This window comes from Haliotis rubra, unplaced genomic scaffold (assembly GCF_003918875.1).
Source record: "Haliotis rubra isolate DU_JTF1 unplaced genomic scaffold, ASM391887v1 Scf46, whole genome shotgun sequence".
Classification (NCBI taxonomy): Eukaryota; Metazoa; Mollusca; class Gastropoda; order Lepetellida; family Haliotidae; genus Haliotis; species Haliotis rubra.
Window position 1 is genome coordinate 1,776,163 of NW_025767146.1, and position 72,089 is coordinate 1,848,251.

At 42.2% G+C, this 72,089-nt stretch overlaps 2 protein-coding genes across 2 annotated transcripts in view; one reads left to right on the forward strand and one right to left on the reverse strand.

Annotated features, from left to right (window-relative positions):
* Positions 1-8,736: 8,736 nt before the first annotated feature.
* Positions 8,737-44,833, reverse strand: LOC124290244 (transducin beta-like protein 3). The gene is made up of 24 exons (XM_046726956.1): positions 44,708-44,833; positions 44,263-44,314; positions 43,734-43,829; positions 43,358-43,405; positions 41,908-41,985; positions 39,555-39,703; positions 38,290-38,460; positions 38,091-38,166; positions 37,190-37,289; positions 34,604-34,806; positions 31,095-31,295; positions 30,252-30,358; positions 27,456-27,657; positions 19,988-20,077; positions 17,910-17,978; positions 17,712-17,782; positions 16,419-16,575; positions 15,741-15,799; positions 13,516-13,619; positions 13,231-13,302; positions 10,837-10,995; positions 10,464-10,572; positions 9,907-10,114; positions 8,737-9,337 (listed from the first exon to the last, which is right to left on the reverse strand). Exons 1-24 carry the CDS (start codon positions 44,725-44,727, stop codon positions 9,266-9,268), a joined length of 2,673 nt encoding a protein of 890 aa, XP_046582912.1. The 5' UTR covers positions 44,728-44,833; the 3' UTR covers positions 8,737-9,265.
* An 18,368-nt stretch (positions 44,834-63,201) lies between these two features.
* LOC124290212 (lysosomal alpha-glucosidase-like) overlaps positions 63,202-72,089 on the forward strand; it is a 14,476-nt gene continuing 5,588 nt past the window's right edge. Inside the window, exons 1-8 of the mRNA XM_046726924.1 lie at positions 63,202-63,961; positions 64,281-64,465; positions 66,206-66,368; positions 67,365-67,461; positions 67,716-67,954; positions 68,544-68,672; positions 69,035-69,148; positions 69,726-69,839. Coding sequence (XP_046582880.1) covers positions 63,368-63,961; positions 64,281-64,465; positions 66,206-66,368; positions 67,365-67,461; positions 67,716-67,954; positions 68,544-68,672; positions 69,035-69,148; positions 69,726-69,839 — 1,635 coding nt within the window. The 5' untranslated portion in view covers positions 63,202-63,367. The remainder of the gene's footprint in view (positions 63,962-64,280; positions 64,466-66,205; positions 66,369-67,364; positions 67,462-67,715; positions 67,955-68,543; positions 68,673-69,034; positions 69,149-69,725; positions 69,840-72,089) is intronic.

Below are 72,089 nucleotides of genomic sequence, written 5' to 3' on the forward strand. Positions count from 1 at the left end.
CACCAGTAACCCCAGAGACTCACAACCAGTAACTCCAGAGATTCACCATCAGTAACCCGAGAGATTCACCACCAGTAACCCCAGAGACTCACCACCAGTAACCTCAGGGACTCACCATCAGTAACCCAGAGACTCGCAACCAGTAACCAAAGAGACTCGCAACCAGTAACCAAAGAGACTCGCCACCAGAAACACCACCAGTAACCCCAGAGACTCACCATCAGTAACCCAAAAGACTCACCAGAATTAACCCCAGAGACTCACGACCAGAAACCCCAGAGACTCAACACCAGTAACCCCAGAGACTCACCACCAGTAACCTCAGGGACTTACCACCAGAAACCCCAGAGACTCACGACCAGTAACCCCAGAGATACACCACGAGTAACCCCAGAGACTCACCACCAGTAACCTCAGGGACTCACCATCAGTAACCCCAGAGACTCACCACCAGAAACCCAAGAGACTCACCACCAGTAACCTCAGGGACTCACCACCAGTAACCCAGAGACTCGCAACCAGTAACCCCAGAGACTCGCAACCAGTAACCAAAGAGACTCGCCACCAGAAACACCACCAGTAACCCCAGAGACTCACCATCAGTAACCCAAAAGACTCACCAGAATTAACCCCAGAGACTCACCACCAGAAACCCCAGAGACTCAACACCAGTAACCCCAGAGACTCACCACCAGAAACCCCAGAGACTCACCACCAGTTACCTCAGGGACTCACCACCAGTAACCCCAGAGACTCACCACCAGAAACCCCAGAGACTCACCACCAGTTACCTCAGGGACTCACGACCAGTAACCCCAGAGATACACCACGAGTAACCCCAGAGACTCACCACCAGTAACCTCAGGGACTCACCATCAGTAACCCCAGAGACTCACCACCAGAAACCCCAGAGACTCACCACCAGTTACCTCAGGGACTCACCACCAGTAACCCATGAGACTCACCACCAATAACCCCTTACTAACCACCAGTAACCCCAGAGACTCACCATCAGTAACCCAAAAGACTCACCAGAATTAGCCCCAGAGACTCACCACAAGTAACCCCAGGGACTCACCACCAGTAACCTCAGAGACTCACCACCAGTAACATCAGAGACTCACCACCAGTAACCCTTTACTCACCACCAGTAACCCCAGAGACTCACCACCAGAATCCCCAGAGACTCAACACCAGAATCCCCAGAGACTCTCCACCAGAAACCCCAGAGACTCACCACCAGTAACCCCAGAGACTCACGACCAGTAACTCCAGAGATTCACAACCAATAACCCCAGAGATTCACCACCAGAATCCCCAGAGACTCAACACCAGTAACCCCAGAGACTCACCACCAGTAACCCGAGAGAAGACTGCGGGCTGCTGGTCCCATATAATAATTCATCTGAACGCGTACTGCACGTTTTACCGAGTACAGATCGGTTGGACAATGTTATCATGTGGGTTCATTGACATGGTCTGGCTCTGGTTTTTCACCTAACTTAGTAATATAATCATCAATGCGATAGTTGAGTCGGTTGTGATGTGGGTCGTTATCCATTGATACACACCTCAACACAAACTAACAGACACGGACATACCCGCTTAGAGACACCTGTGGCCGTATGCACATGTTGGGCGTAGCTAACGTCAGGCGTAACACACTACGTCGGGCTTAGCAGCGCCCTCCTCTTACACGTCATGCACAACGTCGGTTTAGCCTAGACGTTGCTACGCCCGGCTTAACGGATTTACGTCAAGGCGCGGTGTGCTATTTTTAGATTTTCGAACGTTTTGAAACCACCGGTAAAAGGCGCGAAACAACTTCGCGGTACATCCCTTGCAGCCGTAATCATGGAAAGCCAAAGAAAACCGAGAAAACCCAACTTTACCGATGGATCCTGATGGAGAAATAACATGGACTTTCAAAATGGGCTTCACCATAAATGTCGCCATATTTGACACATTACGAAATCACGATTCACAGCGTTATTTGGTGTATGTTTTCAAATGTTCAAATCGGATAATTACCACTCAGATGTATTGAATTTCAAAAATAGCATATTACTGATCACTGATATCAGGTTTTCATGAAATCACTAATGATAATTCTGAAAATACACTTGAAAACACGAACGCCGAAGTGCGCTTTCCGTCATATTGGATAGTGTTTACAAAATCAAGTTTCGCGGAGGACGGTAATGAGACGCCAATTACATCACGTGTATATCACATTTACCTGCGACAAATGCATCACTGAATTCCCCATACATTTTAGAATCAAATTACTAATGGTTTTTGTCACCAATATGCAACTGTCTGGATAAAATGAACGAAAGATATTGAGTGTCAAAAGTCCAAACGAACGCTGTGCTCGAAAGGCTGCGCTTGTAAAGAAAGAAAAATTCCGATTTTATACTACGTAGCATTTTCTGAAATTTTCCGACATGCAGCCGTCTATTCATTGCTTGCAATGGCTCAATAGCTTTAGAATATGCATGGAAAGAGTATCGTAGCAAGAAATGGGAAATTAAAAAAAGAACAAATGCAATCATTTGATATTTCATAAGAAATTGTCGAAGTGTCCGTGCAGCGTGACGCCATGACTGACGCAGAACGACAAAGGTTTTTATCAGCATTTCTGGCTTCTTCTCTTACTTACTATGAAAACGATAAAACATATATCAATACACATATAGTCAGAATCATTCTGATTACTTACATCTCATATTTATAAACGAACGATCCCTGAATCAAGGGAAGGGTCCTCGCAAAATCCTGTGTACCCTTGTCAGCGTGGCCGCCATTTTATAAGTAATCGGTCGGGTGTAGTGATGTCATACGTCAACATTGTTGTACATGTTAGACAATTTCTTTGAGGTGAAGGTCGGTTGAACAAGTGTAAACACAATCGCCCTATCCTTCCGATTACACTTTCAGTATTATGATGTATACTTTGCGTATCGATCAGATACTTTTTCATCAAACTATTTTCAGTATATACATTTAGCCTTGTTCAATACCATATTATACCTGGATATAGGGTAGGCGTTTTTTATTCTTTGAAACTTTTTGATTGTTTGAATAATATTTACATAAGAAATTGGCACACGTAGCCATAACTGCAAAATATTTGGGTGTTGTGAAATATTATTTTTCATTTACGTTAAATTGATGCCAAACAGGTGCGCGTGTTGCTCACAATAAGATACGCAGTCAAACAGTCTAATTATTGATATATTCAGGACACTATTTAATTGGTAAAATCATTCATTTTATGTTTGGTTTAAAGAGTGTTAAATTCAGACATAGAAGCCGAGACCTTTCATACAATTAATGGAATTTAGGTAAGATATATACTAATCAGCAAACCAATGTCGTCTTTTTCCGACGTCTCAAAATGCATATAACAAGCCATGACGTCAACTAAAATGTTGTATTATTATCAGTAATTTCAGTACATTTGAAGATATGGCTAGTACTCCGTTAATAATGATGCAAAATTAGTCAATATACATCTACACAAACAGGAGAACATGGGAATCTAAGAACTAACTTACATATCGGATAGGGCCATCCAAATCGCTATTCTGCTTTCTCAAGTAGTACATTGCCATCTTTCCTTATAAATTGTGAAACTACCAAAACGTATCCGCTCACATTGGGGAACTTTGTAATGGAATAGGTTGGTTCACCGTGAACACAACATAACGAAAATATAGCGTAAGTATCCACAACAACTTTTCTCCAAGTGATCTGAGTAACATTGACCTAGTGTTAAGCATAACTCAGTTATGCCCCCTTATCTTTTATACGTGTATGACCACTCTGTCGTCAGTTGACGTCATAGAAGAAAATCCATTTTTGACACTTCATTTTTAATGTTGAGCGTCTAACGTTATGCCTTATGTACGTCGTTCAGATATCAGGCTGTATTTTCTTCGCTCACACTTTCTGTAAAGATGCCAAATTAAAAAAATCGTAGCAGAGTGCTTTTATCGGTGCACGACAAAAAACGGAGAAATTGACAGTTTCTTAACGCGTAACAAAATTATAGCAGTGTCTATTTCTCAAACCGCCGAGGTAGTCGCACTTATATTTATACCAACAGATAGGAAATTAAATATTCTACATTTCTGTGTAATTTTATAGCCGTACGCAGATCCAGGACCACGCGAGCGCAATTCTCGCACAACGTTCACTTTTAAAAACTTTTGAAAATGTGCGCCTGATAAAAAACTCGGCATCCAGTGCCGCCATTACAAGGCTACGCCTGGCTTACGCCTGCTGGGTAGGTGGCGTAAATAGATCTATAGAGCGCTACGACTGGCGTAACTTTAACTACGTCTACTATGTGCATACCGGTTAACGTTACGTCCGGACGCACATTTTACTTACGCCCGGACTAGAATTTACGCCCGACATATGCATACGGCCACTGATGTTGATGCAGGCAGACCTATGAAAGACAAGATGATAGATCTCATGTGTTGGGTGGATGGTAGAATCCTGTGGCCGTATGCACATGTCGGGCGTAGCTAACGTCAGGCGTAACACACTACGTCGGGCTTAGCAGCGCCCTCCTCTTACACGTCATGCACAACGTCGGTTAAGCCTAGGCGTTACTACGCCCGGCTTAACGGATTTACGTCAAGGCGCAGTGTGCTATTTGTAGATTTTCGAACGTTTTGAAACCACCGGTAAAAGGCGCGAAACAACTTCGCGGTACATCCCTTTCAGTCGTAATCATGGAAAGCCAAAGAAAACCGAGAAAACCCAACTTTACCGATGGATCCTGATGGAGAAATAACATGGACTTTCAAAATGGGCTTCACCATAAATGTCGCCATATTTGACACATTACGAAATCACGATTCACAACGTTATTTGGTGTGTTTTCAAATGTTCAAATCGGATAATTACTACATATGTATTGAATAGAAAATAGCATATTAATGATCACTGATATCAGGTTTTCATGAAATCACTAATGATAATTTTGAAAATACACTTACACGAACGCCGAAGTGCGCTTTCCGTCATATTGGATAGTGTTTACAAAATCACGTTTCGCGGAGGCCGGTAATGAGACGCCAATTACATCACGTGTACACATTTACCTGCGACAAATGCATCACTGAATTCCCCATACATTTTAGAATCAAATTACAAATGGTCTTTGTCACCAATATCAACTGTCTTGATAAAATGAAACGAAAGATATTGAGTGTCAAACGAACGCTGTGCTCGAAAGGCTGTGCTTGTAAAGAAAGACAAAAATCCGATTTTACACTACAGCGGGTGGCCACAATATTACGTACATTGACGGCGGCCGAGTGCGACGCCTCCTGTCAGCGCGGTTTATTCAAATGGTGATAGAGCATGAAATAAAGGGTGACTTACCTCAATACTTGGTCATATGTCACGTGACGATAGGGCGTGTTCGGTTCTACTATTTCGCTAAGATTGGTTACGTTTAGAGAGTTAGTTTTCAAACGCGATCGTTTCAAAGTAAGATTAATTTCTAAACTTACTAAAAAATATGGACAATGTACGTAATATATTGTGGCCACCCGCTGTGTGTACGTAGCATTTTCTGAAATTTTCCGACATGCAGCCGTCTATTCATTGCTTGCAATGGCTCAATAGCTTTAGAATATGCATGGAAAGAGTATCGTAGCAAGAAATGGGAAATTAAAAACAGAAGCAATGCAATCATTTGATATTTCATAAGAAATTGTCGAAGTGTCCGTGCAGCGTGACGCCATGACTGACGCAGTGTAACCAGTACCATGGTCTACACTCGACCCAGATACATAGTTTAGAGACGAGGTTAAGTATAGTGAAAGACATATTTCACATGTTGTCAGGCTGATGGACTACTGTTTAATATAAGTACATGCCCATAGTATGACAGTTCAACTAGTGTCAAGATGTGTGATTGTTGTTTCAGTCGGAACAAGGAGTTGACACAAGAAAGATTTATCAATGTTTTGTTTAAACTATTTTTTGCAAAGGCCAACATAACAATCTGGCAGGTCACATGTCGGTAACACCACTTCCTTCTGGGTGTAGATAACAGAAACTGGCTCGAAATCAACGCAAACATTTTGCACTTGTCTAAAACCACAAATAGGCAAGTTTATATTAACCCCACAAGAAACAAAAGAGGTGGCTGTCAATCTTTGGTTCAGCTGCATCTGTTGTCAACACTCCTGTACAGCTGAATTTGTCAAGTCTCAACTACAGCTGTATCTAGTATCCTGCATCTACTACAGCTACATCTCTTGCCAAGTCTCCAGGGCCCCGTTCCTCAAAGCGATCGTAGCGCTACGACAGTCGTAAGTCTATGTTAAAGTATGGGAGTTACGACTGTCGTAGTACAGCTGTATTTGTCTAGCCTCCACTACAGTTCTATCTGTCTAGCTTCTACCACAGCTGTATCTAGTATCACACATCTGCTACAGCCTAAGTTTTATCAAGTGCCAACACCATGATATAGTTTCAAGTGAATTAGCCTTCGTTTGCACATAGTGAATGAGAATGAAGTTGATTCCTCTTTTGGGCAGCAAGTCATTCAAGGGTGAAACTCTGCTTCATAGGCTGCTGATATAGGGTATAGAAATGTCATAAAGTGGGTAGTTAATTGTTGCCTGCAGACTTCAGTTTCAACTCCTTACAGACTACAGTAACATGGCGTGTATGCCAAGGATCATCTCTCAGTAGATGTGGGGGTGAAGTGTGAAGGATGTCAGATATGCAAAGTATGCAAAATGGTGGCCTGACCGGTGTAAAATACAGCTCACAATAGGAAGTGGTCGATACTGGTGTGAGACATCACTTGTACACTGAGAGGTGTTGCATAATGGTGTGATATCTCAATCTTACAGAGAGATGTGTTGCATAATGGCGTGATATGTCAATCTTACAGAGAGAGGTGTTGCATAATAGTGTGATATATCAGTCTTACAGAGAGATGTGTTGCATAATGGTGTGATATGTCAATCTTACAGAGACATGTGTTGGATAATGGTGTCACGTCAATCTTACAGTGAGAAGTGTTGGATAATGGTGTCATGTCAATCTTACAGAGAGAGGTGTTGGATAATGGTGTGATATGTCAATCTTACAGAGACATGTGTTGGATAATGGTGTGATATGTCAATCTTACAGAGAAATGTGTGGGATAATGGTGTGATATGTCAATCTTACAGAGAGATGTGTTGGAATGTCCAGAATGTGGGAAATACATGAATGCAGGATGGCTGGTAAGTTTCATCCTGGTGTGTGGACCAACAGGACAGAAGTGAAGGTGGTCGAGCAAACAGAATGCTTGTATTTTGGAAATAGTTCATACCCTTAAATCTGATTATCCTGTAACTATCTATATTGTGGTGACTAAATCAAAGGCTGGTACCACTGCAGACATGCATGTGTGTGTGGTTGGGTATAAGAGAAGTTGAGCTGTGGGGGAGAAACATTCTCAGTTGCTATTCTCATATTCCAGCTTTACCATGGCAACATGGATATAACCAATGACACCACTGGCTGTACAAACTGCAACAATGGGGACAAGAGACATCATCATACCCAGCCATATTAAACATCATGGCCTGTAGCATCCAAGGTGGTTCAAGTACAGTGATTCACATAAACACCCTACCCTTGGACTATGCATATCATGCAGCCATTGTTGACATCTAATCACCATTTTGAAGTTAATGGAATACAGTGGTCCCATTCTTCTCCAAAGTGTGTATAGTTGTGATACACAAGAAACACAAAAGAAACACAACAAGAAGACAAAGTCATCAATATCCCCCTCAACGGCAAAATACTCTTTATGAATATGTCTACTAGTTATGATTATGTCAAATGTTTTGGAGTGTATACAGCAAAGTGGAAGGAGAGTATTGAAAGGTTTTTAAGATCTGCTCCAGAGAGGAGCACTACCATCAAATTCAGTTGAAGCCTAACTTTTTGCAATTTTTGCAACAAGATGACATGCCACAGCCTAAGTTATGTTTCCATGGAAACCACAAAAAATAAAATTCATATCTGGGTCTTAACCCCAAAAGGCACATCTAGGGATCATGCTTGATATGTGACCAAGTTTGATGAAGCTAGCATGTATAATTTAGGAGATCTGCTCCGGACAAGATAACTTCCTCATAGCCACAGTCTAGGTCATGTTTCCATGGAAACCACACATGCTTGACATATGTACCAAGTTTCATGAGGCTAGCATGTATAGTTTGGGAGATCTACTCCGGAAAAGATGACATCCTCATAGCCACAGCCTAAGTCCTTTTCCATGGAAACAGTCATATATTAATTTCATATCTGGGTCTAACCCCCCAAAAAGCACATCTAGGGATCATGCTTGATATGTGTACCAAGTTTGATGAAGCTAGCACTAATAGTTTAGATCTGCTCCTGACAAGATGATATCTTCATAGCCACAGCCTAAGTCACATTTCCATGGAAACCGCAAAAAATTAAATTCATATCTGGGTCTAACCCCCAAAAGGCACATCTAGGGATCATGCTTGAGATATGTACCAAGTTTGATGAAGCTAGCATGTATAGTTTCGGAGATCTGCTACGGACAAGATGACATGTTTATAGAACAGGCTAAGTCATGTTGCCATAGAAACGGCAAAAACATAAAATTTGCATCTTGGTCTAACCCCCAAAAGGACGGACAGAAGGAACTCATTTCTATAACAAAGCATCTGGATTCAATGTCATGTTTATTACAGTAGATGCAGCATTTATTACACAGTATTCATACCTGCATATTTACAGGCTACCCATAGGGGGGATCCAGAGGAGGGGTGCAGGGGTGCGCACCCCCCTTTTGTGCTGAAAGTTTGTTAAATGATGTGTGCACCCATCCTTTTCTCAATAGTGTGCACCCCCCTTTCTCAAAAAGCTGTATCTGCCCCTGCTACCTCACTCACTTTCAAGATACACTCAACATTCACCCTTCACTTGCACCCCTTCTACACACACCATCATATGTCAGCCCAGCTGTTTCTGCTTGCGTTGCTGTCCATTTGAACTTTTCTTCATCTTCTTCTTGCTGCCTGGTGACTCAGAGACAGAAACTCCTGAGTCTGTCTGTACACTCAAAGAACCCTTCTTGGAACTATTCTTCTTCTTCTTCTTCCTGCCCCTTGGGGAATCACTGACAGTAACCCCCAAGTCAGTCTGAACACTCAAAGATCCCTCCTTGGAACTTTTCTTCTTCATCTTCTTCCTACTACTTGGGGGAATCCTCCTGGCACACCTGTCCTGCTGAGAGTGATCTCTTCTTGCCTCCACTCGACCCAGCCTAGAACACACCCATGTTAGAACTAAACATCAACCATGAAGCGATACATCACAGTAGCACTAGCAGAGAGACAGGGCATAGGACAGAATGTTGTAGTGTGCATGCACCGACTTCACACACGTATACACTTGTCACAGGGGACATGGATGGGTAGTCATTGGAAATGCAGTGATAAGCTGTGCAAAGATTCTGAGGGCAAAACAGACTCTAAATTGTTTTAAAGAATCCCAGTTCACCCGAATCATATTGTTAATTTTCTGCACCATAAACCCAGGTTGCCAATCTGGTGAATGTTTAAGATCTTCAATATCAACTCCACTACCTTTTGAAGTGGACCTGCCTTGGTATAAAGTATTCAAAATGAAACAGACTCCATACCAGCTGACTACATAAGGATACTCTAACTGCCAACTGTATCATGAATGCCTGAACATGGAACATTATACCACAGTTTTCTGATCAACTGATCTTTGCATTTCCTCCCTCTCATCCTTTCTATTCTTGCCACAAGGAACTTTTGAGATAGGTGAGTTTCCTTCAACATTCTTTGATTACTGGGTAACACTGACCTTTGTTCCCTGGACAGGCTCAGCCTTGCCATCACCGGCAGACAACATTTCTGTCACATCAGCTCTGCTTTCCGTCATTTCAGTTTCTGAGTCTGATTCCGAGACTGACCTTGAACCTGAGTTTGACCTTGATCTATTCCTTGTATTCCTGAGTGTTGTAACTTTCTTTTGAGAAAGTACATCTTCTCCCAAAGCTTCAGGCTGTGAACTGTTTACCCAAAACAGGACTTTCAACAACATTACAAAGGAATACTAATAGTGTCACAGCAATGATGGCTAAAACAAATGTTGCTTCCAGTATTTATATCAAATTAGTTTCAGCTTTAATAATGAGAGACGAAAATAATCTCATAGATAAAATCTGAACAAAATATGAAATCATTACACAGAAACATACATGCTCATTCACAGCTCCCTCAATCTGTCAAGTTCATCGGAGGAAACCAACAATTTAAGATGAAAAATACATGTCAAACAGATTTAGATGTCATCACAAGGGGACACGAGAATGTGAACTTTCTGGGTCAGGTACCAATGGATTCAGTGTCTCTACATACCCGAGTGCACTAGTGGAGGTGGTGGCTCCGACGGTGCGGCTACACTGCCAGGTGTACTCGATGAAGCGGGACTGCTGGTACAGCCGAGTGAGTCGCTGGAAATGTCGCTCTGGAGGGGGAGGAGAACAGGATGTCATGTGAGATCAGGTAACAGAGAACATGTTTCTGTGCTCAGACTGGCGGATATTTATAGCAGGGACATAGAAGACTGTGTTGCACATGATTGTTGTTTGAAGTGTCAGATATTGTCCTACCTGAATAGGGCAGAAACAAGTGCACAGAGTAACATATGTCAGCAGGTGAGAGGGCCTACTTACCTTGGAGTGAATGTTGGGGAGGTTGCCGATGTCAGCAGGTGAGAGGGTCTACTTACCTGTATATGGCAGCAGTCCCTCCACGGTTGAGCGGATGTTGGGGAGGTCGCCGATGTCAGCAGGTGAGAGGGTCTGCAGGACTACTCGGAGAAGAAGCTGTGCGATGTGACAGTGTTTACTGTTGGTGTTCCATGCAACGCTGAACCGGAGGATGGCATCTGTGAACAAGTCAAACACCATACACAGACATACACAAAACTACATATCAAATACCATATGAGGTCAGTCAACAATCAGGTCAGTCAACACACAAGAGGACAGTCCACTCACAAGGTCAGTCAACACAAGAGGACAGTCAACGCAAGAGGACAGTCAACATAAGAGGACAGTCAACACAAGAGGACAGTCAACGCAAGAGGTCAGTCAACCCAAGAGGTCAGTCAACACAAGAGTACTTGTGTTATGCTCGAACTATAGGGTGAGACATTTATAGGAAACATCTTGTCTGCTAAGCACAAGCTGACAACTGTCACAAAGTATTATCACAAAAACAAGTCAAGAATATATAATCGCATATAATAACAGAGAAGACCTACCCAGAAGTAATTATACAATAATAGATACCGAAATCATGTTTTTCAGTCAGTTTCTATTGGGATATGACATTACTGATAGTTGCAGTGTCTGGCAATACACACAGAACTAGAGACATCTAGTCACAACATAACTAAGCAGTGTCTGGACCAATCCAGTGATTGACATCATGAGTATCAATCGACACAACTGGGATGCACTGCCACCCAATCCAGTTACTCATCCTTACAAGCAGAAGGCTCTGGAAGACCTGGAGTCTGTGTGTCTGATAAGTCGGCAGTGTAGTGTCTGGAAGAACACACATATCCAGGGGAGGATCTAGCAGAGGACCTAGCAGAGGACCTAGAAGAGGACCTAGAAGAGGATATGGCAGAGGATATAGCAGAGGACCTAGCAGAGGACCTAGCAGAGGACCTAGCCTAGCAGAGGATCTAGCAGAGAACTTAGTGGCGGATCTAACAGAGGATTTAGCAGAGGACCAAGCAGAGGATCTAGCACAGGACCTAGCGGAGGATCTAGCAGAGGATTTAGTGGCGGATCCAGCGGATCCAGCAGAGGAACTAGCAGAGGACCCAGCACAGGATCTAGCAGAAGATTTAGTGGTGGATCTAGCAGAGGACCTACCAGAGGATCTAGCAGAGGACCCAGCAGAGGACCTAGAAGAGCATTTAGTGGTGGATCTAGCAGAGGACCTAGCAGAGGAGCTAGCAGAGGATCTAGCAGAGGATCTAGCAGAGGAACTAACAGAAGATTTAGTGGCGGATCTAACAGAGGAACTAGCAGAAGATTTAGTGGCGAATCCAGCAGAGGAACTAGCAGAGGGCCTAGCAGAGGAACTAGCAGAGGATTTAGTGGCGAATCCAGCAGAGGAACTTGCAGAGGATTTAGTGGAGGATCTAGCAGACGATTTAGTGGAGGATCTAGCAGAGGAACTAGCAGAGGATTTAGTGGCGAATCCAGCAGAGGAACTTGCAGAGGATTTAGTGGAGGATCTAGCAGACGATTTAGTGGAGGATCTAGCAGAGGAACTAGCAGAGGATTTAGTGGCGAATCCAGCAGAGGAACTTGCAGAGGACCTAGCAGAAGACTGACTGAGTTTAGTTTTAGCAGAGGATTTAGTGGCGGATCTAGCTGAGGAACTAGCAGAGGATTTTGTGGCGGATCTAGCAGATGATTTAGTGGAGGATCCAGCAGAGGATTTAGTGGAGGATCTAGCAGAGGACTTAGTGGCGGATCCAGCAGAGGATTTAGTGGCGGATCTAGCAGAGGAACTAGCAGAGGACTTAGTGGCGGATCCAGCAGAGGATTTAGTGGCGGATCTAGCAGAGGAACTAGCAGAGGATTTAGTGGCAGAACCAGCAGAGGATTTAGTGGCGGATCCAGCAGAGGATTTAGTGGCGGATCTAGCAGAGGATTTAGTGGCAGATCCAGAAGAGGATTTAGTGGAGGATCCAGCAGAGGATTTAGTGGCGGATCTAGCAGAGGATTTAGTGGCGGATCCAGCAGAGGATTTAGTGGAGGATCTTGCGGAAGATAATAATAATAATGTGTCCATTTATATAGCGCCAAACTCCACACTAGGTATGCTCATAGCGCTAACGGGGCGGTGGGGTAGCCTAGTGGTTAAAGCGTTGGCTCTTCCCGCCGAAGACCCGGGTTCGAATCCCCACATGGGTACAATGTGTGAAGCCCATTTCTGGTGTCCCCCGCCATGATGTTGCTGGAATATTGCTAAAAGCAGCGTAAAACGAAAACTCAGTCAGTCAGTCAGTCAGTCAGTCATAGCGCTAACAATCAAGGCACAGCACATTATTACCCCGGATAACCCAAGCTGCCTGTAGCAGTAGTTCAGTGCTTACCTATCTGATCAGGACGCAGTTTGGACAAGGCCTCCTCCAGTTTTTTATGACCATCAACGTCGAACAGAATTTCTACAAAAAATGCATAGAATTATTAAATATGACTTTGTTATACATCATGTCTGAATCTGAAATGAATATTACATTACTGGATCCTGAGAGATAATGTAATGTATTGATAGCATATCCATATCATAAGCTAAACCCATCACAAAGAAGTTGTCCAACATACTGGACAATCTCGGTCAGCATGGATGTGGAGACATATTGTATGTACTAGCTTACCCTTCATGACAGTCAGAGCTCGGTACGGCTGCTCCAGCGTGATGGCCAGTCCGATGGCTTTCAGGTACCGTTTCTCGTGTATCAAGTTAGATAACTCCTGTTGTCTGCAACAGCAAACAGAAACACATACAGAAACCTGCACATCTGATCAGGTGAGACAGTATAAGTGGAGGTTATGAGACCAATGTCAGACAGCCCTTATGTCATGTCACTATCCATATTGTTAGCCTGCCTGTATGTCATGTGACTATCCATGTTGTAAGCCTGCCTGGATGTCATGTCCCTATCAATGTTGTCAGCCTGCCTGTATGTCATATCACTATCCATGTTGTAAGCCTGACTGTATGACATATCACTATCCATGTTGTAAGCCTGCTTGGATGTCATGTCACTATCCATGTTGTTAGCCTGCCTGAATGTCATATCACTATCCATGTTGTTAACCTGCATGTATGTCATATCACTATCCATGTTGTAAGCCAGGCTGTATGTCATATCACTATCCATGTTGTAAGCCTGCCTGAATGTCACGTCACTATCCATGTCGTTAGCCTGCCTGGATATCATGTCACTATCCATGTTATTAGCCTGCCTGTATGTCATGTCACTATCCATGTTGTTAGCCTGCTTGAATGTCATGTCACTATCCATGTTGTTAGTCTGCATGGATATCATGTCCCTATCCAGTTGTTAGCCTGCATGGATATCATGTCACTATCCATGTTGTTAGCCTGCTTGAATGTCATGTCACTATCCATGTTGTTAGCCTGCCTGGATGTCATGTCACTATCCATGTTGTTAGCCTGCCTGTATGTCATGTCACTATCCATGCTGTTAGCCTGCTTGTATGTTATGTCACTATCCATGTTGTTAGCCTGCTTGAATGTCATATCACTATCCATGTTGTTAGCCTGCATGGATATCATGTCCCTACCCATATTGTTAGCCTACTTGGATATCATGTCCCTATCCATGTTGTTAGCCTGCATGGATATCATGTCCCTATCCATGTTGTTAGCCTGCTTGAATGTCATGTCACTATCCATGTTGTTAGCTTGCATGGATATCATGTCACTATCCATGTTGTTAGCCTACTTGGATATCATGTCCCTATCCATGTTGTTAGCCTACTTGAATGTCATGTCACTATCCATGTTGTTAGCCTGCCTGTATGTCATGTCACTATCCATGTTGTTAGCCTGCATGGATATCATGTCACTATCCATGTTGTTTTCCTGCCTGTATGTCATGTCACTATCCATGTTGTTAGCCTGCTTGTATGTTATGTCACTATCCATGTTGTTAGCCTGCTTGAATGTCATATCACTATCCATGTTGTTAGCCTGCATGGATATCATGTCCCTACCCATATTGTTAGCCTGCTTGAATGTCATGTCACTATCCATGTTGTCAGCCTGCATGGATATCATGTCCCTATCCATGTTGTTAGCCTGCTTGAATGTCATGTCACTATCCATGTTGTTAGCTTGCATGGATATCATGTCACTATCCATGTTGTTAGCCTACTTGGATATCATATCCCTATCCATGTTGTTAGCCTGCTGTTGAATGTCATGTCACTATCCATGTTATGGATATCATGTCATATCCATGTTGTTAGCCTGCTTGAATGTCATGTCACTATCCATGTTGTTAGCTTGCATGGATATCATGTCACTATCCATGTTGTTAGCCTACTTGGATATCATGTCCCTATCCATGTTGTTAGCCTACTTGAATGTCATGTCACTATCCATGTTGTTAGCCTGCCTGTATGTCATGTCACTATCCATGTTGTTAGCCTGCATGGATATCATGTCACTATCCATGTTGTTTTCCTGCCTGTATGTCATGTCACTATCCATGTTGTTAGCCTGCTTGAATGTCATGTCACTATCCATGTTGTTAGCCTGCTTGCATGTCTGAACTTAATTTGCAATTAATGATCAATTGTTTATGGAAACGCTTTTAATTGAAATTTTACTATTCTTCTATTTGAAACAATCTAGACTTAAAAGAATAGGAATTGTTAATGGCATTTAAGAATTAGAAAGAAATGTTTGGGGAAACTTTAAAGAATTAGAAGAGAGAAAACAGTCATTTTGAAAATGAAAATGAAAGTTATCATTAGATCAAGAGCCAAATGGAAAAGAGGAGAACAAGTGAGCCGTCATACAGCTGGAATATTGTTGAATGCAGCAGCAAGTGGACACAGATATACTTACTGCAGTACTTGTTGTTCTTGCTGCAGGAGGATTTCCTCACCTTCCTGCTCGGACACATCCTGCAAAACCCTCTCAGATTACAGGATCTGAACACAACTATGAAAATACTCGCATCTGGCCACTATACATGCATAAAGGCAATTACAAAATGGCTTCCTTCATGTTGTCTGGAGACAACACATTTTCTAGACATAACAAGGCGTGTGAAGTTCTGACGGCCAAACTTGAAATGCACCACAATGTACATCCTATACCATCCTTCATCTACATACTTTCTTCTTGCCACGTCACCGCAGTGAGAAATGTCTCAGCTCGTTATGGTGGCCTATTATCAAGTTTCGACAGAACAAACCAGTCGTTAATATTGTAAGCAGCAGCAACATTACTTGGGTACAGTGGCTCATAATCAACCAGGGAATACTCTTTGGGGAAAACACACTACATTGAATTTAATATTGATAACTCAGAAATCTCTTATTAAAGGATGGAACATGACTATCTCAATAAGGTTGTCATTAAGAATTCAGTGAGTATGTTTTGGTTAAAAATGCTCAATGCAATGGCAGCCCATGCTGTTTCGTTTTCAGAGGCTTTCAGGTTTACAGAAGGACAATGTGCCACAATCTGGATTCAAGATGTCAAGTCATGACGATGAGACATTTATGATGTCCTCCTCACCTTCCACAAGATAATGGTGGACTCTGCATCTGCCGTGACAACTCTCTCCTCATCCTGGCTACAGGCCACACACCAGACTTTGGCATCATGCTCATCGAATGTCTTCACACAGTCATTCGTCTTGATGGTCCACAGCTTGAGCAGGCCATCAGACCCTCTGCCAAAATAAACACACAAGACCTAATTACACACATCATGCTCTCCCTCACACATCAAGGTCTGTATACACATGGTCTACTTACACACATCATGGTCTGTATACACAAGGTTTACTTACATACATCAAGGTCTGTATACACATGGTCTACTTACACACATCAAGGTCTACTTACACACATCATGGTCTGTATACACAAGGTCTACTTACACACACACATCAAGGTCTGTATACACAATGTCTACTTACACACATCAAGGTCTGTATACACAAGGTCTCCTTACACACATCAAGGTCTACTTACATACATCAAGGTCTGTATACACAAGGTCTACTTACACACATCAAGGTCTGTATACACAAGGTCTACTTACACACATCAAGGTCTTACATACATCAAGGTCTGTATACACATGGTCTACTTACACACATCAAGGTCTACTTACACACATCATGGTCTGTATACACAAGGTCTACTTACACACACACATCAAGGTCTGTATACACAATGTCTACTTACACACATCAAGGTCTGTATACACAAGGTCTCCTTACACACATCAAGCCTAGGTCTGTATACACAAGGTATACTTACACACATAAAGACATACACACATTGAGATCTACCTGACTAATGTACACTAAGGTCTACTTACACATGTCTACCTTCACACATCTACTGACAAACAAGGTCTACAGACACACATCAAGGCATACACACATTGAGATCTACTAATACACATGAAGGTCTACTTACACACACTGAGACATACTTAAACACCACAAGGTCTACTTACACACACTGAGACATACTTAAACACCACAAGGTCTACTTACACACACTGAGATCTACTTACACACACTGAGATCTACTTACACACACTGAGATCTAGATACACACACTGAGATCTACGTACACACACTGAGATCTACATACACACACTGAGCTCTACATACACTCACTGGATCTACTTACACACACTGAGATCTACGTACACACACTGGGATCTACTTACACACACTGAGATCTACGTACACACACTGAGATCTACTTACACACACTGAGATCTATGTACACACACTGAGATCTACGTACACACACTGGGATCTACGTACACACACTGAGATCTACTTACACTGACAGCAGCTGCATGCCTCTGGAGATGAACATCACCTTCAGCACGGATGCATCATGGCCTTCAAATGTCTGTAGAACCCAGAGACAAACAGTAGTACCACAGATCATGGACGGCTTGTTTACTACAATACACGTATCTACAACAAGTTTTCTTCTAAATCAGTATGTGATGAAGATGATATGACTCAACACTTACCTTGAGACAAGACAGGTCGGAAAGACTCCAGATGCGGACGCTGCCGTCGGTAGAGCTGGTGGCCAGACACTGAAGCAATAAAACAGTTGTCTGAAGTCTTTGATAGGCTTGATTACCTATGAGAACTGTCTGTGTCTGGACTAACTCCTGGCTTCTAGTTCATTGCCATTTCTATTCTACACCAATAAACTTCTACCTTCAGTAGTTAAATACCCATCATTGAGTGAGTGAGTTGGGTTTTACGCCGCGTTTAGCAATATTCCAGCAATATCATGGCGGGGGCCAATAAATAGGCTTCACACATTGTGCCCATGTGGGGATGCGAACCCGGGTCGTCAGCGTTATGAACCGACGCTTTAACCATTAGGCTACCCCACTGCCCTTACCCACCATTGTCCTCTAATCGCTGTTTCACGTGTACCTACATAGCTGTCTGCTTGAAGTTGTCTTCATCTATGAAGAAGTCAGTATATAGTCCGAAACATCAGTTATCTGGCAGTCGTGTGACAGATGTTGTCATCAACTAAGCAACTGCACATTCAATGTGAGGAATAATCACTTGTGGGTGGCTGTGATGCAACAGACATAAAGAATTCAAAGTGTCATTTGATACAGCTGGCAGAATAATCGGAAAGTAGGATCCTGAAACGTGTGTTCAGAAGAGGCATCTCCTAGAGAGAGTGAATTCAACCTACTTGCTGTCCTTTGTTGTGATAATGCTGTGCTAGACATTGTAGGATAAGTTCCTCCCACTCAACACGATAAACTGAGGTGCGGTCAGGTGAAATTGGGTTTAACGTCGTGCTTGAGAATATTTCACTGATATGACGACGTGCATGTGTGTGTATGTGTATGTGCGTCTGCTTGTACTAGCCCAGACTTAAGCTGGTTTTATAGTGCTAGCCCACTGAGATACATTGCCGCAGTGAAGCATGAATACCCCACTCAGACACATAATACTGACTCTGAGCCGACCAGTCCTTGTTGTACTCATTAATGCCGAGCGCGCCAGGCAGGGACCAACAAGTACCATATTTTAACGTCATTTTGGTATGACGCGGTCGGGGTTCGAACCCGCGACCTTCCGCTCTCCGGGCGGACGCTCTAACCACTACACCATGGAGGCGGTCTAACACGATAAACTATGACTGACCAAATAATTTAACGTATCACAACAAGTCAGATAAAAAAAAGACAAAATGTCAGGATATATGTTTGATGAATTAAAGCTTAGATGCAACCAACAAAATATACATAATTAAATACTGAATACTGAACCCAATCAGAGGTGAGGTGAAATTGAGTTTAACGTCGTGCTTGAGAATATTTCGCTCATATGACGAGGTGCATGTGTGTGTATGTGTATGTGCGGCTGCTTGTACTAGCCCAGACTTAAGCTGGTTTTATAGTGCTGGCCCACTAAGATACCATGCCGCAGTGAAGCATGAATACCCCACTCAGACACATTATACTGACACCGAGCCGACCAGTCCTTGTTGTACCTATTAATGCCGAGCACCAGGCAGGGACCAACAAGTACCATATTTAAACATCTTTTGGTATGACGTGGTCGGGGATCGAACCCGCAACTTTACGCTCTCCGGGCGGACGCTCTAACCACGAAGGCAGTCGGAACACAGTCAGAGTGGGTGGGCATGCACTTAAGTGTAACGAAGACTTTCATTGTCTGGTTCATTTGCCGATACGCTCAAGGGTCTTTGTGTGTGTATAGGCATCCCGGTTCAAGCCGCGCAAACATAATCACTGTGCATGCGCTGTGTGCGCAGCGCAGCACAGCTGTTGAAACCACTTTTCACCCCAGCTGGGTTTTTTTTAGTGAATTGTTTGAACTCCAATTTCGCGGGATCTTTTTCATCGCCTTATTTTTCAACTTTATAACTTGAATTTGCATTTTTGATAATTTGTTACTGTAAGTCCATACCGAAAGGTATCAGAATATGCAAAGTTGCGTTTTGCGTTGCATGTAAGCTTTAACAAGATCCTCCACCGGATGACTTAGACACTGGCAATGATAATGTCATTAAAGAACTGTTGAATGCATGGTATTCTAGACATACCTGGTCTACAGGTGAGAACTGGACACACCACACACCCCGGGAGTGCCCTCGGAATACCCCTGCTAAAGACAGATTGGAAGCTTTCCAGAGCTGAAATCATAAACACATAGCTCATATAAGTCCTGTAAATAGAAGCGGTACACAGAAACCAGCAATCACTACAGTAGATACAAGCACAACAGACCCCCAAGCAATCACTGTACAGAGCAGATACTGGGCCTATTTCTTTATAAAGTGTTTAGAATATTCACAAGTGAAAAGGAAGCGTCATCACATTTATGAAACTACATCAGCACCATGGACATACATATACCATTTCTGGAATTGAATCAGTGCTTGTTTTGCATGCCATGGTGCGGTAAAAGTATAGAAATGGCATGGATGAAATGTTTTCAGTGTGGCACAACTAAAATGATAAAGATAATGTACAACATGATTCATTTACGGAAAATGCAATAGGTATAGCCTGGAATGGTTCAAACATATTTTGCACCCCATCAAACTGTTTATCAGTGACAATCACAATCTCACAGCTTAACATGGGTGTGACCATTTTGAACGCCAGAGTGCATAACAGGAAATTCTCTTTTGGATGATAACATAGTTTGTGGGTAAGTTCATGGTTCCAGGACAAGTAAAGCTGAACTACCCTTGCAGTCTTGATAGTGCTTAGGAAATCCATCTCTCAGGTTTACAGGTTCACATGATGTTTACTGATTTATTGAACAATAATGTAATTTTCTGACTAAAATTGATATTTTATACTTATCCTGACTCATGCTAAATGCTTGTTTCCTTCTTCTTGTGAATGATAGTGGAAAACGCTTGAAACCCCTTGAAGTTCCCTTCTAAAAAGCGGACATAAAATCATCACTCACCCACGAGTAGTCTCCCTTGCCTCCTTTTGCGCCCTTTTGGGTCACATGACCAGCCATGTTTGTCAATCTCTCCGTATGTATGCCTGATACCCTGATTTACAGGGAAATCCAGAGTGCCTTGAGAGGGGAGGTTGGGAGGGCTGACCTCATGAGTCAGGATAAGTATAAAATATCAATTTTAGTCAGAAAATTACATATTTTTCCTTATCCTGACTCATGCTAAATGCTTGCAGAATCTGTCGGAATTGGTGGTGGGTCAGGCCACTTCCTGGATTCACTGGCTGTTGATTTACGTTCTGTAACTTATGGGAACTTATGACGGCACTGTTGATGATTCTGTTCTTCCAACTTCCCTCTGATGAGTCTGGGGGGAACCACAACTTGTCAGATTTCTTCTGAAACTTCTTCTCATGTGGATTTTAGATATACTAATTAGTTCCATTAGTTATCTATTGCAACTCCATCTCGTGATGCACGCATCAAGTGGAGATGCATCCCTTCTTCATGTGTAAGTAAGTCCTATACAAGTACAGGGTCTATCACTCCTGCTAGCCTGTCCTAGACGTGTGCATGGACTTTCACCATTTGCTCTCCAGACCGTTGGTTTTCACAAGTCACATGATAAAAGACGTCTTCGGTGGCAATGTCTCTGAGGTAGTAGTGGTTGGCAAACACCGTGTCCGATTTCCAAAAGCAGCCCTCCATTATTGTTGTGATCGAGCAGTTTCCATGCAGAGGAAGTGTAGACGCCAAGGCACTGACTTCGTGGGGATTGGTGGCTCGGGGAGGCTCAAGTCCTGCTGCTTTGTAGGCCCTTATTCAGTGGATAAGGGGATGAATAGGCGCTTGAATTTTTGTCTCCTTGTTTTTGTCCTTTGTAGGTAGACTTTCAATGCTCTGACAGGGCATGAGGATAAATCCTGTGTATCCTGTGGCCCAAGAACTGTAGAAAGCGCTGGGATGTGGAACTGTCTGTCAGGCTGGCCAGGCAGTTGGTTCTTGGCAATAAAGTCCTAGATGTACGATGTCACGATGTCTTGATTCAAATCGTGTTCGTTCAAAGTCCAGAGCATGTATTTCTGACATCCGTGCTGCTGTTGCTAGGGCGATCAGAAACAGCGTTTTCTGTGTCAGTAGTTCAAAGGATGTTGTCTAGAGGCTCGTAGGCGTCACTGGTGAGATGTTGTAGAACTACGTTGAGATCCCAGGCAGGAGCCTAAAATTTCTTTTGTTGGTCTTCCAACTTGAATGAGCGTAGTAGTGCCGGTATCTCTGGTAATTTGGTCAGCGTGACACCCGTCTTCATGGTGATATCTGTGCTGAGAGCAGCCAGGTACGTTGAGAGTGTTGAACCTTTCAAGTGTCTCGTCTGTCGCAAATGACACAGGTATTCCGCCACTTTAGGATGAGTTGCTTTTACCGCCGTAAAGCCTTTCCTCGTTGCATACTGTTCAAATCTCTGCCACTTGTCTTACAAGTTGCGAGTTGATCTACGTAGAGCTAGTGTTACTGCTTATGCTGCTATGGCGGAGTATCCTCTTGTCCTTTGATACGCTCCACGCGTGTAGCTGGAACAATGCCGGATTCCCGTGAGCTTGCTTGGTGTGTGGATGGACAAGCAGGTTCGACCACTCTGGTAGTTTCAGGGTTGGACTTCCAAGTTCTTGTATGAGGATGGGAAACCATACCCTCGCTGGCCAATAGGGCGCGACCAAAATCAGTTGCAATGTTGTTGTCTGCTTGATTTTCTGTATTGCTTGTGGTAATAGTGCTGGAGGTGAAAACGCGTTTAGCGTTTAGTCCTTCCCATGAGATGCTTAAAACATCTGTTGCCCATGCCTGAGGATCTGGAATCGGTGAGACGAATGTTGGTAGTTGCTTGTTGAACTTTGTTGCAAACAGGTCTATCAGTGGAGATACTATTGTCTGTATGCCGAACCGGAACACTTCTGGGTGTAACATCCATTCCGTCAGGGATGGTTGTAGTGGACGAGATAGGGCGTCTGATATGACATTCTTTGCTCCTGGAATGTGGCATGCCTTCATGTAGATGTTCCGGTCGTCGACGATGCTGAACAGAAGAAAGCTGAGTTTTAACAGACTTGCTGATCTTGTTGATCCTTGTTTGTTGATGTAGAATGCTACTGTGGAGTTGTCCGTGTGGACCGTGAGCCTTGAGTTCCTTAGTACGCTGGACCAGTGTTGTAAAGCGTTGAGCACTGCTTTCATCTCCAACAGGTTGATGTGCAGACTCTGATCCTGACTCCACCACTTCCCTGCTGCCACTTTGTTGTCGAGGTGGGCACCCCATACTTGTAGTGATGCATCCGCTCTGACAAAAAAGGTTCCTCCACAAACATTCAACTTCTGAGTCCACCATAGGAGGTATGGTTTCATGCTGTCCGGTAGTATCAGCGGATCCAGACTGTCGAGATGGGCGTTCACAAATATTTGTAGTGGGCACAGCTGTAATCTCCCTCTGCGAGTCATGTCTTGTGCTGAGGTGAGTAGACGAGCATGCTTTGCCAAGCATGTAGTGTCAATGGAGAGAGCATTGCTTGAGATATCATATGTTGTATCTTGACCCAACAATACTCTGGGACGACTATGCGATTCACCGGCGTGATGAGTCGTATTCCTAGAAATTGAAGATCCTGTTTCGGCTCCAGTTCCGACTTGAAGAGATTTACCAGCCATCCTAACTGAGTAATAAGCCTGATGGTGAAGTCTAGTTGCAGTCTGAGTTAACTGGGATATTGATGAACTTGAATTCCGTCATCCAGGTAAAAAGCACTACGTAGACCTCGACATGGTAGATATGTGACGATGGGCTTGATCACTCGAGTAAACAACCAGGGGGCCGACGATATTCCAAACAGTAGAACCTTCCACTGGAAGTGATGTCCGTTGAAAAGGAACCGTAGGTATTTCCTTGAGTCTGGATGTATCTGGATGTGAAGGTAAGCATCTTGTAGGTCTATGCTGGCGAGGTAGTCTGATGGACGAACGAGATGTCAGAGCTGAGGAAGATGTATCATCTTGAAGTTTGCTGGTCTGCGGAGATACCCCTGGTTGAACTTCCTCATGTTGTAGATGAGCCGAAACTTCTCCTTGGAATTCTTCCTCGGTACTAGGAAAATTGTAAGCGGCGGAGTGGCTGCCAACTGTATCTTGTACCCTCTGTGTAGTATCTGGGATACGTAGTCGTCCTGTAGTAATCCCCAATTCTCCCAGTACTGTTGAAGATGTCCACCCACTATCGAAGGTTGTACAGGAACGGCTGGGGTTGGATTCCCTTGTCACCCCTGGGTACTCGGACTCTTCCGGGGTTGTTTCTGGGGGCTCCGGTTGGGCGTCGAAAAGAACCTCTTACTCCTCTCAAATATTTCTTTTCTCTGTCTCTCTGGACTCCTGCACACTTGGATTTGTTGGAGTAGCGCTGGAATGTCTGGCGAATCAAATTTGCCAAGGTATCTATGGACTTGATCATCATAACCTCCCTTGATACCTGTGTAACCTCTTTGGCGACTTCTTGAATTCCTCCTCCAAACATGGATGATGCTGACCATGGGGCTCTGTAAAAGGACTTGGTGAACCGCTCACTCCAGGTGCACGCTGACAATAATCCTTGTTTCCTCAGGAGAGTCAGGACTGCTGATGTGGATGCTAGATGCTCCGACATAAACTGGTGGTCCTTTTTCTGAGTCAGTATAGCTGAATATATCATCCGGTCGCCTTCGGCGGTGGAGTTCTTGAACTTCGAGATGAGTGCTTCGTTGATAGCCCTAGAGCTGGCTAGTCCAAAAAAGGTACATCTGGTAGTCGTATCCAGTTGAGCTAGCTTCTTGTACTCTATCTTGTAAGTTCTATAGCGGGAGTCGTTGATGATCTTGTAGTCCTCATCAATCTCTGGTGCCTTCAGGAAGGGTTCCATGTGATGGGGAATCTCCTGGCGTTGAATGTAGGGATATGTTGATTCTGGAACTTGGTAGCCTTATCAAAGGCTGAGCTGAGACTGTCCGGTACTTGGGAGATCGGGTCGATAGGCGGAAAGGTGAGTGTGTCAAAATCATCGTTGGACATCTTGTATATAAACGCTCGTGTCCTTGGAAGGTGATGCTAGGTCCAGGCCATTAGCAATCCATGGGGTTACTTCCGTATTGGAGAATATGACTTCACCTTCTTCATCCGATTTAGACATCTCCCAATCTGACGATCCAAGACGACGTGAGTCTCTGTATAAAGATATGTATGTCGAACTGCGTGCAGGTGAACGATCCTGATATGATCATGTATCCTTCTTGGAGTCTTGAGATCTCTCTCTAGGCCTTCTTGAAGGTTGATTCTTAGGTGCAGTTTCCCCTCTATGAGATGTGGAGTGCCTGCGTGCAGTTTCCCGATGGTGATGACGACCCGTATCTACGACGTCTGTAGGGTTCGGGAGAACGCTTCGATCTGCCTCTGCGTGGAGAATTCTTAGCGGCTCCTTCAGGGATGTCTAAGGCTGAGCTGACGCTGGTAGCGTTGTCCAGGCTCCTAACTTCAGACGGGAAAGATCATCAGATGAGTGAGCCTTCACACAGGCTTCCCTCTTCTTCCAAGTGCATTGAAGAAGCTGCTGAATCTTCACGCAGGCTTGTAGTCATCGTAGTGGTCTTCGTAGCAGCTTTCTCCTGCATGAAGCGACGTTCCATCATCGACATCATCTGGTCTGTAAACTGTTGCATAAACAGCCCCGGGTTGAAGTTCTGCGATGTCTGAAGAGACTGCTGCAGGGTTGATGATACTTCTGACAACGATGAGGCATCTTCTAAAGCACGCTGCACTTGTGAAGAGTTGAAACTGCTGTTATCTCTGGTACCCAATTTCTGCGTTGACAGAAGGTCTTCCGTCAATGTCTGCGATGATAAGGTTGCCAATGTAGCTGTAGAAGCAGGCTTCGTCTTCTTGCTGAGGACTGTGACTTCAGGTATGAGGATGGGAGGATCATCATACACGTCTGCTTCTTCCGGAGGTACAATCTCGGCAGAGAAGGATCTCGTCTTCTGTGTAGAGCTGTGATGAGGCTTCGACGAAGTCTTAGGGGTTGTAGCCTTCTTCTTCTGCGTTGAAGACGATCTAGTCTTCTTCGTCTGTGAAGAGGTCAGCTCTGTTGACGACGATCTCTTATTGGAGCCAGAGTTCATCACTTGAACAGCGACCTGCCCCCGTAAAACGCTCGGCGATTCACTGGAATTATCAACATCGGCAGCAGTAGTTAACACACGGTTATCAGCGCAATCACTCGATTTAGACATGACTTGTGAATACCTTCTTACCCAGTCCTTTGCACGTCTATGAATAGAAAAAAGGTAATTATTAAATTCAAAAGTGGTTAAATTCAGACAATGTTTACAGCGAGAGCTGGAAGAACATGAAGTAGTGCAATCAGGACATAATAAATGTGGGTCAGCCGCAGACAGCTGGTACCTACAACGAATACAAGTCTTCATCAAATGTAAACACGATGAAAAACCATGTCAAACAACGTATAATTTAGATAAAATTTTAAACTATATTAGTAGTATACAATCCTAAAACCGTATACAGCAATAATTTTGATGTAAAGGTCCAAAAGAGAAAAGGATATGTGCCGTATAAGGACCCAGGTGCTATCACAACCGTCCTCAAGGGCGAAGAAGGAGAGAGTGACAAATATGGCTAGTCATGTGACCCAAAAGGGCGCCAAAGGAGGCAAGGGAGACTACTCGTGGGTGAGTGATGATTTTACGTTCGCTTTTTAGAAGGGAACTTCAAGGGATTTCAAGTGTTCCACTATCATTCGCAAGAAGAAGGAGACAAGCATTTAGCATGAGTCAGGATAAGCAAAAATAACTGTAATGACGCAATTGTAGTGCTGTTTTAAGTTTAATTGGATGATCAAAAGTGCATTCTATCCCTGCCTTTTTAACTTGAATAGTTTCAACAACATGGAACTTCATATTTCCTCCAGATTATTTCTACTTGCTGTACTGAAGAGCTGCTTTAGAATTCATGCCCCTTAGTGAAGAACATTGCCATTTAATTATGTCTGTGTGACTCTTGACCCTTTGGGCTTTGTTTTGGACCTAGCCTCCGACCTAATGGGATGACCACCGACACCCTGGTTCTCTGGTCTTGTCACTGTCATGATCTTGACAATCAGACCCGTGAAGATCCGGGTTAGAATTGATCTTCAGTAACCCATGCTTGTAGTAGGAGGCGGGAAACAAAAGATTATCCTATCGTATATATGGAATAGGATTCTACTTGATAAAACCCTGCGGTCAGGCTCGCTGACTTGGTTGACACGGGTCATCGTATCCCAATTGTGTTGATTGATGCTTACATTGTTGATCACTGGTCAAGACTTGATTATTTACAGACCGCCGCCATATAGCTGGAATATTGCTGAGTGCGGCGGTGTTAAACAACCAAGCAAGCAACCTTGACAATGAAACACTCAACATAATTATTCTACAACTTCATTGCAATGAACTTGAGGGATATGACATCTCGTTTGTGATCTTCTAGAATCTTATGCAATGATCTTGAAACTAAAAGCCACTCACCTTTGCCGTCTTATCCTGTGAGCCTGTGGCAATGAACTTGTCATTTGGTGCAACAGTTACACAGTTGATGTCCTTCTCATGTCCCCGCTCTGTGGCCCGACAGGTCAGTTCCGTCAGACCATCAGTGCTGGAGGCAGATTCTATTGACCACAACTTCAGAGTGCTGTCTCGACCACCACTCACTATGAATGATGGGGATTTTCTACAATGTCAAGGACATATAGTATGACCAGAAATTATTGAGAATTTTAGGAATATGTTTAATTGGATTTCTAGTATAAACAACCTTCACCAGCTATCAAGTGCTTGGTTTCATTCAAGAGAGACAACTCCATTAATCCTTTTTCATTAGTTTGAGAAGAGTTATTCCCCTTTGTTTACTTGCTAGCAGACGACATTTTCAGTGATCCTCAGTATGGATGATTTAGAGAAGAGGAAGTTGATTTTAGAGTATTTTAACAAGGACATCAGATCAGCTAAAGTGATTTCAAGTAGAACAGGCATCCCTTTGTCCACTGTTTATCGTGTTTTGAAAAATATTGCAAATGGATATGGCACTGAGCACCAGGGAGGCGCTTGTAGGCCCAGAAAATTTACGGAGGCGGCTTGGTATTCTTGTTTCTAAAAACAAACGAAGGAGTTTAGAAAACGTAAGGCTGGATATGATTGATAGAGGAGCTGTGGCTGTCTGTAAGGAGACAATTAGAACCTAGCTGCATGCAATGGGTTGGCAGAAAAGTCGAGGAGTTCCATCACCAATCATGAAACCTGAACAAAAGGAGCGAAGGTTGAACTGGTGCTTACAGCATAAAAATTTTAACTGGGACAATGTGATTTTCTCAGATGAAAGTTCTGTGTGGCTGTTTCCTAATACACTGAAATTCTGGACCAAACAAACTGAAAAACCTTTGTATCAGCGCCCAAAGTACAGTCCGAAATTTAACGTGTGGGGTGACAAATCTGTTTTAGGGGCAACGCCCCTCTGTGTATTTGAAGAGAATATGAACAGTGAGCGGTACACAGATATTCTCGAGGGACATTTACTTCCGTCTGCTCATGTGTTCTATGGAATTTTTCGGATTTTCCAGCAGGGCAAGGACCAAAAACATCGTTCAAAGCATTCACGGGCCTGGTTTCGAACCCAAAATATGACATTATTAGATTGGCCAAGCTATAGCCCTGACCTAAATCCAATAGAAAATGTTTGGGGACCTATGAAGGAAAGCGTCAATAAGAAAAATCTGACAAATATTGCTGAAAAGAAAGAAGAGGAGGTGCGATATTGGGACAGCATGGACCACGACTTTCTAACTTCTTTGATCAGTAGTATGCCCCGCCACATGGAAGCCTGCATTGCTGCCCATGGTGACTTGACAAAATACTAACTGTTCACCTGTCTCTGAATCTGGAGTTATGTTCTGCTAATATTCACATTTAATACGTGAGTAATGAGTGAAAAAAATAAACAAATTTACAATCTTTAAATTCTCAATAATTTCTGGTTGTACTGTATATACATGTCCCTAGAAAAGTTGCATGGGACCAACAGAAAGTATCATGATTATCATGTTTTTCCAGTAAGCAGAATAGTGATCACGCTCTGGAGGAACAGAGAACCAGCTGAGCTATGAACAGAGACTACCTCCAGCTTAGACCTGAACAGAGACTACCTCCAGCTTAGACCTGAACAAAGACTACCTCCAGCTTAGACCTGAACAGAGACAACCTCCAGCTTAGACCTGAACAGAGACTACCTCCAGCTTAGACCTGAACAAAGACTACCTCCAGCTTAGACCTGAACAGAGACTACCTCCAGCTTAGACCTGAACAGAGACTACCTTCATCTTAGACCTAAACAGGGACTACCTTCAGCTTAGACCTGAACAGAGACTACCTACAGGTTAGACGTGAACAGAGACTACCTCCAGCTTAGACCTGAAAAGAGGCTACCTACAGGTTAGGCCTGAACAGAGACTACCTCCAGCTTAGACCTGAACAGAGATTACCTCCAGCTTAGACCTGAACAGAGACTACCTCCAGCTTTGACCTAAACAGAGACTACCTTCAGCTTAGACCTGAACAGAGACTACCTCCAGCTTAGACCTGAACAGAGACTACCTACAGGTTAGACCTGAACAGAGACTACCTCCAGCTAAGACCTGAACAGAGATTACCTTCAGCTTAGACCTGAACAGAGACTACCTCCAGCTTAGACCTGAACAGAGACTACCTACAGGTTAGACCTGAACAGAGACTACCTCCAGCTTAGACCTGAACAGAGATTACCTTCAGCTTAGACCTGAACAGAGACTACCTACAGGTTAGACCTGAACAGAGATTACCTCCAGCTTAGACCTGAACAGAGATTACCTCCAGATTAGACCTGAACAGAGACTACCTCCAGCTTAGACCTGAACAGAGACTACCTCCAGCTTAGACCTGAACAGAGATTACCTTCAGCTTAGACCTGAACAGAGACTACCTACAGCTTAGACCTGAACAGAGACTACCTCCAGCTTAGACCTGAACAGAGATTACCTCCAGCTTAGACCTGAACAGAGATTACCTCCAGCTTAGACCTCAACAGAGACTATCTCCAGCTTAGACCTCAACAGAGACTACCTCCAGCTTAGACCTGAACAGAGACTACCTTCAGCTTAGACCTGAACAGAGATTACTTCCAGCTTAGACCTGAACAGAGACTACCTCCAGCTTAGACCTACATAAAGGTTGTCTCTTGTTTATGTCTGTCCTAAGAATCCCCAGTCTGCCTGTAGTGAGAAGTGTGGAACTTACCTGGAGAAGGCGACAGAGCTGACAGCCTGTACATGGCCATGACAGACACCAACACAGGACAGACTCCCAGTCTCTGGCAGAAACATCCACAGTCTCACCGTCGAGTCCTGGAACACACAACACTGACTGACTGAGTTTAGTTTTACGCCGCTTTTAGCAATATTCCAGCAATATCACGGCGGGGGACACCAGAAATGGGCTTAACACATTGTGCCCATGTGGGGAATCGAACCCGAGTCTTCGGCGTGACGAGCCAACGCTTTAACCACTAGGCTACCCCACCGCCCCGAACACACAACACAGTAGAACTGCTCACACACAACACAGGACAGACCCATATTTGCTTGCATTAGTCAAGTTTGATCGATGTAACACACGTTCTGATTGGATAGAAAGAAAGGAGATAATTCCTTTTGCGATTTTTTGCTGCTAGGGGATTTTACAAGAACTGGTAAATATGGCCGTATTAGAACAGAGGTTCGAAGGAAGATATGACAAGTAACCTCTGTGGGAAGAGAATGTACAAAAGAATGAGTTTTCATAATAACCATGTACATTTCATCCTTGATATCTTGAGGGTTCAATTCCCATGGTTCTCGTTATGTCAAATTGCCTGCCCTTGATTTCCACTTGCCAATCTGACTGGCTATGATACTAGGTCTAAATTCAATTAAATATTGAAAATAAGACTGACATGCTAAAAAAGCCCTAAAATATTTCTTGACAGAATGGTTGTCTTTGTGAACCATAGCAAAGGACCAAAAAGTTAAGTAAGTTTAGTAAGATGCCAGCCCCTGAGATACAGAGGATGTTGAAACTCATCTGTCCCTTTGACTTCCTTACCTTGGAGCAAGTAGCCACAAGGCCTGTTTTAGCATACACAGCTACACCCAGCACGATGTCCGAGTGCCCCTCCACAATCTGACATCCCCACGTGCTCACATTGAACACCTTCAGCTTGGCACTGTTGCTGACCACAACCAGGTGTGTGTCATCCTCGCCCACAAACTGTACATCCAGCACCTCATCAGCACTGCCAGACAGCTGAAACACAGAAACAACTAGAACTTGCAGGAACTGCTTGGTGTCTTTGATCCATCTGTACACAGTGGCAAATCACTAATACAGCTGCAAACTGTAACACAGCTCTAAACAACTCGAGGAAGCGAGTCTTGTTGTTCTTCCTAGATTTTCGAAGCTCTCTTAGTGCTAAGGTAGTCGTAAGTAACTACATTAACATTAACTTACGACTTTCTTAGATCTAAGAGAGCTTCGAAGATCTAGGCCCAGGACATGTAATAGTGTCCAGTCACTGTGTCCAGTCATAGCAACATGTCCCAGTGACTTGTACAGTCCTGGCATCCTTGTAAGTCTTCATGTCCTTACATTGTCCAGTCCTGGTAAGTCTTTATGTCCTTACATTGTCCAGTCCTGGCATCCTGGTAAGTCTTCATGTCCTTATAGTGTCCAGTCCTGGTAAGTCTTGATGTCCTTACAATGTCCAGTCCTGGCATCCTGGTAAGTCTTTATGTCCTTACATTGTCCAGTCCTGGCATCCTGGTAAGTCTTTATGTCCTTACATTGTCCAGTCCTGGCATCCTGATAAGTCTTCATGTCCTTACATTGTCCAGTCCTGGCATCCTGGTAAGTCTTCATGTCCTTATAGTGTCCAGTCCTGGTAAGTCTTGATGTCCTTACAATGTCCAGTCCTGGCATCCTGGTAAGTCTTTATGTCCTTACATTGTCCAGTCCTGGCATCCTGGTAAGTCTTCATGTCCTTACATTGTCCAGTCTTGACATCCTGGTACGTCTTCATGTCCTTACATTGTCCAGTCCTGGCATCCTGGTAGGTCTTTATATCCTTACAATGTCCAGTCCTGGCATCCTGGCAAGTCTGGATGTCCTTACAATGTCCAGTCCTGGCATCCTGGTAGGTCTTTATGTCCTTACAATGTCCAGTCCTGGCATCCTGGTAAGTCTGGATGTCCTTACATTGTCCAGTCCTGGCATCCTGGTAGGTCTTTATGTCCTTACAATGTCCAGTCCTGGCATCCTGGTAAGTCTTGATGTCCTTACAATGTCCAGTCCTGGCATCCTGGTAAGTCTTGATGTCCTTACAATGTCCAGTCCTGGTAAGTCTTTATGTCCTTACATTGTCCAGTCTTGGCGTCCTGGTAAGTCTTCATGTCCTTACAATGTCCAGTCCTGGCATCCTGGTAGGTCTTTATGTCCTTACATTGTCCAGTCCTGGCATCCTGGTAAGTCTTCATGTCCTTATAGTGTCCAGTCCTGGTAAGTCTTCATGTCCTTATAGTGTCCAGTCCTGGTAAGTCTTGATGTCCTTACATTGTCCAGTCCTGGCATCCTGGTAGGTCTTTATGTCCTTACATTGTCCAGTCCTGGCATCCTGGTAAGTCTTCATGTCCTTACATTGTCCAGCCCTGTCATCCTGGTAAGTCTTGATGTCCTTACATTGTCCAGTCCTGGTAAGTCTTTATGTCCTTACATTGTCCAGTCTTGGCGTCCTGGTAAGTCTTCATGTCCTTACAATGTCCAGTCCTGGCATCCTGGTAGGTCTTTATGTCCTTACAATGTCCAGTCCTGGCATCCTGGTAAGTCTGGTTGTCCTTACATTGTCCAGTCCTGGCATCCTGGTAGGTCTTTATATCCTTACAATGTCCAGTCCTGGCATCCTGGTAAGTCTTCATGTCCTTACATTGTCCAGCCCTGCCATCCTGGTAAGTCTGGTTGTCCTTACATTGTCCAGTCCTGGTAAGTCTTTATGTCCTTACATTGTCCAGTCTTGGCGTCCTGGTAAGTCTTGATGTCCTTACATTGTCCAGTCCTGGTAAGTCTTTATGTCCTTACATTGTCCAGTCCTGGCATCCTGGTAAGTCTTCATGTCCTTACATTGTCCAGCCCTGCCATCCTGGTAAGTCTTCATGTCCTTATAGTGTCCAGTCCTGGTAAGTCTTGATGTCCTTACATTGTCCAGTCCTGGCATCCTGGTAAGTCTTGATGTCCTTACATTGTCCAGTCCTGGCATCCTGGTAAGTCTTGATGTCCTTACATTGTCCAGTCCTGGCGTCCTGGTAGGTCTTCATGTCCTTACATTGTCCAGTCCTGGCATCCTGGTAGGTCTTTATGTCCTTATATTGTCCAGTCCTGGCATCCTGGTAGGTCTTTATGTCCTTATATTGTCCAGTCCTGACATCCTGGTAGGTCTTTATGTCCTTACATTGTCCAGTCCTGGCATCCTGGTAAGTCTTCATGTCCTTACATTGTCCAGCCCTGCCATCCTGGTAAGTCTTGATGTCCTTACATTGTCCAGCCCTGCCATCCTGGTAAGTCTTGATGTCCTTATATTGTCCAGTCCTGGCATCCTGGTAAGTCATATCCAGTCCTGGCATCCAGTCAACTGTCCTGTCATGTTGGTCTCTATGTGAGTGAGTGTTATTGAACAAATCTTTGAATATTATCAAGTGATATCAAGATGAGTCACCTCAATGCAGTAAGAAAGCCGTAAGTGATGCAGGTATCAGACTTTTACCTCGATGAAACAAAAATGCATTGTTATGGAGTTGACAAACCTAGAAGTATTTCAGTTAACAGGGAGTCAAACAGATAGAGGATTCTGGCCGGCCAAAGGCAGGCAACTCTGCCCAGTGAAATGCAGCCCCTTAAGACGACTGAAACTAAAATATCCCCTTCATTCTCATGAGATCTGATTAACTGCTTATAGCCAGCTTGCATGTATGTATCTAACTGCTTATAGCCAGCTTGCATGTATGCATCTGACTGCTTATAGCCAGCTTGCATGTATGTATCTAACTGCTTATAGCCAGCTTGCATGTATGTATCTGACTGCTTATAGCCAGCTTGCATGTATGCATCTCACTGCTTATAGCCAGCTTGCATGTATGCATCTCACTGCTTATAGCCAGCTTGCATGTATGCATCTGACTGCTTATAGCCAGCTTGCATGTATGCATCTGACTGCTTATAGCCAGCTTGCATGTATGCATCTGACTGCTTATAGCCAGCTTGCATGTATGTATCTGACTGCTTATAGCCAGCTTGCATGTATGTATCTAACTGCTTATAGCCAGCTTGCATGTATGTATCTGACTGCTTATAGCCAGCTTGCATGTATGCATCTGACTGCTTATAGCCAGCTTGCATGTATGTATCTAACTGCTTATAGCCAGCTTGCATGTATGTATCTGACTGCTTATAGCCAGCTTACATGTATGTATCTGACTGCTTATAGCCAACTTGCATGTATGTATCTAACTGCTTATAGCCAGCTTGCATGTATGTATCTGACTGCTTATATGCCATTTGTAACTTACTTGTTTGGAGACTGAGAGGTTTTGCTCATCATAGAAGATGATGTTGTGGTCGTATGTGACGATGACCACAGAGTTGATGGCTGGGCAGTGTATGGCCTGAGTGACCACCTGCTCACTGTCTTCTTCATCCACAGCAGCAGCAGTGATGGCATTCTTCTTGTGAACACACCCTCCTGTCAGAGTGTTGATGACACGTATCTTGCCTGCAGCAAAACATCACAGAATATACAGCAGTTATGACATACAAGGGGCGGTGGGGTAGCCTAGTGGTTAAAGCATTGGCTTGTCACGCCGGGCTCGATTCCCCACACGGGCACAATGTGTGAAGCCCATTTCTGGTGTCCCCCGCCGTGATATTGCTGGAATATTGCTAAAAGCGGCGTAAAACTAAACTCAGTCAGTCAGTCAGTTCTACATACAAGTGTTTGCCACTAACATGGAAATGTCCCGAGCCACAAAAAAATAATTAAATATAACATATTTACTAGTTGTTATCTTTTGGTCACAACACTCACAGTTTCACTTTCTGGTATTTCAGTGCTTTTCAGTGTAGGAATATCAACACCAGTCTTTAACAAACAAATACTTCTCTCAGCGCTCAGGATTCGCTAAATGAATCGGTGTAGTCTATTTTGTTTTTATTGGTTTGATTTTAACAAAATGGGCAAGCAGATTTCATTCAGGGCCTGTAGATTTTAAGGCCTTCAGGCGGTAGCAGGCCCTGATGGCCCACTGGCAAATTAAAGTATTGCAAACACTGTCTGTTTGTTGAAAGTATGACACAACTTTGTTGAAAAGATTGCTTTGTTGATAATCACTTCACATGAAAATCAATTTTAAGTGTTAAGAAAAAATAAAAGAAATATCCCTGTCAAAAATGGCCTATAATATTGATTAGGTACTACTAAATGAGGACGTTATGACCTGTAACTTCCTGAACAAACTAGAGTCATCAGGTGTGACAGGCAGGGTAACATGTGGGATGTTATTGATTGTGTTGAGTATGCAGGAAACAAACAGTATGTGGCTGTTTCAGATGGCAATCCAGTAACTGATGAATAGTCTGTCTGTAATAACTGATGTATAACCTGCGTTATATGTTATAACTGAAGTATAGTCTGTCTGTAATAACTGATGTATAACCTGTTATGTTATAACTGAAGTATAACCTTGTTATATGTTATAACTGAAGTATAACCTGTGTTGTTATAACTGAAGCACAACCTGTCTTGTATGTTATAACTAATTAAGTCTAATAACTGATGTATAACCTGTTATGTTATAACTGAAGTATCACCTGTCTTGTATGTTATAACTGAAGTATAACCTGTCTTGTATGTTATAACTAAAGTATAGTCTGTCTGTAATAACTGATGTATAACCTGTTATATGTTATAACTGAATCATAACATGTGTTATATGTTATAACTGAAGTATAGTGTGTGTTATATGTTATAACCGAAGTATAGCATGTTTATGTTATAACTGAAGTATAGCATGTTTTAGATGTTATAACCGAAGTGTAGCCTGTATTATTGTTGCCCTCCACAATGAGGAACGGGGGGACTATGTATTCAGCAGTGTACGTACGTACGTCACGATTCTTGTTGACACGATATCTCATGCACTGTTCTATCCAATATCTTCAAAATTGGTGTCAGCCTACATTGGAGGATTACGCAGACACCAGTCGATTGGATGACCGTAACCTATCTTCAATGTCACCATGACACTTTGACCACTTTTCAAACATATGTAAACGTGATATCTCATAAAACGTTGCACCCAATGTCTTCAATTATGTTGACCGCCCACATTGGGTGATTACGCAGAGACACCAGTCATTTCAGGGTGACCTTGACCTTATTTTCAAGATCTTGTTAATGCAATTCTGAGAACTGACCATGACTAAAAACTGCATCACACAAAAGGTAATCTTCCATATCGTAACAGGATGGATCATGGATGATTCCTGAACGTTAATAAAGAAAAACAATATGGGAAAGATTCCAGTTGAAAATGAAATACATTGACAGATAATTTACTGAAGGACACAAGGGCCTGCAAATATTTGAAACTGCGGGCCCAATACAATAACAACCGGTGCTGGGCCTCCGGTCGGCGATTGTTTCGAACGCTGCAAACAGGAAATCCAATGTTTTAAAATTGGGCACACATTACATGAGCACCAGAGTGAAGAGAACACAGGACTGACATGTAGGGTGTCTCAATCATCTGATTAATAATACATGACATGATGTCATGAGATGATCTCACCTTTACTGCTATCAGGAGATGATCTCACCTTTACTGCTGGTTACAAGGACATGATGTCAGGAGATGATCTCACCTTTACTCTTGTCATGATATGATCTCACCTTTACTGAGGGCTACAAGGACATGATGTCATGAGATGATCTCACCTTTACTGCTGGCTACAAGGACATGATGTCAGGAGATGATCTCACCTTTACTCCTGTCATGATATGATCTCACCTTTACTGAGGGCTACAAGGACATGATGTCATGAGATGATCTCACCTTTACTGCTGGCTACAAGGACATGATGTCAGGAGATGATCTCACCTTTACTGCTGGCTACAAGGACATGCGGACAGTCTGGAGATGGTAGGTCAAGGTCACTGTAGTCACAATCATCCCGTAGAAGCATCACCGACTCCACACTCTGTATAGGTAAAGGGACAGGTCAAGGCAATAATTTTCTGAGAACCGGTACATTGGGTAAAAGGGTAAAAGCAATTTGTCATTATCTCTTTGCTTTAAGTTAAAATCTACACAGACTTTCATCCACTATGTTCAGTTATTGTTCACCTCTGATGATTCGCTTTGTGTCTAATTGACAAAACAGCATACTTTACATATTCATGAACTGTTTAGAAAAGAAAGAATCCCTAACTACGCAACCTATTTTTGATATCAATGATTTCAGAGACATATATTGCGATACCATACATTTGCCAATACACAGCCCTACCAAAAGGAATTACAAGTATAATTTTGTAATGTTTTTCAATGATTTTATAAACTTTTCCAGTTTTCCACTCCTTGAAAACTCAAAATACCAGGATTCTACGACCCTGTAAACATGGTAGAGAGAGATCTCAGATGTGCAACAGGTCCATGTATTAAGGTGGTAAGAGTTACCTCCCTTAGCTGGTGACAATGTTGAATGTTATGTGATTTGATACCATGGTCAGCATCATACCAGGATATTTTATAAGATGGTAGCTTGTATAGAATGGGATAGCACACAGACTTGAAGGCAGTATACTACATCTGAGTAGGGTATCCATACACCCACAAATCTGATGCATATTGCTGGGTCACTTCATCAGTGCAATAATCTGGTGTGCAACAATGAATGCCACTTCACCTCACGTTATCCGAGATTCAAACACCACACAAACCAACATCAAGTACTCCCATACGAGCAGATCGCCTGAACCTTTACTGCTGCAATACTTACCTCGAACACTGGCAGCGTCCTCCTGACTGCCAACTTCTCCATGTCCCACACGACAACCACGCTGTCACGGCCACCACTGTCAACACAGATACATGTTTACTAGCCAAACATGTCCAACTACTATCTACCTGACATGATCAGAGTGTCTGTAGGTCAAATGCTGCTGTGTCAAGACAGGCTAATGACGTGTAGGCCCTACCTGTACATGGCTGTGCCGTCAGGGGAGAAGACGAGGCTGGTGACAAGGCTGTAGTGGACGTCCATGGTGGCAACACAGGCACTAGTCACCAGATCCCACACACGGACCTTATAGTCATCAGCAGCCGAGACCAGCTGGATATTGGAAGACTCCGGTCGGAATGCCATCACACTGCAATTCAGGGAACAATTGACATGTAGGAAGTTTAATTTCCTATTCAATGGTGCAGATTCAAGTGCAAATACTAAGGCAGCTTGAGGTGAGGTGAAATTGGGTTTAACGTCGTGCTTGAGAATATTTCGCTCATATGACGATGTGCATGCGCGTGCGTGTTTGTATGTGCGGCAGCTTGAACTAGCCCAGACTTAAGCTGGTTTTATAGTGCTAGCCCACTGAGATACCATGCCGGAGTGAAGCATGAATACCCCACTCAGACACATTATACTGACTCCGAGCCGACCAGTCCTTGTTGTTAATGCCGAGCACCAGGCAGGGACCAACAAGTACCATATTTTAACGTCATTTGGTATGACGCGGTCGGGCATCGCGAGGACCTTTCGGCTCTCCAGGCGGACACTCTAACCACTACACCACGGAAGCGGTCTAAGGCAGCTTGAAATATAGACACTGCCAGGTGATGTTAGAAATTTTGTTATGCTCTAAAATACTCTAAAAATTGTACATCGATCAGGTCTCCAGATAACTTTTGAGGGTGTGGGTGTACTTGCACCTTATATTGCAAGTGGAGGTGTACTGATAATTTTGAAGGAGTACTTACATGCTTTTGTGTGAGCGAACCGGTGATGTGGTTTGTTATTTATAATATTAATCAACTTTTCAGCTGTTAAACTTTATCTATGTTAGACATACAAAGGTATTTATGTGCGTACATGATACGCTTGAAATCTTATATTATGTCGAACGTCATTGATTTTTAGGTGTACATTACGGCTGTACGCTCCTTATCTGTAGCCCTGTCGATATTTTGTGCAATGATTTTTTTAACTCGGCATCTCAACGTAAACCGAACAAACAAAATACTGCCGTCACAGCCTGTGACGGCACAGCCTGTGTTAAAGCTGAGAGTGAAATATACAAAACGTATCCAATACGACAGAACTTTTACCTTGGCATTCGTGTCTGCCTGTTTTCCAGAACATTGCAACCAATATGTACTATTCATTTCACCATGTAAAAAACAAAAAAAAACTAGTTGATGTACACCGAGTTTATAGTACAACTGATGTTAGTGAACTACTTTGCACCTGATCACTCCCTGGTGGCCCTTGAAGTTGTGAGTGCAGTACTGCTCCACGATGTCCCACACCTTGATGGTGGCATCACTGCCCCCAGTAGCCAGCAGAGTGGACGTCCCGTCAAACACCATGCAGGACACAGGGGTAGTGTGGACAGCCTGAAACAACGATCAATCTATCAGCCAATAGATACACGGTTAAAGCAGCCGCTCATCACGCAAAAGACAATACTTCCCATCAGTAGATACAGGACAATACTTCCTATCAGTAGATACAGGACAATACTTCCCATCAGTAGATACAGTACAATACTTCCTATCAGTAGATACAGGACAATACTTCCCAGCAGTAGATACAGTACAATACTTCCCATCAGTAGATACAGAACAATACTTCCCATCAGTAGATACAGGACAATACTTCCCATCAGTAGATACAGGACAATACTTCCCATCAGTAGATACAGGACAATACTTCCCATCAGTAGATACAGGACAATACTTCCCAGCAGTAGATACAGGACAATACTTCCCAGCAGTAGATACAGTACGATACTTCCCATCAGTAGATACAGGACAATACTTCCCATCAGTAGATACAGGACAATACATCCCAGCAGTAGATACAGGATAATACTTCCCATCAGAAGATACAGGACAATACTTCCCATCAGCAGGTACAGTACAATACTTCCCAACAGTAGATACAGGACAATACTTCCCAGCAGTAGATACAGGACAATACTTCCCATCAGAAGATACAGGACAATACTTCCCATCAGAAGATACAGGACAATATTTCCCATCAGCAGGTACAGTACAATACTTCCCAGCAGTAGATACAGTACAATACTTCCCATCAGAAGATACAGGACAATACATCCCATCAGTAGATACAGGACAATACTTCCCATCAGTAGATACAGGACAATACTTCCCATCAGTAGATACAGGACAATACTTCCCATCAGTAGATACAGGACAATACATCCCATCAGTAGATACAGGACAATACTTCCCATCAGAAGATACAGGACAATACTTCCCATCAGCAGGTACAGTACAATACTTCCCAGCAGTAGATATAGTACAATACTTCCCATCAGAAGATACAGGACAATACTTCCCATCAGTAGATACAGGACAATACATCCCATCAGTAGATACAGTACAATACATCCCATCAGTAGATACAGGACAATACTTCCCATCAGTAGATACAGGACAATACATCCCATCAGTAGATACAGGACAATACTTCCCATCAGAAGATACAGGACAATACTTCCCATCAGCAGGTACAGTACAATACTTCCCAGCAGTAGATACAGTACAATACTTCCCAGCAGTAGATACAGGACAATACTTCCCAGCAGTAGATACAGGACAATACTTCCCAGCAGTAGATCCAGGACAATACTTCCCAGCAGTAGATACAGGACAATACTTCCCATCAGTAGATACAGTACAATACTTCCCATCAGCAGGTACAGTACAATACTTCCCATCAGAAGATACAGGACAATACTTCCCATCAGTAGATACAGTACAATACTTCCCAGCAGTAGATACAGTACAATACTTCCCATCAGAAGATACAGGACAATACTTCCCAGCAGTAGATACAGTACAATACTTCCCATCAGTAGATACAGAACAATACTTCCCATCAGTAGATACAGTACAATACTTCCCATCAGTAGATACAGGACAATACTTCCCACCAGTAGATACAGGACAATACTTCCCATCAGTAGATACAGTACAATACTTCCCAGCAGTAGATACAGTACAATACTTCCCAGCAGTAGATACAGTACAATACTTCCCATCAGAAGATACAGTACAATACTTCCCATCAGAAGATACAGGACAATACTTCCCATCAGCAGATACAGTACAATACTTCCCAGCAGTAGATACAGTACAATACTTCCCATCAGTAGATACAGGACAATACTTCCCATCAGAAGATACAGGACAATACTTCCCATCAGTAGATACGGGACAATACTTCCCATCAGCAGATACAGTACAATACTTCCCAGCAGTAGATACAGGACAATACTTCCCATCAGAAGATACAGGACAATACTTCCCATCAGCAGATACAGTACAATACTTCCCAGCAGTAGATACAGGACAATACTTCCCAGCAGTAGATACAGGACAATACTTCCCATCAGTAGATACAGTACAATACTTCCCATCAGTAGATACAGGACAATACTTCCCATCAGTAGATACAGGACAATACTTCCCATCAGTAGATACAGGACAATACTTCCCATCAGTAGATACAGGACAATACTTCCCATTATCCCATCAATAGATGAAACCATTATCTCTCGTTGCCTGCTTACCCTCCACGTCCTGGTGAGTGTCCCAGCCTGCCAGTCCCACTGCCTCAGCAGCAGTGTCCGTGTAGCCAGGATCAGATGCTGAAACACAGGACACAACAGTGACAGAACACCAACAGCACCAAATACATACAGTCTCGTTTCACTCATACTCCATCAATTCACCTACTTCTTGTTGTCAAAACAGAAACTATTGCAGCCTGCTGACAGGGCTGTCAGGAAATAACTGTCTGGACCAGACAAACCACATATTTTGAGCAACAATCAGCACAGTCGGATTATGATGACATGAATTCAACCAAGTGACTGAACCTGCTCACCCAATCTGCTCAGTGCCCTTTTAGAAGGAAAATAGACCAATTCAAACCTGGAGTCCTGTGGACCTCGAGAGGCCCTTTACTGTACATTCAGCACACACACAGGGAACTACAGCAACAGTTTCTTGCTGTTCTAGAATTCAATAGATGATTCAAGTCTCTGCAGTTTAAGTCTCTAACCATTTGAGACCTACATAAAATCAATACTTTCCAGGACAGCAGCAAGAGTGAACCCTTTCCAAGGTAGCACCACTCCAACAATCATCACCCTGGAGACAAGGAGTAGAGGCAATGGTCATGTGCAACTAGCCCACAGCTCATTTCTTACTAACTTACTAGTGGTTTATGAAAATGGCAACTGAAGCCTGTAGCACTGTCTTGATCTATTATCATTTTTATCCTTTTGAACCCCTTTAAGTACAGCAATATGTAAACGCAATAAGAGTATGGTATAGAATAGAATAATACTTTCATGCCTTTTCAGGAATTTGTGTTACATCTGCAGAGCTACTGACACATCAGAGAGATACCAAACATATTAACATAAATTCTTTGATTTAAGTATCTTCACATTTGTTTAATAGAGATATGGTACTTGGAATAAAGGATGTACGGGCTCTTAGTTTACACAATTGGAACTTTGTAGCGGCGGCCTGAAGGGAGGAGGTTGTATTCCGAATTTAAGTAGTGAGTACGGTCAGATATAATTTTGACAGCTTGATTCACGATTTGCCGCTCATATATTGATGATAAACATTCAAATCTGACTCCAGCGATTTTACTTGCAGTGTTAACAATTTTGCCTATTTTAGATTTGAGATGAACTGAGAGAGACCTGTTAAAATACTCTGAATAAATGCTGCATAAAAAGATGACATCACAGATGGGTTAACATTAAAAGATCTCAGTTTACGCATGAGATGAAGATGTTGTTGACACTTTTTGTATAGGGCTTCAGTGTTAGAGTTCCAGTTCAGCTTAGAGTCAATGAAGGTTCCCAGATACTTATACTCCGACACTGTCTCAACACATTCACCGTTGATTATCACTGGAAGCATTTCTGTGGGCTTACTCCGAAAGTCAATGATCAGTTCCTTTGTTTTAGTGACATTTAAGAGTAAGTGGTCAAAGCTCACCTTATCATCAGGTGATACACAGAAGCTGGAGAGTTCTTCATCTTCATCCTGGTAAACAGATACGTCTCATAAGTGGCAAGACATGCAATGACTGAGTGATTGGGTTACATTTAAGGTCATGTTGAAATTTGGATTTCAGTTATATGCGAGTATGTCAGCAAAATCTGTTAATATATAAATATGGAGGAAATTACAGATACACATCTTGAAAATGTTCAGCACAATCTCATGGACATTTGTATACTGCTGACAGACTTAGGGTCATAATCTGAAATTTTAACAGTAGATCCTGGATCAGACAGGGGACGGAACTCATGCTAAAACAAATATGGAGTAATATGGAAAGAACATCTATACTTCCATGAATAAAACTCACCAGTCCAATTGTTTTGACAACTTTGCCTGTGTCTGTTTCCAGTATTGTTATCTTGGTGTTACAGGGACAGAACAGGTGCTTGCCGTCATTGCTCACCTGCCAATACACATACTTCCCATGAATGAAATACTCATGATTTGATATGTACACCAGCTAGAAATCATTGCAAATTTTGTTTATTGTTTAACACTGCATTCAGCAATATTCCAGCCATATGACGCCCGTCTGTAAATAATCGAGTCGGGACCAGACAATCCAGTGATCCACAGCATGAGCATAGATCTATGCAATTGGGATACGATAACACGTGTCAACCAAGTGAGCGAGCCTGACCACCTGATCCCGTTAGTCGTTTCTTCCGACAAGCATGGGTTGCTGAAGACCAAGTCTAACCCCGGTCTTCATGGTTCACTGCCAATGAGGTTTTAGGTGTATGTCTTCTTGTGAAACAGAATGATTACCTCATCATACAGATATAGCAATCTATAGTATATCTGACCCCATTAACATGATCAATCAAACATCTCACCTGTATACGACCACCAGTGTAGAATGCTTCGTATTTACTCACAATAGATAAGCTGTAAAAATAAACAGTTGAACGATCAGTAACAATATGACAGTAATGAGATTGTGATGTTTCAAAATGTACTTTCAAAACTCACACTCACAGCGTAATTTGTCCACAATGACCTGGAAGCAGGGTCACTTGTCACGGGCAAACATATGCACTTGTTAAATCTCAAACTAAGAGGATGCGTTAATTAGTTCTAGTTATTGTGGCTAAAACTGTGCCTGTGGTTGATTGAGAGGCGAAATGAAGTGTCCCAACCATTGACAACACTCACTAGAATTAGCTAATGTAAATAATTGATCGAAAACTGAACATGCATGATGCAGGACTGAGCTTTCGTAGATTCAGTTACCAAGACTATTTAAAAGAACATGACAGTCGAAATATTTGAATGACTTACTTCGATTTTAATACATTCATAGTTACAAATGAACTTTGTAACTTCCACGAATACAGAAACAATATCCAGTCACATCATTTTCGGATACACAACTTGAAAACACGTGGGGCAGACACTTCCGGTTTTCTAAACTCCTAACAGGGTTATTAAGGGACGTAAGCGATGTACAGAGATGAAGCGCCGCTCTGCGCCCGGTAATTTGCATCTTGCCGTATTGAGATGTCATTTCAGCACATGCTGCAAATTTTTGCAAATATATGTCGTATGGACCCTATTTTCATTGAACATTATGTCCCATAATTGTCCTTTTGTCCTGGAAACACAAGAAACAAGGTTCATTTCCGATTTTCTGCTCGAAGCTAGCTTATTCGAATACTTACTTAAGTCAGATTAAATGAAACAGTCAATCGATAGTAACTGAAGCGTACGTAAGTTGTCTTGCAAGAAGTGACATAACGGGTGAAATGTCTTACAGAAATGCCCGAATTATTGTTATATTTTTTTCAATGCCATGTCGGGAACACCATATATGGGCATCACATAGTGTTCTGGATTGTCCTGATCCTAACGATTATGTCCTGTTTTCGTTATCCATTGCTAATTATTTTACAAGATAATTCCATATATAGCGCAGAGACTTCTGTCAATCATGCTGAAGTTCAGTTGATATCAACGGTGTAGATACAGAGGCAGGGCTTACCAGAAGCAATAGGAATGAAATGCAAGTACTAATACCGAATTTGGAACAGAAAGTTCTTTAAATTGGATGTGAAGATGGTAAATATTGGTAAGAGTCGAATAACTTGTGGCAAGGAGAACCACAGAACTGGAGCAGCCGAACGAGTCTAGGTTTTCTCTTTGATACTTTGGACCAGTTTGATGAAAACACAAGAAGACGAGACCCATGAAGGTCCGGGTTAGAATACTGATCTTCTGCAACTCATGCTTGTCGTAAGAGGCGACTAACGGGATCGGGTGGTCAGGCTCGCTGACTTGGTTGACACATGTCATCGGTTCCCAATTGCGCAGATCGATGCTCATATGCTGTTGATCACTTGATTGTGTGGTCCAGACTCGATTATTTACAGACCGCCGCCATATAGCTGGAATATTGCTGAGTGCGGTGAAACACTAAACTCACTCACTCACTCACAAGAAGACGATTGAAAGAATCTTGAATCATGTTCTTACTCGTTTGTTTGTTTGTTGATTTTCAGCTATATCGCGGCGATGATTACACAAAGCCATTTAGAACGTGGTCAAATGTAACGTATGTTATATTTGGGATTATTCTTTCTTAGTAACGTACAGATTCTAGTACTTTTGTTGGGTTAAGTCCCATCCGGGATTCGAACTCACATCCTCAGAGTCGGGCACCTAACCCGCTCAGCCACCGCGACTTCCAAAAAAATGGATGTCGGACAACTGGTAGTCTGCTGACTTTGTGTGCCCCTCTGATAAGTGTAAATTGGCACGGCTCCCACGGCCGAAAGCTATTCAGAAAGAGGTCAAATGTATCTCATAGTACATTAGAGATTAAAAGTGTAGATTCTAACAGTCATGCTAAAAGTATTCGGACACTTGACGTTATTTCCATAGACTTACATGCTAATTTAGTGTAGCATTAATAATGTTCATGATTTTAATTTTCGTAAGATCCAAGCCAAATTTTGCACGTTTGTGAGGAATCATCTAACCTACAATCACATAATTTCTGTTGAATTTTCCATTGCTTATTTATCGAATGGCAACAATTTAATCAACATATGTACAGTGCCGTGAACTCCTTTAAAATGGCGGCCTATGGGATTGTGCATTGTGGAACAATACGTAAGTTGATAAATGTGGTGTCATTAGTTAAATAGTGGTCGGAAAATTGAACTGAAATTATGAGCGCAGAGCAGAGATGATTTCAAATATGCCTGTCAAATTTTACAAAGATCCACCCTAAAGTCACTTCATGGTAATTATTCATGTTACACTGAAATAACATGTAAGTCTATGGAAATTACGTCAAATGTCCGAATACCTTTTGCATGGGTCTGTACATCTGGCTATACCTTCAGTAGACTCTCGCCTGACAGGAGATTGCTACTGGTCTATAAGCCGTGATTTAGATTTAGATAACACAACTTTAACTTAAAGGTCACATGCAACCAAACAATCAAACATAATTAAAACACAATTATCACTTATTCGTGACATATAATATACATTGCTGGTTATGAAAAAACATATAAACAAAATTATAAGCGTACAATCGCAAATCAAAAGTGCAATATTGTGTACTTGGGTTTACTTCCCAAGAAACGAAGCAGCCGGGATACCGAACCCAGTCAGAGCGGGTGGGTGTGCACTCAAGTGTAACGGCTGGTTCATTTGCAGATGCCCTCACGGCTCATTGTGTGTGTATATATAGAGATGTTGGGTTTTGTAAATACATGCTCATTTTTTGTGTATAACATTTTGCAATCAACAGACATCATAACATGTCATGTGTATACAAGTATCACACCTGCCTGTCTGTGTAATTACATAATGTGACAGAGACCGAACTCGGGCCATAAATCAATGCATTTTGTTTATGGTGTATAGCCTGATTAGTGTTAAGTTCAAATTGCATGTGGTCAGTGATCGCAGTTGTGTATTGAATATGGTCATTAGCAGACAGGCAGGCAGACACATAGGTGTCAATAAAACAGACATTGAGTTTTGTCTGTGACAACGACATATCTATATCACAGTTAGAAATTCTGTCAACGCTAAATAATGACATTGCTTTTAAGTATCGAACTGAGAAAGTGACTCGGTAAGAAGAACGTGTGGTGAAATAGACAAATGAAATTATATAAACAGTTGATCTACTGTCATAACATATAAAAAGCTCGCGCCTGTGAAATATCAACAAAACATTAGAAAAATAGGTCACACCAAAGCCTTCACCGGACAACCCGCTTCCAAGCTGCGCGAACCTATTTCACTGCGCACGTGCTATGAGCGCAGCCCAGATGTTGAAACCACTTGAATTCCCCCAAGCGCTGGGGGAAAATTAGTGAATCGTTTGAACTACGATTTCGGGCGTTTTTTTCATCGCGTTATTTTTCAACTTTATAAGTTGAATTTGCATTTTTGATGATTTGTTTCGGTAAGTCCATACCGAAAGGTATCAGAATCTGCAAAGTTGTGTTTTACGTTGCATGTGACCTTTAACTCAGAGAATATACAAACATGTCTATATTTCCCGATAAAACCCATACCCCATCAAAGTGCCTACGACAGTAGCCCAGTGTTCTCTGTACCGAGGATCGACAAGCACACGTGATACTTCCCGAGGTAGGTCCTGTTTTTCGGAGATGATGGTAACCTTTGTAACAGGTCTTGTTTCATGGCTATCCACTTTTAACTTTCCACGTTTAGTCCAGGGTTCTTCTCATATGAGAATGGTAAATTGAAATCATCATTACGAATTGTGCTCTTGTCGACAACGTGAGTCTTGTTTGTGGTGCCCACAGTCATATCATCAGTTGTTTCATCTTTATGAAACACTCCAGTAGTGTTCAATAGTTGTAATGTTCTATAACTTCACGTGGGCGATAAATAACTGCCTTAAACACACAATGTTACATGGTTGTACAGAGATAATCACATTAGCATGCATGCTGTGCACATAGACGAAAATGTGTATTCTTCCTGCAAACCATATTACGAAATGCACTCGAAGATTGTGTTTGGTTTCCTGTCAGCTCCACAGCTTGTATCGCAAAAAAAGGATCCTTTTATATAGTGGTAAGATCATTTAGTGACAAGATATACCTTGACGCCAGCTTTTTGCGTTTCAAGCCCATGTCGTCAGCTCTTGGTCCAGGATTTGGCCGTGAAGACCGTAACCGAAAGCTTGGCATGTACTTAGAGTAAGTTGGGTGTAGACGGTAGTTTCGATTCCGTGCCATATACCCCGATTCTGATGAGACATGTCGCTTTCAATCTATTGACATCAAATCTAAAACCTCTAGTGCTCGACTTCTGTCCCTCAACAGACGTCTAGTACACTTTCTGTTTCTGATATCTGACAGGACTGCATGTGCCACCGCCATGTTTGTTTGAATGCGAGGTCGAGACCGCCTGAGGGTCCCTGGGTTGTCGTATATTTGAGGGGACTTTACGACGCTGGCGAAATGTTGAATGAAGTTCAACACACAGTTTAGATCGAGGAAACCTAAGAGGCTTTCATCAAACCCAGTCTGTAAATAGATTGTGGTGTGAGTGTTTCCAAAGTACTTGCTGCTTTTCACAGATGATGGAGGGATTTAGGATTTTACGCTGGTTGACATTTTTCGAGTATTATCACTCACACAGTAACTCTCCCCTTTCCAGCGTCCCTCCTCCACTGGCCAGTAAACAAACTAGCTTATACGTCCACAAAACTAGCAAGTAAACAATCTACTTCATACATCCTTAAGGCTAGACAGTAAACAAGCTAGTTTATACATCCACAAGGCTAAATAGTAAACAAGCTAGTTTATACATCCACAAGGCTAGACAGTAAACAAGCTACTTTATACATCCACACGGCTAGACAGTAAACAAGCTAGTTTATACATCCACAAGGCTTAACAGTAAACAATCTAGTTTATACATCCACAAGGCTAGACAGTAAACAAGCTAGTTTATACATCCACAAGGCTAGACAGTTAACAAGTTAGTTTATACACCCACAAGGCTAGACAGTAAACAAGCTAGTTTATACATCCACAAGGCTAGACAGTAAACAAGCTATTTTATACATCCACAAGGCTTAACAGTAAACAATCTAGTTTATACATCCACAAGGCTTAACAGTAAACAATCTAGTTTATACATCCACAAGGCTAGACAGTAAACAAGCTAGTGTATACATCCACAAGGCTTAACAGTAAACAAGCTAGTTTATACATCCACAAGGCTAGACAGTAAACAATCTAGTTTATACATCCACAAGGCTTAACAGTAAACAATCTAGTTTATACATCCACAAGGCTTAACAGTAAACAATCTAGTTTATACATCCACAAGGCTAGCCAGTAAACAAGCTAGTTTATACATCCACAAGGCTAGACAGTAAACAAGCTAGGTTTATACATCCACAAGGCTAGACAGTAAACAATCTAGTTTATACATCCACAAGGCTTAACAATAAACAATCTAGTTTATACATCCACAAGGCTAGACAGTAAACAAGCTAGTTTATACACCCACAAGGCTAGACAGTAAACAAGCTAGTTTATACATCCACAAGGCTAGACAGTAAACAATCTAGTTTATACATCCACAAGGCTAGACAGTAAAGAAGCTAGTTTATACATCAACAAGGCTTAACAGTAAACAATCTACATTTATACATGCACAAGGCTAGACAGTAAACAAGCTACTTTATACATCCACACGGCTAGACAGTAAACAAGCTAGTTTATACATCCACAAGGCTTAACAGTAAACAATCTAGTTTATACATCCACAAGGCTAGACAGTAAACAAGCTAGTTTATACATCCACAAGGCTAGACAGTTAACAAGTTAGTTTATACACCCACAAGGCTAGACAGTAAACAAGCTAGTTTATACATCCACAAGGCTAGACAGTAAACAAGCTATTTTATACATCCACAAGGCTTAACAGTAAACAATCTAGTTTATACATCCACAAGGCTTAACAGTAAACAATCTAGTTTATACATCCACAAGGCTAGACAGTAAACAAGCTAGTGTATACATCCACAAGGCTTAACAGTAAACAAGCTAGTTTATACATCCACAAGGCTAGACAGTAAACAATCTAGTTTATACATCCACAAGGCTTAACAGTAAACAATCTAGTTTATACATCCACAAGGCTTAACAGTAAACAATCTAGTTTATACATCCACAAGGCTAGCCAGTAAACAAGCTTTAGTTTATACATCCACAAGGCTAGACAGTAAACAAGCTAGTTTATACATCCACAAGGCTAGACAGTAAACAATCTAGTTTATACATCCACAAGGCTTAACAATAAACAATCTAGTTTATACATCCACAAGGCTAGACAGTAAACAAGCTAGTTTATACACCCCCAACGCTAGACAGTAAACAAGCTAGTTTATACATCCACAAGGCTAGACAGTAAACAATCTAGTTTATACATCCACAAGGCTAGACAGTAAACAAGCTAGTTTATACATCCACAAGGCTTAACAGTAAACAATCTACTTTATACATGCACAAGGCTAGACAGTAAACAAGCTAGTTTATACATCCACAAGGCTAGACAGTAAACAAGCTAGTTTATACATCCACAAGGCTAGACAGTAAACAAGTTAGTTTATATATCCACAAGGCTAGACAGTAAACAAGCTAGTTTATACATCCACAAGGCTAGACAGTAAACAATCTAGTTTATACATCCACAAGGCTTAACAGTAAACAATCTAGTTTATACATCCACAAGGCTAGACAGTAAACAAGCTAGTTTATACATCCACAAGGCTAGACAGTAAACAAGCTACTTTATACATCCACAAGGCTAAACAGTAAACAAGCTATTTTATACATCCACAAGGCTTAACAGTAAACAATCTAATTTATACATCCACAAGGCTTAACAGTAAACAATCTAGTTTATACATCCACAAGGCTAGACAGTAAACAATCTAGTGTATACATCCACAAGGCTAGACAGTAAACGAGCTAGTTTATCTATCCACAAGGCTAGACAGTAAACAATCTAGTTTATACATCCACAAGACTTAACAGTAAACAATCTAGTTTATACATCCACAAGGCTAGACAGTAAACAAGCTAGTTTATACATCCACAAGGCTAGACAGTAAACAAGCTACTTTATACATCCACAAGGCTTAACAGTAAACAAGCTAGTTTATACATCCACAAGGCTAGACAGTAAACAATCTAGTCTATACATCCACAAGGCTTAACAGTAAACAATCTAGTTTATACATCCACAAGGCTAGACAGTAAACAAGCTAGTTTATACATCCACAATGCTAGACAGTAAACAATCTAGTTTATACATCCACAAGGCTAGACAGTAAACAATCTAGTTGATACATCCACAAGGCTTAACAGTAAACAATCTAGTTTATACATCCACATGGCTAGACAGTAAACAATCTAGTTTATACACCCCCAAGGCTAGACAGTAAACAAGCTAGTTTATACATCCACAACACTTAACAGTAAACAATCTAGTTTATACATCCACAAGGCTAGACAGTAAACAAGCTAGTTTATACATCCACAAGGCTTAACAGTAAACAAGCTAGTTTATACATCCACAAGGCTAGACAGTCAACAAGCTAGTTTATACATCCACAAGGCTAGACAGTAAACAAGCTAGTTTATACATCCACAAGGCTAGACAGTAAACAAGTTAGTTTATACACCCACAAGGCTAGACAGTAAACAAGCTAGTTGATACACCCACAAGGCTAGACAGTAAACAAGCTAGTTTATACATCCACTAGGCTAGACAGTAAACAAGCTAGTTTATACGCCCACAAGGCTAGACAGTAAACAAGCTAGTTTATACACCCCCAAGGCTAGACAGTAAACAAGCTAGTTTATACACCCCCTAACTAGACAGTAAACAAGCTAGTTTATACATCCACAAGGCTAGACAGTATACAAGCTAGTTTATACACCCCCAAGGCTAGACAGTAAACAAACTAGTTTATACGCCCACAAGGCTAGACAGTAAACAATCTAGTTTATACACCCCGAAGGCTAGACAGTAAACAAGCTAGTTTATACATCCACAAGGCTAGACAGTAAACAAGCTACTTTATACATCCACAAGGCTAGACAGTAAACAAGCTACTTTATACACCCCCAAGGCTAGACAGTAAACAAACTAGTTTATACACCCCCAAGGCTAGACAGTAAACAAGTTAGTTTATACACCCACAAGGCTAGACAGTAAACAAGCTAGTTTATTCACCCCCAAGGCTAGACAGTAAACAAGCTAGTTTATACATCCACAAGGCTAGACAGTAAACAAGCTAGTTTATACATCCACAAGGCTAGACAGTAAACAAGCTAGTTTATACACCCACAAGGCTAGACAGTAAACAATCTAGTTTATACGCCCACAAGGCCAGACAGTAAACAAGCTAGTTTATACACCCCCAAGGCTAGACAGTAAACAAGCTAGTTTATACATCCACAAGGCTAGACAGTAAACAATCTAGTTTATACACCCCCAAGGCTAGACAGTAAACAAGCTAGTTTATACATCCACAAGGCTAGACAGTAAACAATCTAGTTTATACGCCCACAAGGCCAGACAGTAAACAATCTAGTTTATACACCCCCAAGGCTAGACAGTAAACAAGCTAGTTTATACATCCACAAGGCTAGACAGTAAACAATCTAGTTTATACATCCACAAGGCTAGACAGTAAACAAGCTAGTTTATACATCCACAAGGCTAGACAGTAAACAAGCTAGTTTATACATCCACAAGGCTTAACAGTAAACAATCTAGTTTATACATCCACAAGGCTAGACAGTAAACAAGCTAGTTTATACATCCACAAGGCTTAACAGTAAACAAGCTAGTTTATACACCCCCAAGGCTAGACAGTAAACAAGCTAGTTTATACATCCACAAGGCTTAACAGTAAACAAGCTAGTTTATACATCCACAAGGCTAGACAGTAAACAAGCTAGTTTATACATCCACAAGGCTAGACAGTAAACAAGCTAGTTTATACATCCACAAGGCTAGACAGTAAACAAGCTAGTTTATACGCCCACAAGGCCAGACAGTAAACAATCTAGTTTATACACCCCCAAGGCTAGACAGTAAACAAGCTAGTTTATACATCCACAAGGCTAGACAGTAAACAATCTAGTTTATACATCCACAAGGCTAGACAGTAAACAAGCTAGTGTATACATCCACAAGGCTTAACAGTAAACAAGCTAGTTTATACATCCACAAGGCTAGACAGTAAACAATCTAGTTTATACATCCACAAGGCTTAACAGTAAACAATCTAGTTTATACATCCACAAGGCTTAACAGTAAACAATCTAGTTTATACATCCACAAGGCTAGCCAGTAAACAAGCTAGTTTATACATCCACAAGGCTAGACAGTAAACAAGCTAGTTTATACATCCACAAGGCTAGACAGTAAACAATCTAGTTTATACATCCACAAGGCTTAACAATAAACAATCTAGTTTATACATCCACAAGGCTAGACAGTAAACAAGCTAGTTTATACACCCCCAAGGCTAGACAGTAAACAAGCTACTTTATACATCCACAAGGCTAGACAGTAAACAATCTAGTTTATACATCCACAAGGCTAGACAGTAAACAAGCTAGTTTATACATCAACAAGGCTTAACAGTAAACAATCTACTTTATACATGCACAAGGCTAGACAGTAAACAAGCTACTTTATACATCCACACGGCTAGACAGTAAACAAGCTAGTTTATACATCCACAAGGCTTAACAGTAAACAATCTAGTTTATACATCCACAAGGCTAGACAGTAAACAAGCTAGTTTATACATCCACAAGGCTAGACAGTTAACAAGTTAGTTTATACACCCACAAGGCTAGACAGTAAACAAGCTAGTTTATACATCCACAAGGCTAGACAGTAAACAAGCTATTTTATACATCCACAAGGCTTAACAGTAAACAATCTAGTTTATACATCCACAAGGCTTAACAGTAAACAATCTAGTTTATACATCCACAAGGCTAGACAGTAAACAAGCTAGTGTATACATCCACAAGGCTTAACAGTAAACAAGCTAGTTTATACATCCACAAGGCTAGACAGTAAACAATCTAGTTTATACATCCACAAGGCTTAACAGTAAACAATCTAGTTTATACATCCACAAGGCTTAACAGTAAACAATCTAGTTTATACATCCACAAGGCTAGCCAGTAAACAAGCTAGTTTATACATCCACAAGGCTAGACAGTAAACAAGCTAGTTTATACATCCACAAGGCTAGACAGTAAACAATCTAGTTTATACATCCACAAGGCTTAACAATAAACAATCTAGTTTATACATCCACAAGGCTAGACAGTAAACAAGCTAGTTTATACACCCCCAAGGCTAGACAGTAAACAAGCTAGTTTATACATCCACAAGGCTAGACAGTAAACAATCTAGTTTATACATCCACAAGGCTAGACAGTAAACAAGCTAGTTTATACATCCACAAGGCTTAACAGTAAACAATCTACTTTATACATGCACAAGGCTAGACAGTAAACAAGCTAGTTTATACATCCACAAGGCTAGACAGTAAACAAGCTAGTTTATACATCCACAAGGCTAGACAGTAAACAAGTTAGTTTATATATCCACAAGGCTAGACAGTAAACAAGCTAGTTTATACATCCACAAGGCTAGACAGTAAACAATCTAGTTTATACATCCACAAGGCTTAACAGTAAACAATCTAGTTTATACATCCACAAGGCTAGACAGTAAACAAGCTAGTTTATACATCCACAAGGCTAGACAGTAAACAAGCTACTTTATACATCCACAAGGCTTAACAGTAAACAAGCTATTTTATACATCCACAAGGCTTAACAGTAAACAATCTAGTTTATACATCCACAAGGCTTAACAGTAAACAATCTAGTTTATACATCCACAAGGCTAGACAGTAAACAATCTAGTGTATACATCCACAAGGCTAGACAGTAAACGAGCTAGTTTATCTATCCACAAGGCTAGACAGTAAACAATCTAGTTTATACATCCACAAGACTTAACAGTAAACAATCTAGTTTATACATCCACAAGGCTAGACAGTAAACAAGCTAGTTTATACATCCACAAGGCTAGACAGTAAACAAGCTACTTTATACATCCACAAGGCTTAACAGTAAACAAGCTAGTTTATACATCCACAAGGCTAGACAGTAAACAATCTAGTCTATACATCCACAAGGCTTAACAGTAAACAATCTAGTTTATACATCCACAAGGCTAGACAGTAAACAAGCTAGTTTATACATCCACAATGCTAGACAGTAAACAATCTAGTTTATACATCCACAAGGCTAGACAGTAAACAATCTAGTTTATACATCCACAAGGCTTAACAGTAAACAATCTAGTTTATACATCCACATGGCTAGACAGTAAACAATCTAGTTTATACACCCCCAAGGCTAGACAGTAAACAAGCTAGTTTATACATCCACAACACTTAACAGTAAACAATCTAGTTTATACATCCACAAGGCTAGACAGTAAACAAGCTAGTTTATACATCCACAAGGCTTAACAGTAAACAAGCTAGTTTATACACCCCCAAGGCTAGACAGTAAACAAGTTAGTTTATACACCCACAAGGCTAGACAGTAAACAAGCTAGTTTATTCACCCCCAAGGCTAGACAGTAAACAAGCTAGTTTATACATCCACAAGGCTAGACAGTAAACAAGCTAGTTTATACATCCACAAGGCTAGACAGTAAACAAGCTAGTTTATACACCCACAAGGCTAGACAGTAAACAATCTAGTTTATACGCCCACAAGGCCAGACAGTAAACAAGCTAGTTTATACACCCCCAAGGCTAGACAGTAAACAAGCTAGTTTATACATCCACAAGGCTAGACAGTAAACAATCTAGTTTATACACCCCCAAGGCTAGACAGTAAACAAGCTAGTTTATACATCCACAAGGCTAGACAGTAAACAATCTAGTTTATACGCCCACAAGGCCAGACAGTAAACAATCTAGTTTATACACCCCAAGGCTAGACAGTAAACAAGCTAGTTTATACATCCACAAGGCTAGACAGTAAACAATCTAGTTTATACATCCACAAGGCTAGACAGTAAACAAGCTAGTTTATACATCCACAAGGCTAGACAGTAAACAAGCTAGTTTATACATCCACAAGGCTTAACAGTAAACAATCTAGTTTATACATCCACAAAGGCTAGACAGTAAACAAGCTGGTTTATACATCCACAAGGCTTAACAGTAAACAAGCTAGTTTATACACCCCAAGGCTAGACAGTAAACAAGCTGGTTTATACATCCACAAGGCTTAACAGTAAACAAGCTAGTTTATACATCCACAAGGCTAGACAGTAAACAAGCTGGTTTATACATCCACAAGGCTAGACAGTAAACAAGCTAGTTTATACATCCACAAGGCTAGACAGTAAACAAGCTAGTTTATACGCCCACAAGGCCAGACAGTAAACAATCTAGTTTATACACCCCCAAGGCTAGACAGTAAACAAGCTAGTTTATACATCCACAAGGCTAGACAGTAAACAATCTAGTTTATACATCCACAAGGCTAGACAGTAAACAAGCTAGTGTATACATCCACAAGGCTTAACAGTAAACAAGCTAGTTTATACATCCACAAGGCTAGACAGTAAACAATCTGGTTTATACATCCACAAGGGCTTAACAGTAAACAATCTAGTTTATACATCCACAAGGCTTAACAGTAAACAAGCTAGTTTATACATCCACAAGGCTAGCCAGTAAACAAGCTAGTTTATACATCCACAAGGCTAGACAGTAAACAAGCTAGTTTATACATCCACAAGGCTAGACAGTAAACAATCTAGTTTATACATCCACAAGGCTTAACAATAAACAATCTAGTTTATACATCCACAAGGCTAGACAGTAAACAAGCTAGTTTATACACCCCAAGGCTAGACAGTAAACAAGCTGGTTTATACATCCACAAGGCTAGACAGTAAAACAATCTAGTTTATACATCCACAAGGCTGAACAGTAAACAAGCTAGTTTATACATCAACAAGGCTTAACAGTAAACAATCTACTTTATACATGCACAAGGCTAGACAGTAAACAAGCTACTTTATACATCCACACGGCTAGACAGTAAACAAGCTAGTTTATACATCCACAAGGCTTAACAGTAAACAATCTAGTTTATACATCCACAAGGCTAGACAGTAAACAAGCTAGTTTATACATCCACAAGGCTAGACAGTTAACAAGTTAGTTTATACACCCACAAGGCTAGACAGTAAACAAGCTAGTTTATACATCCACAAGGCTAGACAGTAAACAAGCTATTTTATACATCCACAAGGCTTAACAGTAAACAATCTAGTTTATACATCCACAAGGCTTAACAGTAAACAATCTAGTTTATACATCCACAAGGCTAGACAGTAAACAAGCTAGTGTATACATCCACAAGGCTTAACAGTAAACAAGCTAGTTTATACATCCACAAGGCTAGACAGTAAACAATCTAGTTTATACATCCACAAGGCTTAACAGTAAACAATCTAGTTTATACATCCACAAGGCTTAACAGTAAACAATCTAGTTGATACATCCACAAGGCTAGCCAGTAAACAAGCTAGTTTATACATCCACAAGGCTAGACAGTAAACAAGCTAGTTTATACATCCACAAGGCTAGACAGTAAACAATCTAGTTTATACATCCACAAGGCTTAACAATAAACAATCTAGTTTATACATCCACAAGGCTAGACAGTAAACAAGCTAGTTTATACACACCCCAAGGCTAGACAGTAAACAAGCTAGTTTATACATCCACAAGGCTAGACAGTAAACAATCTAGTTTATACATCCACAAGGCTAGACAGTAAACAAGCTAGTTTATACATCCACAAGGCTTAACAGTAAACAATCTACTTTATACATGCACAAGGCTAGACAGTAAACAAGCTAGTTTATACATCCACAAGGCTAGACAGTAAACAAGCTAGTTTATACATCCACAAGGCTAGACAGTAAACAAGTTAGTTTATATATCCACAAGGCTAGACAGTAAACAAGCTGGTTTATACATCCACAAGGCTAGACAGTAAACAATCTAGTTTATGCATCCACAAAGGCTTAACAGTAAACAATCTGGTTTATACATCCACAAGGCTAGACAGTAAACAAGCTAGTTTATACATCCACAAGGCTAGACAGTAAACAAGCTACTTTATACATCCACAAGGCTTAACAGTAAACAAGCTATTTTATACATCCACAAGGCTTAACAGTAAACAATCTAATTTATACATCCACAAGGCTTAACAGTAAACAATCTAGTTTATACATCCACAAGGCTAGACAGTAAACAATCTAGTGTATACATCCACAAGGCTAGACAGTAAACGAGCTAGTTTATCTATCCACAAGGCTAGACAGTAAACAATCTAGTTTATACATCCACAAGACTTAACAGTAAACAATCTAGTTTATACATCCACAAGGCTAGACAGTAAACAAGCTAGTTTATACATCCACAAGGCTAGACAGTAAACAAGCTACTTTATACATCCACAAGGCTTAACAGTAAACAAGCTAGTTTATACATCCACAAGGCTAGACAGTAAACAATCTAGTCTATACATCCACAAGGCTTAACAGTAAACAATCTAGTTTATACATCCACAAGGCTAGACAGTAAACAAGCTAGTTTATACATCCACAATGCTAGACAGTAAACAATCTAGTTTATACATCCACAAGGCTTAACAGTAAACAAGCTAGTTTATACATCCACAAGGCTTAACAGTAAACAATCTAGTTTATACATCCACATGGCTAGACAGTAAACAATCTAGTTTATACACCCCCAAGGCTAGACAGTAAACAAGCTAGTTTATACATCCACAACACTTAACAGTAAACAATCTAGTTTATACATCCACAAGGCTAGACAGTAAACAAGCTAGTTTATACATCCACAAGGCTTAACAGTAAACAAGCTAGTTTATACATCCACAAGGCTAGACAGTCAACAAGCTAGTTTATACATCCACAAGGCTAGACAGTAAACAAGCTAGTTTATACATCCACAAGGCTAGACAGTAAACAAGTTAGTTTATACACCCACAAGGCTAGACAGTAAACAAGCTAGTTGATACACCCACAAGGCTAGACAGTAAACAAGCTAGTTTATACATCCACTAGGCTAGACAGTAAACAAGCTAGTTTATACGCCCACAAGGCTAGACAGTAAACAAGCTAGTTTATACACCCCCAAGGCTAGACAGTAAACAAGCTAGTTTATACACCCCCTAACTAGACAGTAAACAAGCTAGTTTATACATCCACAAGGCTAGACAGTATACAAGCTAGTTTATACACCCCCAAGGCTAGACAGTAAACAAACTAGTTTATACGCCCACAAGGCTAGACAGTAAACAATCTAGTTTATACACCCCGAAGGCTAGACAGTAAACAAGCTAGTTTATACATCCACAAGGCTAGACAGTAAACAAGCTACTTTATACACCCACAAGGCTAGACAGTAAACAAGCTACTTTATACACCCCCAAGGCTAGACAGTAAACAAACTAGTTTATACACCCCAAGGCTAGACAGTAAACAAGTTAGTTTATACACCCACAAGGCTGAGACAGTAAACAAGCTAGTTTATTCACCCCAAGGCTAGACAGTAAAACAAGCTAGTTTATGCATCCACAAGGCTAGACAGTAAACAAGCTAGTTTATACATCCACAAGGCTAGACAGTAAACAAGCTAGTTTATACACCCACAAGGCTAGACAGTAAACAATCTAGTTTATACGCCCACAAGGCCAGACAGTAAACAAGCTAGTTTATACACCCCCAAGGCTAGACAGTAAACAAGCTAGTTTATACATCCACAAGGCTAGACAGTAAACAATCTAGTTTATACACCCCAAGGCTAGACAGTAAACAAGCTGGTTTATACATCCACAAGGCTAGACAGTAAACAATCTAGTTTATACGCCCACAAGGCCAGACAGTAAACAATCTGGTTTATACACCCCCAAGGCTAGACAGTAAACAAGCTAGTTTATACATCCACAAGGCTAGACAGTAAACAATCTAGTTTATACATCCACAAGGCTAGACAGTAAACAAGCTGGTTTATACATCCACAAGGCTAGACAGTAAACAAGCTAGTTTATACATCCACAAGGCTTAACAGTAAACAATCTGGTTTATACATCCACAAGGCTAGACAGTAAACAAGCTGGTTTATACATCCACAAGGCAACAGTAAACAAGCTAGTTTATACACCCCAAAGGCTAGACAGTAAACAAGCTAGTTTATACATCCACAAGGCTTAACAGTAAACAAGCTGGTTTATACATCCACAAGGCTAGACAGTAAACAAGCTAGTTTATACATCCACAAGGCTAGACAGTAAACAAGCTAGTTTATACATCCACAAGGCTAGACAGTAAACAAGCTAGTTTATACGCCCACAAGGCCAGACAGTAAACAATCTAGTTTATACACCCCCAAGGCTAGACAGTAAACAAGCTAGTTTATACATCCACAAGGCTAGACAGTAAACAATCTAGTTTATACATCCACAAGGCTAGACAGTAAACAAGCTAGTTTATACATCCACAAGGCTAGACAGTAAACAAGCTAGTTTATACATCCACAAGGCTTAACAGTAAACAATCTAGTTTATACATCCACAAGGCTAGACAGTAAACAATCTAGTTTATACATCCACAAGGCTAGACAGTAAACAAGCTAGTTTATACATCCACAAGGCTTAACAGTAAACAAGCTAGTTTATACACCCCCAAGGCTTAACAGTAAACAAGCTACTTTATACATCCACAAGGCTAGACAGTAAACAAGCTAGTTTATACATCCACAAGGCTAGACAGTAAACAATCTAGTTTATACATCCACAAGGCTAGACAGTAAACAAGCTAGTTTATACGCCCACAAGGCCAGACAGTAAACAATCTAGTTTATACACCCCCAAGGCTAGACAGTAAACAAGCTAGTTTATACATCCACAAGGCTAGACAGTAAACAAGCTAGTTTATACATCCACAAGGCTAGACAGTAAACAAGCTAGTTTATACATCCACAAGGCTAGACAGTAAACAATCTAGTTTATACATCCACAAGGCTAGACAGTAAACAAGCTAGTTTATACATCCACAAGGCTAGACAGTAAACAAGCTAGTTTATACGCCCACAAGGCCAGACAGTAAACAATTCAAGCTAGTTTATACACCCCCAAGGCTAGCCAGAAGGCCAGTAGCATCCGTCTGTACCTTGCAAGTCCCGTTGAGCTGTCCTTGCCTAGACAAATAATATAGACAGTAGGTGACCGGGTTGTCATACTTTATATTTAAACCCTAGTAAATGTCGACGGGGCCGTTAGGCGCGAGATACTTTACCGGCATGTCGATTTGTAGAACAGTAGCGCGTTATGCTGACTCAGAAATGTCACTACCGTCGGCGATGTTGTAAAGCTGCATAAGTATTTACACGATTAATAAATATTATTATACTGTAGTATTACCAGCAGCAGCAGCAGCAGCAGCAGCAGTAGTAGTAGTAGTAGTAGTAGAAGTAGTAATTTTATAACGTCGCGTTTGAACTCTTTCGTTGTGTACTTACTCTATCTGCAATTTCATTGAAGAAATGTTTCCTCTCTTAAAAGAACACTTTTCAGAAGTATGCACATATACGACCTCTTTTATGCAATAATGATTTACAATAAAAAAAACCCCATCTTATTCACACACACAAAGTTTGTTTTATTAAATGTAATAATCATGAATTAACATTGGTTGCCCAAACATGATTTGGAGCACCGCCAGGTTGCATGAGACACGCCCTGCTCCATGTGTACGACATGGACGACATGGAGTAGTCAGGTCGGCGTGACCTTTGAACCCATATGATGATACAGGGACAGGTAGTGTTATTCACCCCTGGTTATAGCATGTTTCGGATAACTTGCCACAAAACACCAGGTGTAGGCCAGGAAAGGAGTGATGAGGTAGATTTGCGTTTACTATAATTTTGTATCTCCAGATTTACAAATGCAATATTTGGTAGCATTTCAGATTCCGACTGCGTCATACCTTCCCACGTGATTAACATGACCCGCCGGCCGCCTCATGTAATACCAACCAGGCCTCCATGTCATGTGTTATGGATATTGGGCAACCGTAAATCCCTACTGTGTCATTAATGCAACCGAGATTTCACACAAGCTGGTGTGATGTGGTAGGACTATGGATCTTGTGCAATCACCATTGCCATGTATAGAGGTGATGCATTAGTGCAACCGTGGATTCATGCAGTCTAATATGGCATTAGGGCAACCTACATTACACAAATCCTGCGTGGATACCGATGCAGTTAATATCTAGTCAGTTCATTTTCACATGGGACGGTGGGGTAGCCTTGTGGCTAAGGCGTTTGCTCGTCACGCGGAAGACACGGGTTCTATTCCCCACATGGGCGTAATGTGTGAAGCCCACTGGTGTCCCCCGCCGGGATATTGCTGGAATATTGTTACAAGCGGCGTAGAACTAAATTCACTCACTCACTCATTTCCACCCATCCTATTCCGTTACCCACACACATGTTCAACAGGTCAAGAAGTACGTACAAGAAGTCCTATAGAACCATATCTTCACATACTGACAGTCACACAGACAGGGACAGCCGACCGACGGTAGTTTGTACTACATGGTCAACAAGTAACACCATAGGCCCGGCGCTCACACCAGGTAGGGATCAAAGGCAGGTGTGATAATTGTCAGATAATGGACTGCGATATCTCTCCTCATCTGTGTCAGTAGTGGCGGTGTGTAGACTGGCTGTAACCGTCGTCCACGATGCACCTGATGAACTGCTCCAACAGGGTAGTTGGGGAGGGACTGATGGAGGGGCAAGACTTCTCCCGCCAAAGGGTGTGTCAACGGGAATGGCCACGCCTCAGTATACTGTTGGGGTCACTCACCCTGGCGGCGGTGTTGCTTCTCAGCTTCAGTCCAGCCGTACGATCCCTCCTCTACACCGACTACCCCTACAAACCACACCTTCCTGCAATCTCCGCGTCAACTGATCGTCCGCCCGGATCTCTAACAGGGCAGGCGGGTAGATACAGCCGCGAAGCAGCTGAATGGGGTGACATGTTGTCAGAACAGTGTGATATGACTCCATCCACCCACCTTGACTGCCATCCTGAGGGGAACCTGTCCCACACTGCCTGCCAGAGTCGAGGATGTTGTTGGAACGATGTGGGTGGGCCGTCACCCACCTGCTTCTACCCTGCTAACTACCCCGCATATATAGTAGTCCACAAGCAGAACTACGGGTCGGTGACCACCATGCAGCTCTACAACAACGCCACGACACACTACCCCAACGATGTTCACCACCTAGCTGTGTCCATCGTCCACCTGTCCACTACATCGGTCAGGATCCGGGTGAGTCAGATACTTACACGGATAGCTAGGTTTGGTCGGTTGTGGTTAACGCCGTCTGTATGTCGGCTGCCTGTAAATAATCAAATCTGAAAGAAATACATCAATGGTTAATATCATGAGCGTCGATCCACGATCTCGGGGTACTAAGACCCACAATCAACATTTTCACTGACCCAGACTCGGAGATGTTTAGTCATCACTTACGACCAGTACATGTTGCCATGAATCTTAACATGGGACTTCCGGTGTAGATGTTATTGTGAACCCCGTCGGATATGTCTCCATCAGCTGTCTTATTGGCGTTTGTGATGTATTGCAGATAACCGACGCAACATCTAAGAGGTGGGAGGTGCCTATCAACGGTTCTAGCTTAAACTTCGAGACGCCAGACACAGAACAGACACAGATGCCCGACACAGACAAAGACCTCTACACTGTAAACACTGCCGGACTACAGGAACCATTTGCGTTCAACGTCCAGAGGAAGACTTCTGGAAGTGCAATGTATGCTTTATACGTGGCCCTGTCATATTCCAATATGTCCATCCAGCTTTACATCCAGCGAGGAGACTCGGGAATCCCAATCGTCTCCGTAAGCCTCTGTTGAAAGTTGGGGCCTGCTTGGTTCTAATCCCAACCACCCTGAATAGGTATCTAGGTATTTCATACCCCTGGTGGTGGGTTACCAAGGCCGTAAACGTCTAACTCTGCACAACGTCGGGTTAACCCCGTACGCCAACTAAATGCTAAACAAAGCCATGTCAAACCAATCTCTTTCATGAGCACAGTGTATCATCTCTCCACACCAGTTTCAACCTAGCTAACGCTCTTGTAGCTTCCCGTCCCCCGCGCTTCGTGACTATCACTGACTATCAAGAGGATAGTATATCTGAACTGTTGAGGTTACGGTGAGCTGGTTACGTGACCGTGACTGTGACTGGACAGTAAGATGATACTATACCTGAACTGTTGAGGTTACGGTGGGCTGGTCACGTGGCTGTGACTGGACAGTAAGATGATACTATACCTGAACTGTTGTTGAGGTTACGGCGTGCTGGTTACGTGACTGTGACTGGACAGTAAGATGATACTATATCCGAACTGTTCAGTTTACGGTGGGCTGGTTACGTGACTGTGACAGTAAGATGATACTATATCTGAACTGTTCAGGTTACGGTGGGCTGGTTACGTGGCTGTGACAGTAAGATGATACTATATCTGAACTGTTCAGGTTACGGTGGGCTGGTTACGTGACTGTGACAGTAAGATGATACTATATCCGAACTGTTCAGTTTACGGTGGGCTGGTTACTGAACTGTTGAGGTTACGGTGGGCTGGTTACTGACTGACAGTAAGATGATACTATATCTGAACTGTTCAGGTTACGGTGGGCTGGTTACGTGACTGGACTGACTGACAGTAAGATAATACTATATCTGAACTGTTCAGGTTACGGTGGGCTGGTTACGTGACTGTGACAGTAAGATGATACTATATCTGAACTGTTCAGGTTACGGTGGGCTGGTTACGTGGCTGTGACAGTAAGATAATACTATATCTGAACTGTTCAGGTTACGGTGGGCTGGTTACGTGACTGTGACAGTAAGATGATACTATATCCGAACTGTTCAGTTTACGGTGGGCTGGTTACGTGACTGTGACTGGAGTAAGATGATACTATATCTGAACTGTTCAGGTTACGGTGGGCTGGTTACGTGACTGTGACAGTAAGATGATACTATATCTGAACTGTTCAGGTTACGGTGGGCTGGTTACGTGACTGTGACAGTAAGATGATACTATATCCGAACTGTTCAGGTGACGGTGGGCTGGTTACGTGGCTGTGGCTTGGCAGTAAGATGATACTATATCCGAACTGTTCAGGTTACGGTGGGCTGGTTACGTGACTGTGACTGGACAGTAAGATGTAAGATGATACTATATCCGAACTGTTCAGGTTACGGTGGGCTGGCTACGTGACTGTGACAATAAGATGATACTATATCCGAACTGTTCAGTTTACGGTGGGCTGGTTACGTGGCTGTGACAGTAAGATGATACTATATCCGAACTGTTCAGTTTACGGTGGGCTGGTTACGTGGCTGTGACAGTAAGATGATACTATATCCGAACTGTTCTGGTTACGGTGGGCTGGTTACGTGGCTATGACAGTAAGATGATACTATATCTGAACTGTTCAGTTTACGGTGGGTTGGTCACGTGACTTGTTTGTTTCTGATACAGTCTGCAGACGCTGGGCCCTCTGTTGTTCGCTGATCAGTTCCTGCAGGTGAGTTACCGCGTCCCCAGCACCTTTCTGTACGGGCTGGGCGAACACAGGGACACCTTCCTGCACAGCTTCAACTGGACCCGCTTCGTCATGTGGAACCGCGGGACTCCGCCGGAGGTGAGAATGTTAACAATTACCAACATACGTTTGAATCAGCACCTTACTAAACCCATACTTATGTTCGTTCAGTGTGACATTGTGAATTTCTATAGATATAATATATGGCATATTAACATCAGTAGAAAGTTGAGACCAGGTGACTGGTAAAGGTGTTGAATTAACGCAGGACGTGTTTCTGCACTGGTATGTGCCCTCTTAACTACTCAATAGACTGGACGTAAACAATAATGATGTCAGCTCACTATTATGCATGGACGAAATGTGACTGTGTCAATGTGTCATGCCGCTGTAATGTAAGGATCAAATGTGACTGTGTCAATGTGTCATGCCGCTATAATGTAAGGATCAAATGTGACTGTGTCAATGTGTCATGTCGCTATAATGTAAGGATCAAATGTGACTGTGTCAATGTGTCATGCCACTGTAATGTAAGGATCAAATGTGACTGTGTCAATGTGTCATGCCGCTATAATGTAAGGATCAAGTGTGACTGTGTAAGGATCATGTGTCATGCCGCTATAATGTAAGGATCAAATGTGACTGTGTCAATGTGTCATACCGCTATAATGTAAGGATCAAATGTGACTGTGTCAATGTGTCATACCGCTATAATGTAAGGATCAAATGTGTGACTGTGTCAATGTGTCATGCCGCTATAATGTAAGGATCAAATGTGACTGTGTCCAATGTGTCATGCCGCTATAATGTAAGGATCAAATGTGACTGTGCCAATGTGTCATGCCGCTATAATGTAAGGATCAAATGGGACTGTAAGGATCAAATGGGACTGTGTCAATGTGTCATGCCGCTATAATGTAAGGATCAAATGTGACTGTGTCAATGTGTCATGCCGCTATAATGTAAGGATCAAATGTGACTGTGTCAATGTGTTATGCCGCTATAATATAAGGATCAAATGGGACTGTGTCAATGTGTCATGGCGCTGTAATGTAAGTATAAAATGTGACTGTGTTACTGTGACCGTGCCACCAGGAAGACAGGAACCTGTACGGCTCCCACCCCTTCTACCTGATGATGGAGGAGGACGGCAGCAGTCACGGTGTTCTCCTCCTCAACAGCAACGCCTTAGGTCAGTGAATATAGCCAATACACACATCGTCAACAGTTGATTGGCATTTTAGAAGATGCTAAGTAACATTAAAGGCAAGTAAAGTTCTATTTTTTAAATTCTTTATTCTGTTATGGATCCGTGAACATGCAGGAGTCTTGTCTTCGTCACGTCTAATGTCCAGTCTAAGTAAACCTAGACTCAGTATTATTAATTACACTGCTATACTGAGCCTAAGTTTACTTAGACTGGTCTAATGTCTGCCTTTCCCGCAGAGGTGATGCTCCAGCCAGCCCCGGCCGTCACGTGGCGCACCATCGGGGGGATTCTCGACTTTTACGTGTTCCTTGGACCGGGTCCTGATGACGTCATCCAGCAATACACACAGTTGATTGGACGCAGCTTCATGCCGCCATATTGGGGTCTTGGATTCCACGTGTGTCGCTATGGTTACAACACTGCCAACAGGACACGCTTGGTGCTTGAGAGGATCAGGGAGGCTGGGGTTCCTGTAGTAAGTCCACATGTCAGGCAGAAGTGCTGGATATGTTTCGCTACGAGATTCATTTATTGTGTCAAGTACGTACTGTATTGAGTCATGTTAAGGCTTGTTTATATATTCTAGCTTGTAACTCGTTGTTGGTATCAGTATAATTTTGGACTTAAAGTTTGTTTTCGAATCTTTTCACAAAACCTTTGACAGCGAATCTTACCGTGGTCACTCTGACGTTCGTTTGACCAAAGACTTAAGATTTGATTCCCACAAGTCAATTGGCTAAACTTACTCCCAGATTCGCTGTGTGAACCTGAGATACCGATGTTCCGCTTGTACTCTAGGGTTAATACACTGGCTCAGAAGGCAAAACTGTGTGACTTGTGTACCTTGATCATAACACGGTCACTAAGTTATCTGGTGCAGACTCGAATATGTACCGTTTGTAGGGACCCATCTGAAATATTGCTGATTGCAGTGTAACACACCATTCAGTTTTATAGGATTATATGTCAGGATTATATGTCAGGATTATATGTCAGGATTATATGTTCACTTAAGATGTCCAAGCGTTCTGTATCCACGTTGCCTATTCACCATATGTCTGCAGGATGTCCAGTGGAACGACATCGACTACATGGATGGTCTGAAGGATTTCACGACTTCGCCAACATTTGGCGACCAGGCAGGACTAGTGGATTATGTCCACTCCCTCGGCATGCACTACGTCATCATCACGGTAAGACATTCCTGTGAACATTTGCAGGGGTGATGGAGTAGCCAAGTGTTAAAGTGTACGCTCGTGGTACCAAACACCTGGGTTCGATTCCCATATTGATACAATATTCTGGTTTCCCCAGTCGAGCACTTGGGTAGTGCTACCAACGACATAAACCGATGTTCACTCCCTGAACATTCCTTACCGTAAGCTGGAGAGCTTACACATTTAACTTCCCGCAGTTCCTGCTTATAGTAACATTAAGCAATCCTCAAACTGTACAACTACATGTCTGTTTGAAAATGTTTTCCGCATTAGAAAAGTACAACAAACACATTTCCCATGAGTGATGCCAACATATGTCCTTGACATTGCTGTGCCAGGATCCCGGGATAAGCAACACCCAACCTGCAGGCTCCTACGCACCATATGACCTCGGGATGAAGATGGGCATCTTTATTCGGAATGCGGACAACGATGAACCCTTGGTGTCAAAGGTACGCAAATTGTTGTTACTATGTACGTGGCCATTCTTGCATGGGCACATGAAACCCCAGGGATGCTGTTATATTGTTGATTCGAATGCCAAGTATTTGTATCGAAACCGCTTCAGTTAAACAGATAGATAATTATCATAGCGGGTACATTTCTCGACAGGATACAGCCTGCGCGTAAAAACAGTTTCCTTTACGGATTAATATGCAAATAGAAAACCTTGCATTATTCATTTTCGGCTTTTCAGACAGAACTGACAGTATGGGATCTGAACAAATTATGGGATGTATAATGGTTGACACTACTGGAAGTAATATGCTTAGTCTATGATATACCAAGGGCGTCGCTGAATCCTTGTGCAACTAGAGGAATTGTTGGCGATATAAACGAAGCAGTTTATAGAATAATATTTGGATAGGGAGTCGCACTCTTGTATAGACTGAGCAAGAGATTGACAAGGGTGGTAGTTTTGTTTTCCGAACATGTTAATGACTAGTAATATGTTGGAATAGTTATTCTTTATTGGTAACAAGCTACATCAAGTCCAAGGTGCTACTGACTCTCTCCTGACCCCTACAGGTGTGGCCCGGTGACACAGTGTTCCCCGACTTCACCCACCCCGACTCACAGAGCTACTGGACGATGATGGTCAGGTTGTTCCACGACAAGGTCCAGTTTGATGGCATGTGGCTGGTAGGTATTGAATAAACACAGGTTGTACTGAAGATTGTGACGTGTGTGATACGTGTTGTTAGTTAGTCAGGAGGGCTGTGTGTGTTGTGAGTAGACACACGCCTTGTGTGATGTGTGTTGTTAGTTAGTCAGGAGGGTTGTGTGTGTTGTGAGTAGACACAAGCCTTGTGTGATGTGTGTTGTTAGTTAGTAAGGAGGGTTGTGTGTGTTGTGAGTAGACACAAGCCTTGTGTGATGTGTGTTGTTAGTTAGTCAGGAGGGTTGTGTGTGTTGTGAGTAGACACAAGCCTTGTGTGATGTGTGTTATGAGTAGACACAAGCCTTGTGTGATGTGTGTTATGAGTAGACACACGCCTTGTGTGATGTGTGTTGTTAGTTAGTCAGGAGGGCTGTGTGTGTTGTGAGTAGACACAAGTCTTGTGTGATGTGTGTTATGAGTAGACACAAGCCTTGTGTGATGTGTGTTGTTAGTTAGTCAGGAGGGCTGTGTGTGTTGTGAGTAGACACAAGCCTTGTGTGATGTGTGTTATGAGTAGACACAAGCCTTGTGTGATGTGTGTTGTTAGTTAGTCAGGAGGGCTGTGTGTGTTATGAGTAGACACACGCCTTGTGTGATGTGTGTTATGAGTAGACACAAGCCTTGTGTGATGTGTGTTGTTAGTCAGGAGGGCTGTGTGTGTTGTGAGTAGACACAAGCCTTGTGTGATGTGTGTTATGAGTAGACACAAGCCTTGTGTGATGTGTGTTATGAGTAGACACAAGCCTTGTGTGATGTGTGTTATGAGTAGACACAAGCCTTGTGTGATGTGTGTTATGAGTAGACACAAGCCTTGTGTGATGTGTGTTATGAGTAGACACAAGCCTTGTGTGTGTGATATGTGTGTTATGAGTAGACACAAGCCTTGTGTGATGTGTGTTATGAGTAGACACAAGCCTTGTGTGATGTGTGTTATGAGTAGACACAAGCCTTGTGTGATGTGTGTTATGAGTAGACACAGGCCTTGTGTGATGTGTTATGAGTAGACACGCCTTGTGTGATGTGTGTTATGTTGTGTTATGAGTAGACACAAGCCTTGTGTGATGTGTGTGTTATGAGTAGACACACGCCTTGTGTGATGTGTGTTATGAGTAGACACAAGCCTTGTGTGATGTGTGTTGTTATGAGTAGACACAAGCCTTGTGTGATGTGTGTTGTGAGTAGACACAAGCCTTGTGTGATGTGTGTTATGAGTAGACACACGCCTTGTGTGATGTGTTGTTAGTTAGACAGGAGGGCTGTGTGTTATGAGTAGACACAAGCCTTGTGTGATGTGTGTTATGAGTAGACACACGCCTTGTGTGATGTGTGTTAGTGAGTGTGACACACAAGCCTTGTGTGATGTGTGTTATGAGTAGACACAAGCCTTGTGTGATGTGTGTTATGAGTAGACACACGCCTTGTGTGATGTGTGTTGTGAGTAGACACACGCCTTGTGTGTGTGTTGTGAGTAGACACAAGCCGTGTGTGATGTGTGTTGTTAGTTAGACAGGAGGGTTGTGTGATGTGTGTTGTGAGTAGACACACAGGAGCCTTGTGTGATGTGTGTTGATGAGTAGACACAAGCCTTGTGTGATGTTGTTGTGATGGTAGACACAAGCCTTGTGTGATGTGTGTTATGAGTAGACACAGGCCTTGTGTGATGTGTGTTATGAGTAGACACAAGCCTTGTGTTATACGTGTTGTTAGTTAGTCAGGAGGGCTGTGTGTGTTGTGAGTAGACACAAGCCTTGTGTGATGTGTGTTATGAGTAGACAGAAGCCTTGTGTGATGTGTGTTATGAGTAGACACAAGCCTTGTGTGATGTGTGTTATGAGTAGACACAAGCCTTGTGTGATGTGTGTTATGAGTAGACACAAGCCTTGTGTGATACGTGTTGTTAGTCAGGAGGGCTGTGTGTATTGTGAGTAGACACAAGCCTTGTGTGATGTGTGTTATGAGTAGACACAAGCCTTGTGTGATGTGTGTTATGAGTAGACACACGCCTTGTGTGATGTGTGTTATGAGTAGACACAAGCCTTGTGTGATGTGTGTTATGAGTTGACACAAGCCTTGTGTGATGTGTGTTGTTAGTTAGTCAGGAGGGTTGTGTGTGTTGTGAGTAGACACAAGCCGTGTGTGATGTGTGTTGTTAGTTAGTCAGGAGGGTTGTGTGTGTTGTGAGTAGACACAAGCCTTGTGTGATGTGTGTTATGAGTAGACACAAGCCTTGT

What these genes read in the sequence shown, in the direction of transcription:
- LOC124290244 (XM_046726956.1), bottom strand. Translation starts at nt 44,727, where the DNA reads ATGAATGTATTAAAATCGAA. An exon ending in TTGTGGCTACTTGCTCCAAG is followed by an intron (nt 30,359 to 31,094) that starts GTAAGGAAGTCA and finishes TGTGTGTTCCAG; the next exon opens with GACTCGACGGTGAGACTGTG. An exon ending in AGCCTGTCCAGGGAACAAAG is followed by an intron (nt 9,338 to 9,906) that starts GTCAGTGTTACC and finishes GGTGTGTTCTAG; the next exon opens with GCTGGGTCGAGTGGAGGCAA.